The sequence below is a fragment of the Sphaerodactylus townsendi genome, linkage group LG17 (assembly GCF_021028975.2).
Source record: "Sphaerodactylus townsendi isolate TG3544 linkage group LG17, MPM_Stown_v2.3, whole genome shotgun sequence".
Classification (NCBI taxonomy): Eukaryota; Metazoa; Chordata; class Lepidosauria; order Squamata; family Sphaerodactylidae; genus Sphaerodactylus; species Sphaerodactylus townsendi.
The window spans coordinates 10707284-10769730 of record NC_059441.1 but is presented as its reverse complement, the minus strand read 5'-3'; the positions used below and the strand labels follow the sequence as shown (position 1 = coordinate 10769730).

At 49.0% G+C, this 62447-nt stretch overlaps 4 protein-coding genes and 1 long non-coding RNA gene across 8 annotated transcripts in view; 2 read left to right on the top strand and 3 right to left on the bottom strand.

Moving 5' to 3' along the window:
- Positions 1-6185: 6185 nt before the first annotated feature.
- Positions 6186-15254, bottom strand: CRABP1 (cellular retinoic acid binding protein 1). 2 transcript variants are annotated; one of them, XM_048519696.1, is made up of 4 exons: positions 15140-15254; positions 13029-13207; positions 10144-10257; positions 6186-6542 (listed from the first exon to the last, which is right to left on the bottom strand). In XM_048519696.1, exons 1-4 carry the CDS (start codon positions 15237-15239, stop codon positions 6492-6494), a joined length of 444 nt encoding a protein of 147 aa, XP_048375653.1. In that variant the 5' UTR covers positions 15240-15254; the 3' UTR covers positions 6186-6491. The 2 variants fall into 2 exon arrangements, with proteins under 2 accessions (XP_048375653.1, XP_048375652.1); XM_048519695.1 differs by lacking the exon at positions 15140-15254 and adding an exon at positions 14846-15107.
- A 12134-nt stretch (positions 15255-27388) lies between these two features.
- Positions 27389-37954, top strand: WDR61 (WD repeat domain 61). The gene is made up of 11 exons (XM_048481667.1): positions 27389-27469; positions 28243-28288; positions 28886-28913; positions 30283-30388; positions 31219-31391; positions 31556-31704; positions 33016-33109; positions 33601-33694; positions 34637-34729; positions 35624-35702; positions 37616-37954. Exons 2-11 carry the CDS (start codon positions 28277-28279, stop codon positions 37703-37705), a joined length of 918 nt encoding a protein of 305 aa, XP_048337624.1. The 5' UTR covers positions 27389-27469; positions 28243-28276; the 3' UTR covers positions 37706-37954.
- LOC125424439 lies at positions 37921-39313 on the bottom strand. The gene is made up of 2 exons (XR_007243235.1): positions 38948-39313; positions 37921-38041 (listed from the first exon to the last, which is right to left on the bottom strand). It is a non-coding gene; the product is annotated as an uncharacterized LOC125424439 (long non-coding RNA).
- Positions 39314-39785: 472 nt separating this feature from the next.
- DNAJA4 (DnaJ heat shock protein family (Hsp40) member A4) lies at positions 39786-56740 on the bottom strand. Its single transcript, XM_048481666.1, has 8 exons — positions 56587-56740; positions 52462-52599; positions 49638-49818; positions 45162-45266; positions 43237-43464; positions 42312-42542; positions 41768-41868; positions 39786-40291 (listed from the first exon to the last, which is right to left on the bottom strand). The coding sequence occupies exons 2-8, from the start codon at positions 52591-52593 to the stop codon at positions 40076-40078; spliced, it is 1194 nt and encodes a 397-aa protein (XP_048337623.1). The 5' UTR covers positions 52594-52599; positions 56587-56740; the 3' UTR covers positions 39786-40075.
- Positions 56741-62313: 5573 nt separating this feature from the next.
- ACSBG1 (acyl-CoA synthetase bubblegum family member 1) overlaps positions 62314-62447 on the top strand; it is a 29635-nt gene continuing 29501 nt past the window's right edge. For 2 of the 3 annotated variants that reach the window (XM_048482122.1, XM_048482120.1), the window contains exon 1: positions 62315-62447. This exon is cut by the window's right edge and continues 207 nt beyond it. The gene's annotated coding sequence lies outside the window, so the exon portion shown is untranslated. The other variant, XM_048482123.1, reaches the window with a different exon arrangement.

The window sequence follows — 62447 nt, the reverse complement described above, 5'->3', positions numbered from 1 at the left end:
CAATGCTCCAACCCGAGCTAGCTCTCCTTTGCAGAAGTTGTACAATCACGGGCCCCTCAACATTTACACAGGTTCCTCCCTTACTATATATCCATATCCACCTATGATGGTTAGAGAATCACCTTTTGGCTATGCTTCTAAGAACCCGTGGGAAACGGCATTAATATTAAACACTGTCCTGTTTTGCCTTTTCCCCCATCCAAAAACGCAACTCCAGCTGTCACCGCCTTCGTGAAAATTGACCTGACTCGCAACCAGCGCACGACGCAGGCTCTCGTACTTGCAAGGACTGCGAAGCGTGCTCTTCTGCCTGGGCTACGTGAACATACGCACGAGTTCCTTTCTGGGCTCTTAAAATTTTAATAGTCGCCTTCAACGGAGGTGATCTCTTGAGGAATTCCGATTTCCAGATGCCTGCTTTTTTGCGTCCTCAAAAGCAGGGGAAAGAGGGTTGCGACTCAACAGCAAAGCGCCCCCCCCCCCCCCCGCAGCATTTCCAGTTAAAGGGTCTGCCTTGGCACACCAGGTCTCAGCTGGAGACCCCAGCAAGCTGTCACCAATCACTACACAACGGAAGAATGACTTGACTCAATCTAAAACGGTTTCATACATTCCATCAATGGCTACGTGCCAGTGAGGTGTAGCGGTTAAGAGCAGGCGCACTCTAATCTGGAGGGCCGGGTTTGATTCCCCACTCTGCCACTTGAGCTGTGGAGGCTTATCTGGAGAACCAGACTAGCTCGTGCACTCCCAACACATGTGTGACCTTGGGCTAGTCACAGCTTTTCGGAGCTCTCTCAGCCCCACCCACCTCACAGGGTGTTTGTTGTGGGGGGGAAGGGGGAAGGGAAAGGAGATTGGAAGAAGAAGAAGAGGAGGAGGAGGAGGAGTTTGGATTTATATCCCCCCTTTCTCTCCTGCAGGAGACTCAAAGGGGCTTACAATCTCCTTGCCCTTCCCTCCTCACAACAAACACCCTGTGAGGTAGGTGGGGCTGAGAGAGCTCCGAAAAGCTGTGACTAGCCCAAGGTCACCCAGCTGGCGTGTGTGGGAGTGTACAGGCTAATCTGAATTCCCCAGGTAAGCCTCCACAGCTCAGGCGGCAGAGCAGGGAATCAAACCCAGTTCCTCCAGATTAGATACACGAGCTCTTAACCTCCTACGCCACTGCTGCTCCTTTGTAAGCCCCAGGGGCGTAACGAGGCTAACTGTAGCCCTGGGCAAAACCTGAGTTGGATGCCCCTCCCGTGGGCAGCCACTCCACCACAACCAAATTTTTTTTTTACACCAGGACATTGGTGCCTGCAGGGGGTGCATTTTTAGACATATCAGCACCACAATTTCAGTGTATCATCAGGAGACTGTCCTTATGCTACCCCACAGGTTTGGTGAGCTTTGGTTCAAGGAGTCCAAAGTTATGGACTCCCAAAAGGGGTGCCCTATCCCCCATTGTTTCCAATGGGAGCTAATAGGAGATGGGGGCTACAGTTTTGAGGGTCCATAACTTTGGGCCCCCTGAACCAAACCTCACCAAACTTGGGGGGTAGCATAAGAAGAGTCTCCTGATGATACGCTGAAATTTTGGCGCCGCTAGCCTAAAAAGTGCGCCCCCTGCAGGCCAAAAATGGAAAACCACTAAAAATACCCAAAAACGAACCCTGCATTTTGATGCCCCCCCCCCACAAGGTGGTGCCCTGGGCAGCTGCCCACCTTGCCCAATGGGCATTACGCCCCTGGTAAGCCCCTTTGTGTCTCCTTGCAGGAGAGAAAGGTGGGATATAAATCCAAATTCTTCTTCTTCTACACAATGGAAGAATGACCCGACTCCGTTTAAATGGCTTAATATGTTCCATAAATGTCTAAATATGGCAGCGCACCTGATCGATTTATGAATATGCCATTGTAGCTAAGCCAGTGAGATATTCATTTTCCCCTCCTCTCCCTCTTACATCCAGCGAGTGATATTGGTCCCCTCCTCATGCCAACAAAGTGTGCATAAAATATGCAAATTAGCTGTCGGTTTGTGGCTCGGACACATGTCCGAGCATCGCCCTTGGCCGAACAAGCATCTTGGCATCGTTTGGGTGCCATTCAGAGGAGGAGGGAACCCGTCAGATTCTGGCCCGGTGCTAGCCAGGGAATCTGCCGGCCAGCTGCCATTTCTCTGGGCACGAAGCTGAAATCTGTGGATGAATGGGGCCGTGACGTTGGCGCTTGTTCGTGGCGGGCACAGGGCCAGTGAAAATGGGATTTTAGGTTTCAACCTACGAGAAAGAAGACTGCTCCAATGTACGATAAGGAAGCCAAGACTCTGTTGCTGTTAGATCTTTGTATGCCCACTAATATCTTGCCTATCGGTGGCGTTTTCTCCTGCACATTTCCAGCCTCGCTCTTTTCTGCTTTTCCTCAGCGCGTGAGAGAATGAAAAACTGGCTAAGCGCCCCCTCTCCCAATTGGGCCACCCTCTGAATGGCAAGTTTCGGGCGAAAAGATCATAATTGCTCCGTCCAAAGTATTCACAAAATGAACACACCCGGGACAAACCCAGACTCAATTTAACAGGCCATTGAGTCCGTTATAAACATTTAGCACAGTGGTGGCGAACCTATGGCACGGGTGCCAGAGGTGGCACTCAGAGCCCTCTCTGTGGGCACACGCAAACAGAGTGCCCCCTCCCCCACACACATCTAGGCTGGCCTGGGCCGCTGGACTCAATTATTAGCATTAAACCTAAGACCTAGTTTTGGGGAAGTAGTGTAGGTAACCCTGTTAAGCGCTATTAAGCCCCACTGATTTTCATGTGAAGAATTAAACTGTGATCCTTTACCTGGGAGTAAGCTTGGTTGCTGGCAATGGGGCTTGCTTCTGCGTAAACCCTCCTAGAGTCGTGATTCACCCGTTGGAAGAGTTGCACGGTTGCTTCAAAGCAAAGCCACCGACTACCCCCAAGCTTACTCCCGAGTAACGCACGCCCCGGAGCCACCCGTTTTTTTCTAAACTAAAACCTCAGTATTCAGGTTAAATTGCCGTGTTGGCACTTTGCGATAAATAAGTGGGTTTTGGGTTGCAATTTGGGCACTCGGTCTTGAAAAGGTTTGCCATCGCTGATTTAGCGGGAGGTACTGTTTGTAATTAGCGGAGGAGAGCTTCTCTTTCATAAGGGATTGAGGTCAAAAGTGGGCACAGCGGCGTTTTGCCCTAAAAATAATAATATGTAAAACGGTTTAGGGGGCCGGGCGGCATCTTGTACACAAATATTTGGAATGTGGAAGCAATTAGATAAACTTTCGTTCCGTGGCACAGATTTCCAGCATCTGTTCTGCAGCTCTGGCCAATGTTCTCGTACAAGGGATCAACGTTTTTGGCGATTGAGAAGAAATCTGTTGTGGGTCCATGTGGTTTTAAAATTGTTCTTCCTGGCTGTCGGGGGTTTTCTGGGCTGCGTGGTCGTGGTCTGGTTGCTTGGCTCCTACAGCTGGCATCTATAACTGGAATTGAATCACACTCACCTGATGGGCCACTGCGAGTAGCAGAGAGCCGGACTAGATGGACTCTGGTCTGATCCAGCTGGCTTGTTCTTATGTTCTTATATGTACTGACTTGCTTAGACTAGAACTGGCCTGGGATCCTCGTGGGCCGGTCCAGTGTTTAGAGAGCCAGCGTGGTGTAGTGGTTAAGAGCAGGTGCACTCTAATCTGGAGAACCGGGTTTGATTCCCCGCTCTGCCACTCGAGCTGTGGAGGCTTATCTGGGGAACCAGATTAGCTGGTGCACCCCAACACACATGCCAGCTGGGTGACCTTCAGCTAGTCACAGTTCCTTGGAGCTCTCTCAACCCCACCCACCTCACAGGGTGTTTGTTGGGGGGTGGGAGAAGGGAGAGGAGATTGTAAGCCCCTTTGAGTCTCCTTACAGGAGCGAAAGGGGGGGATATAAATCCAAACTCTTCTTCTTCTACTGCTACGACTAAGACCAGGATTCTTCCTACGGTGCCCCTCCAAAGCCTTGAGCAAGAGACATCTGCCGGGCACCCACCATTTCAGTGGTCCAGCCGCTGAACTATGTTTGGCGCTAACTATCATCAGGGGATAACCACGCTGAGGATCCAACCTCCAGCGGTGTTTGTTGTGGACCTCTGCTCTCATCTTACCAGACTCCACCAGTGGTCATTTCAAGTGTAGTGAAGCAGAAAGACCTAGTCCAGGGGTCTGCAACCTAGGGCTCTCCAGATGTCCGTGGACTACAATTCCCATCAGCCCCTGCCAGCATGGCCAAGTGGCAGGGCTGATGGGAATTGTAGTCCATGAACATCTGGAGAGCCGTAGGTTGCAGACCCCTGACCTAGTCAGTACTGGGTGCCAAGACTGGTGCGGAACCAAGCAATGGAGCAGCGGGACGGGAGGGACGGTATTGGGTTTATTTTCTGGGAGGGCTCAATGGATAAGACCGCAAGTTCAATCCCCGGTATCTCCAGTTAAAAGGATCAGGTAGGAGGCACTGGCATTCCTGCCTAGGAACATGGGGCACCCCTTGTCCCCGGGCGCATCGATTGAGGTCACTTGTGGGGGGGCGCCAAAACATCCTCCTACACAGCGAGGGATTGAGCAAGCCTTAGCAAGCAGGCACTGAAACAGGCCGACGGTGGCCTGGAGTGTCCAGGGGGCGGGGGAGAAGTCCCACTGGGCTCCCAGGAGCAGGACTGGGGAGCTCCGCCTCCCCTCCCTCTGACCCAGCATGCCTTATTTGCCTTTAATTAGGGCGCTGGCAGGCACAGGAAAAGGCCAGCTGAGCAGGGAGCCCAGAAGCAGCAGCAGAACTGAAGATGATGCTGACGTTTGCTTAGTAAACCTTCAGATAGGGGGGTGACTTGTGAGAGATTTACATGCTTAAAAGTTAATTCCCCTTGCACTGGCTTGGAGCTGTTTCTCAGGCTAGCAGCCTACCTCACAGGGTTGGTGTGAGGACACAATTAGGAAAGTGGTGGGGAGAGAGCCATGCCTGTTTTGCTGGGGGTAGGAGGTGATTTGTGAGAGATGATGCTGACGTTTGCTTGGTAAACCTTGGGGGTGACTTGTGAGAGATTTACATGCTTAAAAGTTAATTCCCACTTGCACTGGCTTGGAGCTCTTTCTGAGGCTAACAACCTACCTCATAGGGTTGGTGTGAGGACACAATTAGGAAAGAGAGTTGGTGGGGAGAAAGCCATGTATGTTTTGCTGGTGGTGGGAGGTGTTTTGTGAGATGGTGCAAAAAATCATTGTTTGGTCGTTGTGGGGGAGGGTGGTCGTCCATACCTGGGGCGGGGGTGGGGGGGCACCAAACTCAGATTTTGTCCCCGGGCTCCAGTTTGCCTAGATTCGCCCCTGGTAGGAGCTAATGTTTAGGATACTGGAGAGAAGCTGCCAATCAGAGAAATCAAGACTGGTCATCATGGATCGCTGGTCTGATTTCAGAATAAACCAGCTACACAAGTTCAAGTGCATTCATGTGGTAGCAACGAGGGCCCTTTGGTCTTCCTTCAAGATTTGTGGAAGTCACTGCACTCTTCCAGGAGGAAAATCATAGAGGTGGAAGAGACCCCCAAGGGCCATCCAGTCCAACCCCCTGCCTTGCAGGAACACATAATCAAAGACTCCTGACAGATGGCCATCCAGACTCTCTTTAAAAACCTCCAAAGAAGGAGACTCCACCACCCTCCGAGGCAGTGAATCCCACTGTCGAACAGCCCTGACAGATAGGAAGTTCTTCCCAATGTTTAGGTGGAATCTCTTTTCCTGCACCTTGAACTCATGACTCTGTGTCCCGGTCTGAGGCAGCAGAAAACAAGCTTGCTCCCTCTTTGACATGACATCCCTTCAAATATTTAAACATGACTATCATGTCACCTCTTAACCTTCACTTCTACAGACTAAACATCCCCAGCTCCCTAAGTCTCTCCTCGTAGGGCACAGATTCCAGACCTTTGACCATTTTGGTCGCCCTCCTCTGGACCCGTTCCAGTTTGTCGATATTCTTCTTGAATTGCAGTGCCCAGAACTGAACACAATATTCCAGGTGAGGTCTAACCAATGCAGAATAGAGAGGTACAATTACATCCCTCGATCTAGACACTATACTCTTATTGACGCATCCCAGAATTGCATTGGCTTTCTTGGCCAAGAAAGTAATAAAAGAAAGAAGCCACCTTGAAGGATAAATAGTTGGGAATGATTATCCAGTCCATTTAATTACTGATCGAACCGTATAAATTTGTAACTACGAAGCAAACGTGGAAAGAGGGGAGATATTTCTAACAGGGTACGGGACCAAAGCAAGAAACACGAGATAAACGAACAAGGACTCGAGAGGAATTGAGTGGTCACGTCTGCGCTGATCTCGAGGGAGCCCCCACAGATATTTTTTTTACCATGCCGGATTCCCCACCACCACCACCACATCTGTCAGTTAATCTGTCTCTTTCTTTCCCGACAGCGAGATGGCGGAGGGGTCTTTCACTCTCGTACGTAGATTCTCGTGCATACGACATCATTGGCGCCAAAAGTCTAGGAAGGAAAAGAGAGAAACTCCTGATAGATCCCATATCAGAAGCAACGAAACACCTTCTTGTTCCAGCATGGCAGGCAACCCCAAACCTTTTGAGTTTGCATGCGTGGTATAGCGGTTAAGAGCAGGTGCACTCTAATCTGGGGGACCGGATTTGATTCCCTGCTCTGCCACTTGAGCTGTGGAGGCTTATCTGGGGAATTCAGATTAGCTGGTGCACTCCAACACATGCCAGCTGGGTGACCTTGGGCTAATCACAGTTCTTCGGAGATCTCTCAGCCCCAACCACCTCACAGGGCGTTTGTTGTGGGGGGAGGGAAAGGAGATTGTAAGCCCCTTTGAGTCTCCTTACAGGACAGAAAGGGGGGGATATAAATCCAAACTCTTCTTCTCTTCACATCTGGATTTCTGACCTACAGGGTTGTGGCCAGCAATAAAATGGCTGCCACGGGAGGCCACAAAACAATGCCCACAACTTAATTTCAGAAATACAGAGCAAATTCTTGTGTCTACCAGGGATCTTGCTGAGCAAAAGCCTACTTGGCCCCACCCACTTAAAAAACCACCCCACTTAGCAGGCACCAGAAAGCGTGGCAGCAGATATCGTAGCACTCATAGGCACCGTGTTGGGGGGGAAGGTGGCCTAACCGTGCAATTCCTGAACTCGTGGGCTATGAGAAATGAATTAAAGGAGGGTAAGCAGAGGAGGGTGGATACTGACCAGGTTGCCATCCTCCTGGGGGGGGGGGGGTCTGGAGGCTTCCTGGAATTACAACTGATCTCTAGACTAACTGGGATCTGTTCCCCTATGGGAAATTGCTGCTTTGAACGATGGATCCTCTCGTACTGTGCCTGCCCGATACCCCTTCCCTCTCAAATCCCACCTTCCCTCAGCTTCCTCTCCAAATTTCCAAGCCTAGATCTAGCAACCTTAGACTGCATTTATCTGCGCTCTGATCAGACAATGTTATGGGCTGGGATTGGAGACGATCGAGCGATTCTGTGGGTCTCGATGCAGCATTGCGGCAGAAACTCAGAGGTTGGGCGTCGACTCTCTGCGTGAGTCAGCGGTCTGGGCTTGCCTCCTTCCCCTCACCGAAAAAAAGAGGGCTACCCTGTGAATGAACAGCCACTGTTCGGATCCTCGCCTCATCTTTTGCATATATTTGCGGTTGGCTCTGTTTAAGAAGAAGAGGAGGAGGAGGAGGAGGAGGAGGAGGAGGAGTTTGGATTTATATCCCCCCTTTCTCTCCTGCAGGAGACTCAAAGGAGCTGACAATCTCCTTGCGCTTCCCCCCTTACAACAAACACCCTGTGAGGCGGGTGGGGCTGAGAGAGCTCCGAAAAACTGTGACTAGCCCAAGATCACCCAGCTGGCGTGTGTGGGAGTGTACAGGCTAATCTGAATTCCGCAGATAAGCCTCCACTACTCAAGCGGCAGAGCTGGGAATCAAACCCGGTTCCTCCAGATCAGAGTGCACCTGCTCTTAGCCACTGCTCTTAGCGACTATGCTACTGCTGCTCCTGCTAAGGTAATAAATTCAGTTTTACCTGCTAAGGTAATAAATTCAGCTGCTAAGGTAATAAGTTCAGTTTTTTAAGTGCTGTGGCGTAATTTCACGGCTCGACCCCATCACCATGTGTCTCGATGCTGGACAAAATGCACCACTTTAAGGAGGAGAAGGTGTCGACCGGGACTGGAGAGAGCCAATGCCTAGCCAGAGGAGGTAATCGACCTTGCATGCAAAAAGTACTGTCAGTAAATAATGAATGATTGTTTTAAAACCGGTGTTTTTAATAAATATATGTATGCCCCAAAAGGAGGTCAAGGGAAGCCACGCCCTTTTATGCCCCAGGAGATTGTGGGCCCTGCGATGTTAAGCCAAAATTATATGGCTGAGAAAATCCTGACGCACGACAGATTAAAGGTTCCCTTGAAAGCACGTCTTGAAAGGGGAAAGACGGGGTTTCTGGAGATCAAAGCTACGCCTGAGCTTGCAAAGGGGATGGTGAACTTTCTCACCTGCCGCGTCCAATTTTACAATTCTGCAGTGGCGCTTAAAAAAATGTTCACTCATTCATGTGCGCCCCCACAGCGGCGGGGTTTTAATCAGTTGTGGCGTGAACGGCGCGAGGAAAGAGCTTACGACTCGTTGCTTTTCAAAGCCGCTCCGAGTTCTGATCCTCGACTGTAGTGATAATTGGTTCGGAGGTCTCCCCCTCTCTTTCCCCCTGGTGTGATCCCTGAACTGTACAAAATTTGGTTTGAGGCTGTTCGCAAATTTAAAAAAAACCCTTTGCTTTCATGAGGAGAAGGAGGAGGAGGAGGAGGAGGAGGAGAAATCCCTTCCTCACTTTGAAGCAATTGTGGTATAAAATACGGTGTATTGTCGAAGGCTTTCACGGCCGGACTCAACTGGTTCGGGTGGGTTTCCCGGGCTGTGTGGCTGTGGTCTGGTGGGTCTTGTTCCTAGCGTTTCCCCTGCATCTGTGGCCGGCATCTTCAGAGGTGTATCACAGAGGTGTATCACAGACTTACACACAGTGTGTAGCAGACTTCCCTCTGTGATACACCTCTGAAGATGCCAGCCACAGATGCCGGCAAAACGTTAGGAACAAGATCCACCAGACCACGGCCACACAGCCCGGAAAACCCACCAGAACCAAAATACAGTATGTTTGTTGGGAGAGAACGAGATTTGACGTCGGATAAGCAGGATTGATTTTCAAATTTAAACACTGATAGGCCTCTTTTTTAAAAGTCGGTGAACTGAAATCGCGAACCTTATGCTTAAAGATGCAGGGTCATCGCTGAATTGGATGTGCTAAGACAGGGGTAGGGAACCTGCGGCTCTCCAGATGTTCAGGAACTACAATTCCCGTCAGCCCCTACCAGCATGGCCAATTGGCCATGCTGACAGAGGCTGATGGGAATTGTAGTTCCTGAACATCTGGAGAGCCGCAGGTTCCCTACCCCTGTGCTAAGAGCATCCGTCCTGTCTGGGTCCAATTTTTACAGCAGAAATTTTCAGGTCCAACTGCAGTTTGGCTTTGGAGGGTGGAGTCTGGGGTATTATACCCAGAGGTGGGATCCAACCAGTTCTCACTAATTTTTCTGAGTGCCGAGAAGGGGTTACTAAAGCAACCTCCCTGCCCAATAGCGACTGGAGGTGTGTGTGTGCGGTGCCGCCACTGTTTGAATCCCACCACCATCGGAACCTGTTATTAAAATTTTTGGATCTCACCACTGATTATACCCTCCTCGTCTCAACCCCACCCCCAGAGGCCCCACCTATCTCCAGGAATTTCCCGAACTGTAGTTGGCAACGCTGGCTGACGCGGGCACTCCAGTCAGCCACACGAATGGATAAACGAACACGTGGCAAGAAACGCCGAGCATATTCAGGACTCAGCCGCTGTAATGCAGCGTTTGTGACCTCCGGTGTCAACCTGGGCTGGCCTGTTTGGAAGCAGGCAGCGTTTTGTTTAAGAAGATTAACGCTTTTCTGCTCCCAGGAAAATAGAGAATTGTTTTGCTTTAATAATGTAAGCGGGGGGGGGGGGCAGTCTAGTGAGACCCCCCCAGCTCAAAGCTCTTACCAGAATCAGTTCTTCGCCAGCCAATTCCCGTGTCCAATACGTTTTTGGGCCTTCTCCCTCCAGAAGGGTTTGTTTGCAGTAGATCTTGTTTTCGTTCTCCCAAGTCGCTAAACTCTGCAGGCAGGAAAAGAAGCCCCCCCACCCACCCAAGAAAACACAGTTTAGCAGCACGGACTTAGCTTTCCAAAACAGATAGCAACAAACAGCAGAGAGGATACTTTATTCCTGCCCACGGTCTAGACGAGAAACTCTTGTTTCTGGTTCTAATAAGCGTAATTGCTGGAACGGAGGACCGAGAAGAGGCCTCTAATGAGGAGGGAAATAAACTTGGCATCCCACGCACGGACAATCCACATTACAAGTGTTTTCCTATTATTGGGGCAGCTGAACTCGGAAGGGGTTTAATTAAAAAGCGTTGCCAACGTCCAGGGGATAGCTCGAAATTTCCCCCTATTACAACTTATCTCTAGGCACAGAAATCAGTTCACCTGGAGAAAACAGATGCTTTGGAAGGTGAAACACTATGACATTAAACCCAATTGAAGTCTATCCTTTCCCGAAGCCCCGCCTCCCTCAGGCCCCACCCCCAAAACCTCCAGGTATTTTCCAACCTGGCAGCGTTATATACTGGCCTCGAACCCAGATCTCCTTCATTGTAGACCAGTGATGGCGAACCTTTTCGAGACCGAGTGCCCAAATTGCAACCCAAAACCCACTTATTTATCGCAAAGTGCCAACATGGCAATTTAACTTGAATACTGAGGTTTCAGTTTAGAAAAAAAACGGTTGGCTCCAAGGCGCACGTTACTCAGGAGTACGCTTAGTGAAGCAACTGTGCAACATTTCAAATGGGTGAATCACGATCCTAAGAGGGTTTACTCAGAAGCAAGCCCCATTGCCAGCAACCGAGCTTGCTCTCAGGTAAAGGATCATGCCCAGACCAGCCTAGATGTGTGTGTGTGTGTGGGGGGGTGATTTTCCACCCCCCCTCCCACATGATGAACTCTGTGCGCGAGTGCCCACAGAGAGGGCTCTGAGTGCCACCTCTGGCACCCGTGCCATGGGTTCGCCATCACTGCTGTAGACTGACACGGCTGCCCTTTGAAACTAGCTTTCCCCCTGCCCCCCAGAATGAGAGAGGATACAGATTAGAGCTGTCCAGATCAGCAAAGGGTTTTAGCTGATTCCCCCCCCCCCACCTCCGAATAAAAAAACTAAGAAGTTGTGATCTCTTTGCAATCATTCCCCAAGCCTGTAAGACCTTTAAACAGGACATTTAAAAAAATCTGACCCATATTTTGTTGCTGTTTCAAGAATGCCGGGTCTCTAATTTTTTTATCCAAAGGGATCTGTGTCATGTCATTTACCACTATGGCAACGTTAATCTGCTCCAGCTGTCCTCTGGGAACTGTGCAAAAAACACAGATGTGTTACCTGACTCTATTTTATTTTTCCACCAGAACCGATAGGAAAATGCCCTGCCCTTGTGCGCAAAATGGGAGCCTCGCAGAGGTGATTGGTAGGAGTCTCTACATACTTGGGGGCTGACTTGCAAGATGTTCAGGGGAAAAAAATAGGACTGTGTTAAGTTAAGGAAATGAAAAGGAGGATGGTTAAAAAATAAGTCCGATGAGGCCTCAATATGCCCCAGCGGGAGAAAATATTGAGAGCAACTGAACATCAGTCGGACAAAAGAGGATGAGGAGGGATTTTCCTTCTCTAGCCCTTGAGAGCTTGAAGAATTCTGCAAAAAGAGATTATGTAGAGGGGGAAATTTCCAGTTTGCCCCTCTCAATTCTTTGAAAGTCCCGACCTCGTTCGTTTCCTTTCTCTTCAGTTTTTGTAAGGCCTGAACAGTTCCACAACTTTAATATGGATATTAAATGCCTAAAGTTCTAACCACTGAACAGATGTAACAAAAAATACACTTGTCTTATTCGAAACCCTGAGGCCTTAACACTGCCGTTGAATCTCTCTGGCCCCTTCGCACCTGCAGAATAACGCACTTTCAATCCACTTTCACAATTGTTTGCAAGTGGATTTTGCTATTCCGCACATCTGCAAAGTGGACTGAAAGTGCGTTATTCTGCACGTGCGGAAGGGGCCTCCGTATTTCTCTTTAATACGTTTTTTTAAAAGGTCCCGAATTCTGCTCGTCTGTAGAACGCATCAACCAGGAATGTAATGAGACCTATGCAGATTAGCAGGCACTTACAGAAATCTGTAGCAATCGATATTCTTTGTAAACAGGGAAGTTCAGGCAAGTGTTTGCCAGTGGCATATGGACCAAACCCTATGGCGGCATGGAGGCTGGTGCTATACTTTAGGGGAGTATAGGACATGGTGAGCTATGGTTTTTAGGAACAAACTGGGCATATAAGTTCAACGAAGAAGAAGAAGAAGAAGAGGAGGAGGAGGAGGAGGAGGAGTTTGGATTTATATCCCCCCCTTTCTCTCCTGCAGGAGACTCAAAGGGGCTTACATCTCCTTGCCCTTCCCCCCTCACAACAAACACCCTGTGAGGTGGGTGGGGCAGAGAGAGCTCCGAGAAGCTGTGACTAGCCCAAGGTCACCCAGCTGGCGTGTGTGGGAGTGCCCAGGCTAATCTGAATTCCCCAGAGAAGCCTCCACAGCTCAGGCGGCAGAGCTGGGAATCAAACCCGGTTCCTCCAGATTAGATACACGAGCTCTTAACCTCCTACGCCACTGCTGCTCCTGGAGCTAGGTAACTCTGATGCACTTTTCCTCCCATGTACTGTACATAATAGAAACCTCTTTGGGGATCAGACTTGGCCCAGGCTATGTTAACCCTACTGGCATTGGAGTGGGACTTTTCCATGGAAGGATGCCACCCACTAGGACAGACGGACCCTTTCGGTTCCTACCCGGCACTTCCGGCCATCCACCGTCTCTTCCTCGAAGCTCTCCCCTACTTTGAAGTTGATCTCGGTGGTGCGGACGGTGGTGGAGGTTTTGATGTAGAACTGGTCCCCGTCTTGGCGGATTTCCACGTGGGGTTTGGAGGCGGCGGCCACGGCCACTTTCCGGAGCATGGCGTTGACACCTGGGCAAAGACAGGGAGGAGTTGTGGCCTCGCACGTCGTGGCTGTGCAGAAGAGCCTTTGCTTTGCATTCAACCCCAGCATCTCCAATAAAAAAAACCCAGCATGTAACAGGTGAAATGAAGAAGAAGGAGGAGGAGGAGGAGGAGGAGGAGGAGTAGTTTTGGATTTATATCCCCCCTTTCTCTCCTGCAGGAGACTCAAAGGGGCTGACAATCTCCTTGCCCTTCCCCCCTCACAACAAACACCCTGTGAGGTAGGTGGGGCTGAGAGAGCTCCGAGAAGCTGTGACTAGCCCAAGGTCACCCAGCTGGCGTGTGCTGGAGTGTAGAGGCTAATCTGAATTCCCCAGATCAGCCTCCACAGCTCAGGCGGCAGAGCTGGGAATCAAACCCGGTTCCTCCAGATTAGATACATGAGCTCTTAACCTCCTACGCCACTGCTGCTCCTGAGGCTGCCGGCCTGAGCAGACAATTCCTGAGTGGACCAAAGACCTGACTCCTAGAAGCCAACTTCAGGTGTAGCATTTGGCTGTCTGGTGCCTACGTTCTTTCGCCGGAGAGACAGCATTGATACAGGTTTGGGGGACTGCCAAAAACTTCACATCGCTTTGGCTTTTATAGCTGCTGTGGGGGCCGTGGATGCCTGGCAGCCTAGCCTACAACGCAGGGGCGGCGTGTGGATCCAATCCAATGTCTGCCACTCTGAGTTTTCAGCATGAAGCAGTAAATGGGAATCAAACTGTTATTTCACTAATATTTTCGCTGACAAAGCAGACTGAGCCAAGCACCACTGAGATAGTAAAGTTCTCTATCAGTTGTGGAGGGGGGGGGTGCTCAGCCGTCCCCTATATGTCTCCCAAAGCCATTTATTCCCCTCTCCCTGCCCCCCCCCCCCACCAAACACTTAGCTTTTCTTCCTTAAAAGTTTTGCCTTTCTACCTAGGTTCTGAGGCCATCTGGGTAGCATTTTTTCCAGGGAGGGGGCAAAGAAGGGAAGGGGGGGGGGCAGAAAATGTTGTGTGTGTGTGTGTGTGTGTGTACAGATTTGGAAGGTGAGCTAAAGGAGGGAGTAAAGCCCCCTTGGTCCAAGAAAGCAGGGAGGAAAGAGGGCAGAGCAGAGCGGTGGGGGGGGGGTTCAAATGTTGCCTTTCTCTTCCCCCTTTCGACCCCCCCCCACACACTTACTTTTAAACGGGGTCTCGTCTGCCCCTCTTTCATACCCCCACCCCCTTGATAAGATGAGGCTATTATTAAAAAAAAATAAGACCATCTCTCTCCCCCCCCCCCCCCCATATATCTCACTGCCTTCCCTCCAGGAATAATTTTGATATCATCACTATATATGCTATGAATATAGTGCTATGCTATGAATAAGAGGCACCCCCCGTTGCACTGGCTCACGAGCATAGGAAAGGCTCCGGCTCGCACGGCCCCGATCCCGCGCGCCTTTACTCGCGAGTAACCCCGCCGCTCAATTTCCCCTTTCCCCCCAATCGCTGCTGGCCTGGCAGGCACTCCCCTGGCTGGGAGCATCCTCAACCCCTTGCCTTGAGCCTCGGCGGCACTTACTCGCGAGTAGACCAACCTCCCGCCCACTCCCCCCCCCCAAAAGGTGATCCCCCCTCCCCGGTTTCTTACCCAGGACTTTCAAGAGCTCGTCGAAATTCTCGCTGCTCCTCATTTTCCAGGTGCCGGCGAAGTTGGGCATGGCTGGGCAGGGTGGGGTGGGGTGGGGTGGGCACGATCCGAGCGGAGCAGGAGAGGAAGAGGCGGCCAGGCAGAGCGCTCTCCGCTTGCTTCTGAGCAGGCAGCAGGCACCTTGTCTGGGTCCAGCAACCTCTCTCCTCCTCCACGCCCCCCCACCCCAGCCACAGCCTCCCATCTATCCATCCATCTGCTCCCCCCACCCCACCCCACCCATCCATCACTCACCCCCAGCTCGCCTTCTTCCTGTCCCACCAGCGTCCACCCCATCTATCATCCCTTTCCCTGGCCATTCAGCTGGCCAGCCCCCGCCTGGGGGTTTCCCCATCAGGAGATCCCCCCCTTCATTCCCCCCCCCCACACCCCCTTTCACAATCCTGGCTCTCCCGGTAGCTGTCTGGGAAGAGACTTTTCATCTGGGGGGGAATCCTCCTTTGCCTAGCATTGCAGGACCAGAAATGAAGGGGGGGGGGCCCTCATTCACACCCCCTCCCCGCCCGCCGCCCGGGCAGATTCCCAGCCGTGCGTTCTGAAACGCTGGCCTTGCAAGAGGGGGGAGGAATGCCCAGCTCTGACTACGCTGGAATGGAGCTTCCACGTCCAAGAGCAGTGCGCTCAGATACTGGGGAGGGGATAGGATGACGGAAAGGGGGGGGTACATCAGCAACAGAAAACTCCACCCCACTCTGTCCTGTATGTGACCGCCTTTCCTCCGACCGTTTTAGCGTTACCGTATGTGAGTTTTATCGTTGGCGTTTTAGGATTTTATGTCAACCGTATTTTACCTGTGTTGCTGGCTGCTCTGAGCTCAGGAAGAATGGGATATAAAATCTAATGATAATATATATATTTTTAAAAATAGCACTCGAAGATGGCTCCCATACCACCTTTCGGTCATCTCCTCTCCAGGCCTAACATGCAGACCTCTTGAGCTGTCCGGTCCGTCTTCCGCTCGGTTCTGTGCCGCTTTCTGAGCTGTCCTGTTTGAAAACTGTCCTTGGAACCTGGAGGGGTTTTGACAGAACTCTCCATGATGCAGCTCCAGAGATTGGGCCCTGAGCAAACTTTCGGCGAGCAGAAAGTACTTCTTGTAAGCAGAGTGTTACTTTCGTCCATCCCTGTCTTGCAGCAGAGTCCCCTGATCTCCCCCAAACGCTGCTCGGGGGCACAGGGGCCCATTAAGAGGGGCAAATTCATGAGAGGTGCTGAGTCCGGAAAGGGAAATCACACCTCCCCTTCTGTTAGCAGGGAATTTGTTAGCATTCAGCCCAGAAGAAGAAGAAGAAGAAGAAGAAGAAGAAGAAGAAGAAGAAGAAGAAGAAGAAGAAGAAGAAGGAGGAGGAGGAGGAGGAGGAGGAGGAGGAGGAGGAGGAGGAGGAGGAGGAGGAGGGGGAGGGGGGGAGGAGGGAGGGGGAGGAGGGGGGGAGGAGGAGGAGTTTGGATTTATATCCCCCCATTCTATCCTGCAGGAGACCCAAAGGGGCTGTCAATCTCCTTGCCCTTCCCCCTCACAACAAACACCCTGCGAGGTAGGTGGGGCTGAGAGAGCTCCGAGAAGCTGTGACTAGCCCAAGGTCACCCAGCTGGTGTGTGTGGGAGTGCACAGGCTAATCTGAATTCCCCAGAGAAGCCTCCACAGCTCAGGCGGCAGAGCGGGGAATCAAACCCGGTTCTTCCAGATTAGATACACGAGCTCTTAACCTCCTACGCCACTGCTGCTCCTCTCCCTGGTGCTTTCTGCAGTAATGACACAGCTCTTCTTGACCAGAAGGGTATGTTTACCTCTCTGGAAGCCATGTATGCCATCCAGGGCACCTTGGCCAAAGGTCTTCACAGAGCCTGATGCCGGGGTCTCCATCTTTTGGGATTCTGACCTATGGTGGTGGACGCAATCCCACAACCATAGGCACGGAAGGCAGCTCCAACCACCAAATATCAGGGAGCAAGGTTATATATACGACCAGTGGTGGGATTCAGCCGATTCGCACCACTTCGGCAGAACCGGTTGTTAAAACGGTGCTTGTAAACAAACCAGTTTGTTAAATTCCTTTGAATCCCACCACTGTATATGACTCTCTAATTGTAACTCTTCACCATTTTCGGGCCCGTTTCCTGTTTAACAAGCTAAGCCAATCAGAAGCCCTGCTGGGCAAAAGCTGCATCTAGCCCCGCCCACTTCCTCAAAGGTGGGTACCGGGGAAAGGTGTCCGCAGGACTTTGGCCGGATGGATAACAAAACCATGGCCTGATCCGGCGTCTGCTGACTTTCTGGAGTGTTTTGCGTCCTGCGTGCGCAATTGTTCCGACAGACGCACATGATAGTGAAAGGGATCAACAGTCACAATGGGGCACAACCATCGACAGCGTAAAAAACTAGTTAATTTTTAGCTTTTTAGTTAAGTTTTAGCTTTTTAGCATTTTTAGAATGGTGAAAAAGCCCCCCAGGCCAGCGCCACTAACTTGACAAGAAACTGAGTGTCTGGAAGAGTAAAAGAGGGGCGGAAAACTCCCGACTCAGCAACGGCTACCACTGTGCCCCTTGTTTGTATGAATGAGTCTTGACTGATGGGGAGGGCACGCACGTTCCTATCACACTTGGAAATGCTGACACCCGGGATCCTTTGTCTTTGGGCTGGCGTTTCAACCCATCTTTTGGGACCATGGGAGCTATTGTTCCATTTTGTTGGGGGGGGGGGCTGTCTAAAGAATCACACCCCCTCCCCAAGAAGTCAACCTTTCTTTCTTCCAAAAGGATGTTTCTTTGGAGACGGCCGGCCACCGTTGGAGACAAGCCAGGTTTGACATTCGGGTTGCCAACTGTGAGCCAGGCCGCCTGCCCGCCCGGCGATCGCTCTCCGAAATGTCGTGCCAAGTGGTTCCGCTTTCCAGAATGCTCCAGCAATGTTTTTTCACCTGACCCCCCCCCCCCCTCCCGGCACCCATCCGCGAAGGCCGGCCTTTCCCCCCACAGATGGATCCAATCTATCTTCCCAAAAGTGTCCGGAAAGACAAAGGGAAGGGACCCCGGTGTACAGATGGTATAGCTACCGCCACTCCATCATCCGTCCGAATCGGTGGCCTGTAATGAGACCCAAACTATCCCCTTGTGTCTATTGACTGACCGCTGTGGACGACCGGGGTGTGGGGGGAGGAAGGAATACATCGTAGCCTGCCAAGGGCAGCGAAAGGGGGTGGGCTGCAAGATATCAAGACAAAGATGGGTCCGGAGGAGAATTTAATAAACGATCTGTGACACAAATAAATTATACATCTGGAAGGCAAAATGGCGGTCATAAATTTAGGTGCCAAATTACATTGACAGCGGGTCTCCCGGCCTGGACAATGGCCGAGCGGGCGTAGAAGACAGACCGCGTTTGCCGACTCGCCTCGAATGGTCTATTAGGGGCTCATTAAAATGGTACCGGGTCATTAGCTTCTGGATTTGGCAACAGCAGGATTGGCTCCTCGTGCCCAAAAGTGGAAAGAGGGCCCCCCCCCCAATATCTCAGAATATCCCTGCCTGTCATTTTTAAAAACGTGGCTTCGTAAAACCATATATTTTACACGGAATGGTGAAAAAGCTCTCCCATTTCAAATGGCACCATCCTCAAGGGCAAAGGTAGATCTTTATCCATTTCTTCGTTTGCTCTCGCAAGCCCAAATGTTGGCACCCCGTCGCCTCCACCGGTGGGAAAGCGCCTGGCCCAATATTTCCCTAACAAACCCTCTTTCTCCAAAGAGCCACCTGGTCTGAGCCGTCAGGGGAAATAGAAACAACACCGAAGATGGTTAAACACAATTTACGACCGTTAATGTTGCATCTTGAGATTTGCCACCATCGACCAGAAGATATTAGGGGGAGGGAGGGAGGGAGGGGGTATAAAAATTCCCCTCCCCATGTTCCTGTTTTCCAAGACTCAGCTCTGGTCTCGCCAATGATTTATACATCCCAAACCTTTTTTACAGCTAGTGGCGCGAAAGGAACGTGTTTTGCCATTGCAGGGTTTTTATGAAGAAGAAGAAGAGGAAGAAGAAGAAGAAGAAGGGGAAGAGGAAGAAGAAGAGGAGGAAGAAGAAGAGGAAGAAGAGGAAGAGGAAGAGGAAGAACAAGAATTTTGGATTTATATCCCCTCTTTCTCTCCTGCGGGAAACTCAAAGGGGCTGACAATCTCCTTGCCCTTCCCCCCTCACAACAAACACCCTGTGAGGTGGGTGGGGCTGAGAGAGCTCCGAGAAGCTGTGACTAGCCCAAGGTCACCCAGCTGGTGTGTGTGGGAGTGCACAGGCTAATCTGAATTCCCCAGATAAGCCTCCACAGCTCAGGCGGCAGAGCGGGGAATCAAACCCGGTTCCTCCAGATCAGAATGCACCTGCTCTTAAAATTAAAAAACTGTCTACCTTTTTCTGGCATGCATGTGAATTTTTAAAGAAATCAGATGCCCATGAATATGTGGTTGTCCCACACCGTCTCACATGGTGGCCAGCCAGACCCTCTGGAGGGCCGACAACAGGGCAGAGAGGCCCAGACCTTATTCTGACGAGAGCGTAAGAACAGACGAGCTGGATCAGACCAGTGGTCCATCTAGTCCAGCATCCTGTCTCACACAGAGGTCAGCCAGTTCCTCTGGAAGTCCAACAACAGGGCATAGAGGTTAAGGCCTTCATAAGGACATCAGAAGAGCCCTGTTGGATCAGACCAGTGGTCCATCTAGTCCAGCATCCTGTCTCACACAGAGGCCAACCAGTTCTTCTGGAGGTCCAACAACAGGGCAGAGTGGCCAAGGCCTTCCTCTGATGTTGCCTCCTGGCACTGCAACTCAGAGGTAGATTGCCTCTAAACATGGAGGGCCTCTTCAACCACCATGGTAGTTGCAACGGGTGGTTCTCTCCTCCAGGAACACATCTAACCCCCTTTACAAACCATCTACGTTTGCAACCAACGTTACCTCCACTAGTGGTGAAATCCACAGTGCAACTATTCACTGAGACAGAAGTTTTCCCTTTTGTCTGTCCTGAACCTCTTTCCCATCAACCCCATTGTATGGTCCTGTGTTCTAGAGCCATCGTGGCGTGGTGGTTAAGAGCAGGTGGATTCTAATCTGGAGAACCAGGTTCGATTCCCCACTCCTCCACCTGAGTGACAGAGAGGCTTATCTGGTGAACCAGATGTGTTCCCGCACTCCTACATTCCTGGTGGGTGATCTTGGGCTAGTCACAGTTCTCTCATAACTCTCTCAGCCCCACCTACCTCACAAGGTGTCTGTTGTGGGGAGAGGAAGGGAAAGGTGCTTGTAAGCCCCTTTGAGTCTCCTTGCAGGAGAAAAAGATGGATATAAATCCAAATTTCTTCTTCTGCTGTGTTCTTCTGTGCTTGTGCTCTTTTCCTTTCTTCTTTCTTCTTTCTTTGTGCTTTCTTTTGCTCATCTCTCTCTTCTCCTTCTTCTTCTCCTCCTCCTCCTCGTCCCCTAAATTGCATTGATAAGTCGTCGTCCCTCCTCTCCTCCTTCCTTCCTTTTCTCCTCCCTCCTCCTCCTCTCGCTCCCTCAAGTTGCCGGGCATGCTGCCCTCGTCTTAATTAAATTAAGTAGGTCCTCTTTCTTCTTCTTCTCCTCCTCCTCCTCGTCCCCCTCGTCATTAAGTAATTACATCATCCCTCTGTCTCGGCTGCCGTCGCCCCTCCCCTGCCTCTTCTTCTTTCTTTCTCCTCCCTCCTCCGGGTTCTCAAGCCGCTGTCCCTCCTCGCTGCCTCGTCAGTTCCTCCTCTCTTTCCTCTTCTCCTCTTCCTCCTCCTCGTGCCCCCCCTCGTCCTCCTGTCCCTCGTCTTCTTCCTTCGTCAGTTGCTCGTCCCCTGGTAAGATGCATTAAGTCCCTGGGTCTTCTGTCTCTCATCAGTCCTCCCTCTCCTTCCTCTTCCTCTTCCTCTTCTTCGTCCCCTTTCTCCTGGTTAAACCAGTTGGGGTTGGCATCCCCCAGGCGGAGTCCGGAGATCTCTGGGAATTACAACTGATCTCCAAGAGTACAGATATTTTAATTATTTCTTTACTTATGCCCCCAGCTTTCACTCCAATGGGGAGCCAAAATGACTTTACTTATACCCCCATCTTTCTCCTCTCCATTTTATCTGCACAACAACCCTGTCAGGTCGCTCAGGTTGAGGGCACATGACTGGCCCAGGGTGACCCAGCCAGGTAGGTTTGCAATCACTGCAAAAAAGGAACTTAAAACGTTTGCAACTCGGATTGTCGCCACCGTTCGAATCAAAATCAGAAAACTGTCCAGAGGTCACCAAGGAGGAACGAGCTGAAACTGAATTCGATTTTAAGCCCAGATTTTGACTTTAAATTTTTTTTTACACATGTTGAATTCCAATATGCTTTTTCGCCATTTAGCAAATCTTTAAGAGCTTTCTCTTCAAACGTCGGCCTTCCCCCCTCCCTCCGGGGGCGCTTCAGATCTTTCCTAATGTCCAATAATTGAGATAATTGGGCGATGCGGTTTCTAATTAGACAGGGGAGGTCAGCTAACCTTTCGTGACAAATCTCATTTCAGGTGCTTTGCCGAGAAGGGCTTTTGGCACGAGATCCGCTCTCTCGATGGAAGGTTCTTGATCGAGTGTCAACGCTCGGATTGCACACGAGATGGACTTTAAAACCTCACGATGGACAGCTAATAGGCTAAACTGCACTAAAAATTGCTATAATATCATGGTGAGCTTATGCACAGATCTAGGCATGGGTTTAGTCAAGGGTCCTTCAAGACAGCTCACAGGTAGAACAACCATTTCGTTATAAGATTATCACACAGTTTGCAGAAAAAGTCACGTAAAAGAAGTTCAGAAGAAGAAGAATCAAGGCCGTTTCTATTTTAATCCTGTTTAGCTTCCAAAAAGAAGTCTTTAGTTCAGTGCAAATGATTTGTAGGGGGTGGGAAAAGTGTATGGGGGAACTCTTTCTCACTCTTCAAGAAGAAGAAGAAGAAGAAGAAGAAGAAGAAGAAGAAGAAGAAGAAGAGGGGGAGGGGGGAGGGAGAGGGGGGGAGGGGGAGGAGTTTGGATTTATATCCCCACATTTCTCTCCTGTAAGGAGACTCAAGGTGGCTTACAAGCTCCTTTCCCTTCCCTCTCCCCACAACAGACACCTTGTGAGCTAGGTGGGGCTGAGAGAGTTCCCAAGAACAGTGACTAGCCCAAGGTCACCCAGCAGGAATGTAGGAGTGCGGAAACACATCTGGTTCACCAGAGAAGCCTCTGCCACTTAGGTGGAGGAGTCGGGAATCGAACCCAGTTCTCCAGATTAGAATCCACCTGCTCTTAGCCACTACACTACGCTGCCTTTATGAAATCCTCCCCCAGCTCTTCGACGACAGAAAAAGAGGCCAGGCCCTTCACCCCAAAACAAGACAGGGTCCTTCAGACTCAACCTTTTAAAGGACACAGTGGGGAATTTTGTCCCTTTCCTCCGTCGCATTCGCCTGCTTCACTTGGCCGGCCATGGCTGCTCGAAAGACTCTTTTGAAGGCACTTTGATGAAATCCTAGCAATGTTCCTTTCCGGAGACAGCCGGAGCCATTATGGCGAGCGATCCCAATTAATGACCAAGCAGCTGGTATGTGCGTGTGAATAAAAAGAGGTAACCCACGGAGAGAAGTCGGCTTAAGGGGCCACAAGGCCGTCCACGTTGGTCATCTCTGGCTGAGTCAGAGATCTGGAGGAGGGGGAAACGGGGGGGGGGGCTGTTTTGCTTGCTGAAGTCCTCCAAGGTTTTGGAATCTAGATGGGGAGACGTCAAATTGAGAAGCCCCCTCCTTGGGGTCCAGCAGACGGGCTGCGCTTTCCGATTTCAAGAGACCTCCTTTCCCCAAATCCAGAAAGCCCATTTTGACTGTGAGCAACTTGGAGGCTATCCCAAAAACATTAAAAACCGTCGGCGCCCCTTGGCCTGCCGTTCATTCAGAAAAGAAAGAAGGAAAAGAGTTGGATTTATATCCCCCCTTTCTCTCCTGTAAGGAGACTCAAAGGGGCTGACAATCTCCTTTCCCTCTCCCACCCCCCCACAACAAACACCCTGTGAGGTGGGAGAGCTCCGAAGAACTGTGACTAGCCAAGGTCACCCAGCTGGCATGTGTTGGAGTGCACAAGCTAATCTAGTTCACCAGATAGGCCTCCACAGCTCAAGTGGCAGAGCAGGGAATCAAACCTGATTTTCCAGATTGGAGTGCACCTGCTCTTAACCACTGCCACTGCTGCTCTCTAGCTGGTGGCTAGCTTGTCAGCATAGGGAGATGTGGGTTCAAATGGCCTGTGTTCCAGTGGATTCCTTGGACCAATTGGTCTCTCTCAGATGAACCAATCTCGCAGGGTTGTTGTAAGGAAGGAGAAGATGAGGGAGAGTCGGGTTGGTCTTGATGGCCCTTGGGGGTCTCTTCCAACTCTATGATTCTACATAAATTATGTTTCAAGTTCCTTGTGTATTAATATTGCTGTTTTTGTCGGTCTGCCACCTCGAGCAGAGCTCTGAAGAATGTAGGAATATCCCAAATTAATAAAATTGATTCATACCCCCTCCCCCTCCCCCCAAATAATTTCTTAGACTATTTGCTGCAAAGCTGGGCATCAAAAGCTTCTTGAAAGATGGGATTTTCCGTATGATTTCATTCTTTCAAGGGTGAGGAATTGTCACTTTGGGTAAAGAGGCGACGCTCTAATGTGTCGTGACTGTAGGAGTTAGCAGGGAAACGCGGCCGGCTGTTTCATGGAACGTGTTTTGTTCTGACATTTTTAACACGGTGTTGAAAGCATAGCCTTTTCATTCCAAGATGCCTGTTCTCATGGACATGGGGGAATGGGTGGGTGGGGGGAGGGGGTTGGTTGTGGGGCACTATTAGAATTTGCAATCTCCGGGCACTGACTAGAAGTCTCCTTGCATTACAAATAGTCTCCCAGTTGCAAAACCCGATGGAGAAAATGGTTGCTTTGGAAGATTGACTCAATGACAACAACAACACAAGCCTTTATTGGCATCTAAAACAGGACAAAATTTTAAAACAAGGTTAAGAAATGCAGTTAAAACTACTAATTTCCAGTATAAAATTTGCAACAGTTTCACAACAGAGCACATCAGAGCTGTTCAGGAGATTGGGTATCTTATAACACTCATGCCACTGAGAACATTGCAAGAACATGGAATTCATGTATTTCATCCGTATCTTATTGTATTTAGGGCATAGAAACAAAGAATGGTCAAGTGTTTCGACCGTAGTCATATCACACGGACAAACTCTTTTAGAACGTTCTATATTTTTGAATCTTCCCTCCAGCCGAGCTGATGGCAGCACATGACATCTTGCAGTAGCCAAGGCTCTCCTCTGGGTGGGATTAATCAGCAGACGAAGATATGCTGCCATAATTCCACGCTCGCGTGGGATTAATAATGTAGTCGGAGAACAGGTTGTCTTGGCAGCAAGAGAGATTGACTCAATGATGTCCCCACTGTCTGCAAATTCTTCCCACCCCCAAATCCCCAGCCATTTCCCAACCTTAGACAGCACGTACATTTAACATGGCGTGTGGTAAAGGGCAGGCGGACTCTAATCTGGAGAACCAGATTCGATTCCCCACTCCTCCACATGAGCGGCAGACTCTTATCGGATGAACTGGATTTGTTTCCCCGCTCCTACATTCCTGCTGGGTGACCTCGGGCTAGTCACAGTCCTCTCAGAACTCTCTCAGAGTCCCCACACTGTCAGGGGAAGAACAAGTCCGATATTTTGGGCGTAAATCCCGTCGACTCGTTCAAAGGCATCGCGTGTGGCTAGAGCTGCATTAGCCAGTAGACATCAAGAAGCCAAGGATAAAGACTTTTATTTGGACTAAGTGCAGAAAAGAGCCCCAGGGTTAAATCCAGATTAAGCAATAAGGCGCGCAGAACCGGAGCGCAAAGACTTTAGTTTGTATCACATGATCTGGCAGAATCAGCCAAAGGACATCTGGATTAAGTGGAGTAAAGGATGCAAAATTTTAATCCCGATGATCCTACATTCGGTCCCAGTTCTCTGGGGGAAAGATGAGTTTATGCTTTCAATAAGGAAATAAAAAATAAAGGACAGGGAGGTTTAAAATAACCCAGATGCGGATATTTCGCCTGAACCAAGCCGCCTGGGGGAAGGAATCGGAAACTGAAAAATATAATTTGCGTTAAATGATCTGGAGCGAAGAAGAGTCTTCGGCCAGAGGACTTAATGGAGGATAAAGGATCGATCCAGATTTAAGAAATATAGCAAAAGGGCATCAGCGTCTCATAACTGTGGACTATGAGAAGGCAAAAGAGCTGGTGAAACAGTGAATTTCAGTAATAGAAAGCATGATTTAAACAGAGTTAAAAGGGTTTTTTTTTCCTGATCCAAGAACCCTGACCAAGCTAGTCTTGATGCCTTATATTAAGTATCGAGGTAATCCTGATTACAAAATAATTTTTACTGCGTAAAGATACACTGTATCACCCTCTGCCGTCCTCTATGGTAAATGCAAAGGAATACCACTAGCAGAATGTAAATAGAAAGGAATGGTAAATACAAAGGAATACCACTAGCAGAATGTAAATACAAAGGAATACCACTAGCAAGATTTGCAGTCATATTAGGGAAGGTCTCATAATTACACCTATAATCTCCTATTCTCCTTTTGAACATGTTAACAGGCAGGAATCACAGTGTAGCCAAATTTGGTTGGATAGTGAGTAAAATTGGGAAAACCCGTGCTTTCAATTGTAGGATATTTATATGATTTAAAAAAACTGATAAATGCTGGTGCAATGTTTTGTATTATTCTTCGTACTGTTGTATTTAAAACTTGTTATACGCTGGTGCAAGGTTTTGCATTATTCTTAGTATTGTTGTATTTAAAATGTGTAAATGCTGGTGCATTGTTTTGTATTATTCTTAGCATTATGGTATTTAAAACTTGTTATATGCCGGCAGAGGCATAGCTAGGGAAAATGGAGCCCGGTGTAAAAGCTGAGTTTTGTGGGGGGCCCCACAACCCAAGGCCACCCTCCCCCCACTACGACCAAGGAACAAATGTTTGTACCATGTCATCTCAAAGTCACCATCACATTATAGAATAGGCACTCCAGATGTTAATGGACTTCAATTCCCATCGGCCCCTGCCAGCACGGGCAAAGGAACCAGGGACAAGACGCTGATCAGGATGATGGTTTCTCGCCGCGAACTCGATATGCTGAAAATTAAGAGCAAGTAATCCTCCTGTTTATTTTAAAGTGCTGGGCCCTCTCCTAAAAGAGCACCAAATGTACTTAAAGCTGAATTGGGGGTGGGGGTGGGGGGTGACCCCCAACCGGTGAAAACCTTCTTTATGGTGTGGTGTGGTCATCATTAGAATGATGAACAGTGCACCCGCAAGGCTGATTTTTAGGGTCAAGTGCAACATTTTGGCCCAGGTTAGCGTGATCTCATCCAAACTTAGAACCTAAGCAGAATTGGCCCTGGTTGGGGCTTGGATGGGAGATGGCCAAGGAAGTCCAGGGTTACTGCGCCACATCTCAAAATGGATATCGAAGAGATAGAAAAAGTGCAGAGAAGGGCAATGAGGATGATTGAGGGACTGGAGCACCTTCCCTATGAGGAGAGGCTGCAGCGTTTGGGACTCTTTAGTTTGGAGAGGAGGCGTCTGAGGGGGGATAGGATTGAAGTCTATAAAATTATGCATGGGGTAGAAAATGTTGACAGGGAGAAATTTTTCTCTCTTTCTCACAATACTAGAACCAGGGGGCATGCATTGAAAATGCTGGGGGGAAGAATTAGGACTAATCAAAGGAAACACTTCTTCACGCAACGTGTGATTGGTGTTTGGAATATGCTGCCACAGGAGGTGGTGATGGCCACTAACCTGGATAGCTTTAAAAGGGGGCTTCTTCTGGACAGATTGGATGGAGGAGAAGTTGATCTGTGGCTACCAATCTTGATCCTCCTTGATCTGAGATTGCAAATGCCTTAGCAGACCAGGTGCTCGGGAGCAGCAGCAGCAGCAGCAGGCCATTGCTTTCACCTCCTGCAGGTGAGCTCCCAAAGGCACCTGGTGGGCCACTGCGAGTAGCAGAGAGCTGGACTAGATGGACTCTGGTCTGATCCAGCTGGCTTGTTCTTATGTTCTTATGTTCTTGCTGTGCAGAGGCAAGCAGCGAGCCCCTTCCAACCCCTCACTCACCTGGATGAAGGTGAGTGACTTGCTCTTAAGACAAGGGGAAGGAGCCACCCAGGAGCCTACAAATGCATGTGATTAAAAAAACAGGGAGGCAAGAAAAGGCCCACAAACTCGCCTCCTTCCCCCCCCCTCCTTTTTTCCAAGCGGCGTCGGACGCGCCTGCGCAGTCGGCTAGCAGGGGGGTGCAACGCCTCTGTGGCCCACTAGGGGGCGCCAAAGAGCCTCCTTAGTCTAGTTTGGAGGGCGCTTTAGAACTGCGTCACGGCAGCCGGGCAGTTCGTCATCAACCTGCGGCGTCACTTTTGCGGGGCGGAAAGAAGACCGGTGGCGGCTGGGAGCAGGTAGGGAGTCGGTGGCGGGGCTGGGAGAAGGAAGCGGGGCTGGGGGGCGAAACGGCCGCCTGGGGAGGCGTCGGATTGGGCTAGGCCTGCTAGGCCTCGTGTCCATAGCGACGGCATGGGTTTGTTGTTTTAGATGCCCTGCTTGCCAACCTCCAGGTGGTGCCTGGAGATCTCCCGGAATTGTAAAGGAGCCCCCAAGCGACAAAGGTCATTTCCCCTGGAAAAAATGACTGCTCTGGAGGGTGGCCTCATTTGGCAGGGCGCTCCCTGCCCTCCTCTTTAGGTTCTAACCCCAAAGCCTCCAGGAATTTCCCATCCTGGAGTTGGCAACCCCTTCTTCTTCCTCCTGATCATGGGATGATGATACAAAACACAATAAAGCTTCTTAAATGAAGATTGCAGATAAGATGGGAGGCCATTCCCTCTCCTGTCCCTCTCCTGTCCCTCTAGCTCATGGTAAACAATCTAGGGTTCTTCCAGATGTTACAGGACTTGAATTCATCCCCTGCCAGCATGATGTTGGCAGGGGATGATGGGAACTGTAGTCCATAACATCTGGAGGGCCACAAGTTTGACACCTATGCCGGCTCATCGTCATGTTAATTTCACCGCTTTCAGCACAGGGTCACTTCTCTGCTTTAGGATCTAAAAATCTGCATTTCTTAAAAACATCTGTCTTTTTTGTATCTTAGTGGGGAACCGAAAAGATCTGGGAGCATTTCTAAATGATCTGGGAGTGTTTTAAAACCAAACCTCTCTTTATTTCTCCCTAGAGCTTTGCTGCACCTGTTCAGTCTCTATGAAGAAATGACAACGCAGGTAAGTTCTACTTTTTTCCCCAATTCACTTTTGGGACTTCCTGGTAGAGATTAGTGCACATTTTCTCTGCCCGCTTTGAACATTTTTGTTAAACTGTTCGCCCGTGGTTTTTTTCTTCGTTTGTTTCAATTGGAGTCACGTTTTTTTGGTCTTTATTGCCCTCCCCTTCCCTGTTCAATTGACATGAAATTCGTTGCACGCGTCACCCAAAGATCTTCCTTGCCAAATTTCAAGCAGGTCGAAGAAGACCATTAAAATTCTCATTTAGTGGGCAAAGGCGTTCATTTGAGACGAGGAAGCTTGATGCATGGGCACAGAACGTTCCCATGTGGAAAAATCTGTGTGTGACTTTTCTGATTGGTAAAGATCTCTGTTAGATTAATAACTTCTGAGAATCACCCCCCCCCTTCCTGATTTTTCTTGCACTGGAATAGCAACTAAGTTTTTTAAAAATCATACCAGCTGTCACTAACATTTAAATTTTGGCTTAATGGTTTAAGGACTGGAGCCACTGGGGATTCTTGTTTTGATCACTTAACACCTGAATACACGTCCCTTACTTTATAATGATTGATCCCTCTTTCTCCCCCTTTTCAGTACAGTATTCTCTTCAAGCAAGAACAAGGTGAGAAGATGTTTCTGTTCTTATGGCTGCAAATCTTGTTCGAAATCTCTCTTCCTCTGCATCGTAGATGTGAAGAGGTGCCTTTGTGAAGTAGGCCTGCCTTATGTTCCAGTGAAATCTAAATCAGGCCGCACAGGAATTAGCATTGTGTGGGCTGGGGTATAGGGAAACACGCCTCTTTTCGCAGGGGTGCCTCTGGGGGTGAACTCCACTGTAGCTCCAGAGACTTGGAACATTTCCCCTGGAGAGGAGGTCAGCAAAGATGGCACGCAGGCTAACAGGTGCACAGAGTTGTGTTCTTTTCCAAAAAGTATTTTCATCGGATAGCTCAACTGAATGTACAAGATCAGACAACTTAGTGCAGTTTTTTGTGAAGCAAGCCTTTATTGGCATAGACAGCAGTACAACAATAATAAAAACAGATTAAAAAGCATATACAATACAGGATATACATGTTAGGACGAAGGAAATCTACTGGCATTTAGTAATTTCCAGGAGAAAGTCTGCCACTATCATACAGAGAGAAGGATCAGGGTTGTCCAACAAGTAGTGTAATCTAATTAAATCGGGGAGATGGGGTAAATGTAAAGGAGTGAGATGCACATACTTGGATCTGATTTCCTTGAATCTGAGACAGTGAAGTCATTGGTGGGCCAGAGATTCAACTGAGCCATCGTTACATGGGCACAATCTTTTAGCCTTTTCTTGCTTATTAAATCTGCCATGTAACAAGGCAGAAGGCATAACATTAAACCTGGCGAGCATTATGGCTCTCCTTTGAACAGGGTTTACTAAGCAATACAGGTAGTGTGCCAAGTGGCCCCATTCAAATGGGAGAGAAAAATACACGGGGGGGGGGGGGCACGTTTTCTTGGCTGCGGTGATTAGGGCAGAGAACTCTCTATTCAGTAGTTGACCTTTTAATTTCCTATAACCTTCTGAGTAGGACAAAGGGCAAAGCGAATCCACTGACAGTCCAATAGAGGCCATTTTTTTCTTCAATTATGGAAAACCAGGGGTTGGAATGGGTGTCAGATAGCAGACGGTGGATGAGGGAATTACAGTCCGAGTCCTTATTTTCCAGTGAAACCTAAATCAGTCCACATAGGAATTAGCATTGTGTGGGCTGGGGTATAGGGAAACAAGCCTCTTTTTGCAGGGGTGCCTCTGGGGGTGAACTCCACTGTAGCTCCAGAGACTTGGAAAATTCCCCCTGGAGAGGAGGTCAGCAAAGATGGCACGCAGGCTAACAGATGCACAGAGTTGTGTTCTTTTCCAAAAAGTATTTTCATCGGATAGCTCAACTGAATGTACAAGATCAGACAACTCAGTGCAGTTAAATATGTTCCGTTTTGGAATCCCTTCCCAGCACACGATGACGCAATCTGGTCGGTGGCCTGGGGCAAAAACCGAAACGACACCACCGAGACAGTCATCTCTGGCTCCTTGGACGACTTGGTGAAAGTCTGGAAATGGTGAGTTCCACAAAAAGAAAGAGGTGGGAGAAAATCCTCGGAACGTGGGGATTGACCAGCTTGCGTGCACATGTGTGGAGCTCAGCTAGAATCAGTGGTGGGATCCAAAAATTTTAGTAACAGGTTCCCATGGTGGTGGGATTCAAACTGTGGCGTAGTGCCAATGGGGTTGGGCGGGGCACGACGGGGGCATGACTGGGCATTCCTGGGCGGGGCTGTGGCAAGGACGCAGCCGCTGCGCCGGTCCTTGGGCGGGAAACGAATGCACGCAGGCGCAGGCTGCCACGCACCCCGGTGCACCTCCTGCTAGACCAGGGGTAGGGAACCTGCGGCTCTCCAGCTGTTCAGGAACTACAATTCCCATCAGCCCCTACCACCATGGCCAATTGGCCATGCTGACAGAGGCTGATGGGAATTGTAGTTCCTGAACATCTGGAGAGCCGCAGGTTCCCTACCCCTGTGCTAGACTGCTTCAAGTTCTGCGCGCTACTGCTGAGAGGAGGGGCGTAACTAAGGCAGAAATCACGTGGCAAAATCACCAATTAGTATCCCCCTCTTGGCACACACAAATAATTAGTAACCCACTCTCGGGAACCTGTGAGAACCTGCTGGATCCCACCTCTGGCTAGAATGCATATACGACGACTCCGCCTTTTAAGAAATAAGCGTGCAGTTCAAGGGTTGAGGGGAGGTAGTTGGGAAACGAAAACCAAGATGGACTGAGCAGCGAGGAAGGTGAACTGAAGGCGGACGATTTTACAACTGTATTGAGTGGGAATAGGACTCCGCTTACTTATTTTAAAGTTCGGTTTGCTCTGATTCTCGCAAAGGAACGGCGAAAAGCTGGACCTCAAGTGGACTTTGGAGGGCCACCAGCTGGGGGTGGTCTCGGTCAATATTAGCCACACCGGAACTGTCGCGGCTTCCAGCTCCCTGGATGCCCACATTCGCCTTTGGGACTTGGAGACAGGCAAGCAGATCAGGTCGATAGACGCCGGACCCGGTAAGGGCTTCTGTTCACCTGTTTGAAATCTGGTTGTTTGGGGGCTGAGAGATTGAATCAACAAATTAACACATTAAAGGTGGGTTTTTTTTTTTTTTTTAAGTTTGAGCGTGATGGCAGAGCTGGAAAGATCTGGCCCATTTCTTGGTCTTCTTTCTCTGCAGTGGATGCCTGGTCGCTGGCCTTTTCTCCCGATTCCCAGTATGTGGCCACAGGAAGTCACATAGGGAAAGTGAACATTTTTGGCGTGGAGACTGGGAAAAAGGAATACTCCTTGGACACCAGAGGCAAATTCATCCTTAGCATTGCATACGTAAGAGTCCCGTTTGGGTGCTCCTTGTGTCACAAGTTGGGGGTTCCGTCTCTTCCTTCCATTCCTACTTTCTTTCATTGTTCTTCGTTCCAGCCTTTGTTTTTCCCGTATAGTTTATTTTTGTTTTATTGGGTGCACCAGCGTGGTGTCGTGGTTGAGAGCAGGTGGACTCTAATCCGGAGAACCCGGGTTTGATGCCCCACTCCTCCACCTGAGTGGCAGAACCTTAACTGGTGAGTCAGGTTTGTTTCCCCACTCCTACACTCCCGCTGGGTAACCTTGGGCTAGTCCCAGTTCTCCCAGAACGCTCTCAGCCCCACCTGCCTCACAAGGTGTCTGTTGTGGGGAGAGAAAGGGAAAAGGCTTTTTGTAAGATGTCTTGAGACGCTTTACAGGAGAGAAAGGCAGCAGCAGTGGCGAAGGAGGTTAAGAGCTCGTGTATCTGATCTGGAGGAACCGGGTTTGATTCCCCACTCTGCCGCCTGAGCTGTGGAGGCTTATCTGGGGAATTCAGATTAGCCTGTGCACTCCCACACACGCCAGCTGGGTGACCTTGGGCTAGTCACAGCTTCTCGGAGCTCTCTCTGCCCCACCTACCTCACAGGGTGTTTGTTGTGAGGGGGGAGGGAAAGGAGATTGTAAGCCCCTTTGAGTCTCCTGCAGGAGAGAAAGGGGGGATATAAATCCAAACTCTTCTTCTTCTTATAAATTCAAACTTTTCTTCTATTTATACCACCCCTCCCCCTTTGGGTTCAGGGCAGTTTACATTGTTCCAGTGCCCCCCATTAAATTGTTTTAGTTTTAATATTAGAGAGGTGATTGGACCCTAGGCCTCCATTCTGGAAGGAAAAAAATACGAGAGCCAGTGTGGTGTAATGGTTAGAGCACTGGTCTAGAATTTGGGAGACTCCAGGTTCCAATCTTTGTTCTGCTTGCTGGATCACTGTGGGCCAGTCTGACCCTCTCAGTCTAACCTACCTCATAGGGCTGTTGTAAGGATAACATGGAGGATAGAAGAATGATGTGTTTTTGGTCCCCATTGGGGAAGAGTATACATGAAGTAAACAAAAGCAGCCATGTATGCCCTTAAGAATGTAAAACTATCTTATACCGAAACCAGACTAGTATTGTCTACTTTGGTTGATAAGAGGCTTTATCCCTCTGTTTCCCAGAAAGAAATCCATTGGTCCAGGCAAAGCCCAGGGGAGGTTTATATTGTTGGGTTTCTCTGCATCTGTGTGGTATGTTGTTATACCAGTGGTTGGCAGAGAAAACCAGTTATTATAACTGAACTTCTTCTGTCGTTTGCAGAGCCCAGATGGAAAATATTTAGCCAGTGGAGCGATTGATGGTATTATCAATATTTTTGACATTGCAACGGGAAAACTTCTGCACACGTTGGAAGGTAAGGGCTAAATCCTGTCTTCTTTGGCTGTTCAGTCTCCTTTCTTTTTGACTAGAGTTGCTGCCTGTGTGGGGTGGGGGTACAAACCTAATAAAACCTAACACAATAAATAAAAGTTCTCTTTTTATCCATCAGCGATGTAACGGAGAATGAGGCAAAAGTTTTAAGCTGGGCCTTAAAATTACGCCACGAAAAGATTTAAATGCATTTAAATTTTTTTTATTATTTGTTGTATCTTATTTTATATCCTGTGATTCTCTAATGTGACGTATGTATTTCATGTACGTATTTTATGCCAATAAAAGAGTTGTGTGTATGCGTGAGAGAGAGACTCTCGATCTCTCTTTTTCCCTCTGCCGTTTCTGTTTGTGTTTTCCTTGCCTGTTCTGGTAGGAGAGAAGTTTGGGCAGCCAGATCTGCAGCGATGCAGCATCTGACTAGGTAAACGTGAACCGGATGAAGACAAAGACAGTTTTCCTCTTGTCTTTCAGGCCACGCTATGCCCATTCGTTCCCTCACGTTCTCTCCAGACTCCCAGCTGCTGGTAACCGCCTCGGATGACGGCTACATCAAAATTTATGACGTGTGAGTAACAATTCCCCTTCTCCCCTTTCCTCTCGATTAAAAAGAAATGCATGATTCATAAAATGAGTTCAGCAGAGGATCCCCAAAATTAGATCTAGCTATGGCAGGGGTGGGCAATTGTTTTTTCCATGGGGCCGCAAAAGAAACAGAAAATATTGCGGAGGGCCGGGCCAAAAGGCAGGGGGGCGAGGCGCTTTTGAAAGCCCCGCAGAAGCCGGCAGCCAAGGCAACCGGCTTCTGCGGGGCTTTCAAAGACGCCTCGCTCCCCAGCAAGGCAGGGGGGCGAGGCGCTTTTGAAAGCCTCGCAGAAGCCGGCAGCCAAGGCAACCGGCTTCTGCGGGGCTTTCAAAGGCACCTCACTCCCCAACAAGGCAGGGGGGCCAGTCAGGGTCATCCGGCAGGCCAGATGACCCCCGCGGGCCGTATAATGCCCAGGTCTGAGCTACGGGATCTTAGTTATCTCGAATATACATGGCACGCCATTGTGGGTGTGGTTCATGGAGACTTATTAACAATGGCTAAGCTGGTTCTGGTGGGTTTTATGGGCCATGTGGCCGTGGTCTGGTGGATTTTGTTCCTATCTTTTCGTAGTGTTGCCCATGAGAAGCTTCTAGTGTTTTCTGGGCAACTACCACACAAGAGCCAGCGTGGTGTAGTGGTTAAGAGCAGGTGCACTCTAATACGGAGAACTGGGTTCGATTCCCTGCTCTGCTACTGGAGGCTTATCTGGTGAACCAGGTTAGCTTGTGCACTCCAGCACAGGCCAGCTGGGTGACCTTGGGCTAGTTACGGTTCTTCGGAGCTCTCTCACAGGGTGTCTGTCATGAGGAGAGGGAGGGAAAGGAGATAGTAAGCCCCTTTGAGACTCCTTACAGGAGGAGAAAGGGGGGATATAAATCCAGACTCTTCTACTAAATTGGATCCTGTTTCTGAATTCCACAGGCAGCACGCCAACCTGGCAGCCACGCTGAGTGGTCACGGATCCTGGGTGTTAAACGTTGCGTTTTGTCCCGACGACACCCATTTTGTTTCCAGGTATGTAGCTTGTTGACCTTCGTTGGTTTCCTCTGGGTCTGGGATTTTGGGCAGTGTCTTACATTCTCACTTGTACTTCTTGAACAACCTCTGGATAGTACACAGTAGGACAGTGATGGCAAACCTTTTTGAGACGGAGTGCCCAAATGGCAACCCAAACCCCACTTATTTATTGCAAAGTGCCAACACGGCAATTCAATCTGAATGCTAAGGTTTTAGTTTAGAAAAAACCGGTTGGCTCCGTCTTCCTCTGCCCCACCCGCTTGAGCAGGGGCCAGCCTGCTCTAGCCTCCAGCAAGTCCCGCGCGCACCGCTCTGTGCCTCTCTAGCATCTCTGCCTCCTCTGCGCCCACCCCCCTTGAGTAGCAGACACCTGGAGCACAGGCACCAGGCCCACCAGCCAAGTCCTCCCTGCTCACCACGGTGCGCTCACGTCGTTCTCAGTGGCCCAGGCCAGCCTAGATGTGTGTGTGGGGGGGTGATTTTCCGCCCCCCACATGATGAACTCTATGTGCGTGTGCCCACAGAGAGGGCTCCGAGTGCCACCTCTGGCACCCGTGCCATAGGTTCGCCATCACTGCAGTAGGATATATGAGTTGGTTCCATGCAAAAAAACCCAAACCCTAGATGGTGGTATGCCACGAGGTTTGAAACTTCTTTTGTTTGGCCATCAAATCACAGCAGGTGGTTTGCTATTGGCTACTTCTGTGTAGCGATCTGGTATTTCTTGGTGGTCTCCCTTCCAAATACTAACTCTGCTCTAAGCTCTTAAGAACGTGTAAGATCTGTTAAATATTAGGGGAGGTAAATATTGACATTTATAAAGGATAAACTTGCGTTGCAAGACGTGTCACCTGTAGAGATTCTGAGACAGCCTGGCCCGTCTTTTTCCAGCTCGTCTGATAAAAGCGTGAAGGTTTGGGACGTGCCCTCGAGGACTTGCGTTCACACCTTCTACGATCACCAGGACCAGGTAGGTGAAGAACTTTGCAATGAGCGTGGGTAGCTTTGGTTCCCATGGGAACGCAACAGGCTTGAAACTCACAGTAAATTTCTGTGGCTGTGTGTGCGCGCGTGGGGGATTCCCCCCCCCCCCCCAGCTCTTCCTTCTTGTTAAAACTCCCTCCTCATTCTGTTCCCTGAACGGGTGGGAGTCCCATTTCCCCCAGGAGTGGCATTTCTGGACCACAGTGGGAAGAGGGCGCCGTAAAAGATGCTCTCCTCAAACAGAAATATCTAGTGGTTCCTCATAATAAATTTTGCATTATCTTCCTTTTGGGATCCTAGCGTTTTCTTCCACTTGTCTTGTGTTTTCAGTTGAAATTTGCTTGGCAAATTATATGCTTGCGATTGGGTAGAACTACAAGCCTTGATCATATATGAAGGAGTTAGTGATTGGAAACTACTGGCTTGCATGTCGTGTGGTATCAGAGGGCACATTTAGCTGGGTCAGTGTGGCTTTCCTGCAGCAAGGAAAGGTGCCCGAAACCTCCCTTTTCTGGAATGGCTCTGAGTCCTGGAACCATTCTTTCTCATGAATTCCTGGACCCTCTCAGCTACCCTTGGGGCTTAAAAATGTGCTCACGAATCCTGGAAATTTGGGTGGGGGGGATTTCCAGCCTTCGGTCCTCTTAATATTTCTGATCCAAATATTTTAACTTGACTCACTTCATGCTTTTGTGTGCAAGTCTGGCAGTGGGATTAATATCTTCCAAGTGCCTTATTCTGGAAGCATGCCATAAGAACATAAGAACAAGCCAGCTGGATCAGACCAGAGTCCATCTAGCCCAGCTCTCTGCTACTTGCAGTGGCCCACCAGGTGCCTTTGGGAGCTCCCATGCAGGAGGTGAAAGCAATGGCCTGCTGCTGCTGCTGCTCCCGAGCACCTGGTCTGCTAAGGCATTTGCAATCTCAGATCAAGGAGGATCAAGATTGGTAGCCATAGATCAACTTCTCCTCCATCAATCTGTCCAAGCCCCTTTTAAAGCTATCCAAGTTAGTGGCCATCACCACCTCCTGTGGCAGCATATTCCAAACACCAATCACACGTTGCGTGAAGAAGTGTTTCCTTTTATTAGTCCTAATTCTTCCCCCCAGCATTTTCAATGGATGCCCCCGGTTCTAGTATTGTGAGAAAGAGAGAAACATTTCTCTCTGTCAACATTTTCTACCCCATGCATAATTTTATAGACTTCAATCATATCCCCCCTCAGCCGTCTCCTCTCCAAACTAGAGTCCCAAACGCTGCAGCCTCTCCTCATAAGGAAGGTGCTCCAGTCCCTCAATCATCCTCATTGCCCTTCTCTGCACTTTTTCTATCTCCTCAATATCCTTTTTGAGATGCGGCGACCAGAACTGAACACAGTACTCCAAGTGCGGTCGCGCCACTGCTTTATATAAGGGCATGACAATCTTTGCAGTTTTATTCTCAATTCCTTTCCTAATGATGCCCAGCATAGAGTTTGCCTTTTTCACAGCTGCCATGCATTGAGTTGACATTCCCATGGAACTATCAACTAAGACGCCCAAATATGGGCTTGGGCACAGGGCAGGCTGTATTGTGCATACAGAGATGAACTTATAGATATTTAGCTGAAAGGTTTCTTGGAAAGAATCTGAGTCCTCCGGTCGTGCTCTGCCAGCACCTTTATCTATCCTGCTCAGAGGGACACAGGACAGCAGCAAAGGTTTCTAATTTTGTAACGGTAAAAGGAGAAAGTGTAAATCCGGCTGGCTTTCTCCCTCTGCCGACAGGGCGTCAAGAACAAAACGCAGCCGTATGAAGCTGCTTTTTATAATGTGCGTTTTAAGGAGCAGAATGGGCAGCCAGTGACGTTTACCAAAGGGGGCACGTCGTGCACCAGTAGACCCTTGTGTGTTTTGCAGGTTTGGGGCGTGCAGTATAGTGAAGATGGCTCCAAAATCGTGTCAGTGGGCGACGACCAGGAAATCCACATTTACGACTGTCCAATTTGAGCTCTCCCCCTCCTCCCAGCCTGGTTGGACTTGGAAGGCGGCACACGGAATTGAGCAAGGATCGTTGCTAGACCGCCGCTGTGTCTGTTTTGGGAATCCTTTTTTCCAACGTCAAGTGAAGCCTTCCTGTCTCGAAACGACGACAGAAAAAGAGCGTGGTCGGCTTTGACCTAAATTTGTATGACTTTTGCTGTTTTGTCGTCTTCTTTTTTTTAAAGTACAAAAGTAAATAAAACTTCCGGTAGGGTATTTTGATCAGCTCTTGAAGGGAAACTCGGAAGTCCAAATTAGTTGTAAACTATGATTCATAAATTCTTTCTGTATATACCGTATATACTCATGTATAAGTCGAATTTTTCAGCACATTTTTAATGCTGAAAAAGCTCCCCTCGACTTATATGCGGGTTATTAAATTTTTTGTGTGTTTTTACTTTGCCGGCCAGCAGGGGACGCAGTTTTTATGCTAGTGGCACCAAAATTTCAGGGTACCCTCAGAAGCCTCTCCTGATGATACCAGCCAAGTTTGGTAAAGTTTGGTTCAGGGGGTCCAAAGTTATGGACCCCCAAATGAGGTGCCCCCATTCCCCATTGTTTTCAATGGGAGCTATTAGTAGATGGGGCTACCCTTTTGAGGGTCCATAACTTTGGACCCTCTGAACCAAACTTCACCAAACCTGGCTGGTCTCATCAGGAGAGTCTCTTTATGATACCAGCCAGGTTTGGTGAAGTTTGGGTCAGGGGATCCAAGGTTATTGACCCCCAAAGGGGATGCCCCATCCCCCATTGTTTACAATGGAAGCTAATAGTAGATTTTCCATTTCTGATAATATCCCTCTTAAAATCCAAGTTGGGTTACATTTGGGCATACTGATGATGATGAGGAATCCAGTTTTGGAGGATTTTAACTCTTGTGTTTTAGCTTGGTTGCTGGTTGAGCTAAGGTTTTTGTACTTTTAAAGTTATTGTTGATACCATATTGTTCTTGTTGACCCTCTTTTCCACTTACAGAGCCAGTTTACTGTTTTTCTTTGAAATAAATATTCAAAAACATTTAACCTACTGATGCCTCAATTGATGTAATTTTATTGGCATCTATTTTTATTTTTGAAATTTACCAGCAGCTGCTGCATTTCCCACCCTCGACTTATACGCGAGTCAATAAGTTTTCCCAGTTTTTTGTGGTAAAATGAGGTGCCTCGACTTATATGCGGGTCGACTTATACGCGAGTATATACGGTATACATTTTTGGCTGAAGGCTCTTGTGTTGATTGACCTCGTTTTCTGGGCATCGTTCCGAGCGCTGGGTCTTCTCTTTCGGGGCCCTAAAGGGCTTGGGGCTGGAGAAACTGAAGAACTAATTGCCTCTGGCACTGCCCATGACATGGAGACCCTCTTTCTCAAGACTAGCTCTTTGCCTCGCAGCCTGGGGAATGCAGACAGGGCATTTTTGGTGGTGGCCCCTCAGCACCTCTAATAATAATACCTGCTTTTAGGGGCGAGGCCAAGATTCTTTTTTTTTTGAGACTATTACATCTCTTCGTGTGCCTGTAAGATTTAAGCTGATTTTATGGTGAGCTTTTTCCACCAATGACCGTTGTATCCAATAAAGAAGAAGAAGAAGAAGAGTTTGGATTTATATCCCCCCTTTCTCTCCTGCAGGAGACTCAAAGGGGCTGACAATCTCCTTGCCCTTCCCCCCTCACAACAAACACCCTGTGAGGTAGGTGGGGCTGAGAGAGCTCAGAGAAGCTGTGACTAGCCCAAGGTCACCCAGCTGGCGTGTGTGGGAGTATACAGGCTAATCTGAATTCCCCAGATAAGCCTCCACAGCTCAGGCGGCGAAGCGGGGAGTCAAACCCGGTTCCTCCAGATTAGATACACGAGCTCTTAACCTCCTACGCCACTGCCGTATTTCTGAACAGATTCCACTAACTGTTTTCAGCGTTCCCCTGAAACCAGCCATCTCTTCCTCCGCCACACTGCCAGGGGGCACTAGATCACTATATCATTTTGCTCTGGGCGGACATCACAGGTGATCTCTGGTCCATCCCCCTCCCCTGAATGTTCACACCACACACGAATGGTCCTCAAGTTTTATTTCAAGGAATAACTTCCAGGAACAGTGACAGCTTCAAGTGAAATATTGTTATCGAAGCTGCCAGAGATACATAAATAGCGGGCTTGATGCCTCTTGGGGGTTTTCGGATGCGCCATGGCACCCTTCCTTAAATTAAACACACACACACACACCAGTCCTTCAACATGGAACAAGGCATCATGGAAGCGTTTCCTTTCAAAACAATGCACAGCAATTCATGATCGCCTCCAAAAGGCGGCCGAACTCACAAGTCCCTGAAATATCTCCGTGCTTAAGAGGTCTGGCATTGCACCCCGGTCCGAGGGCCCTCCTCGTCCTCTTCGTAAGCTTCCCGGTACTTGCGGTGAGACTGTTCCCTCGCATCAAATTCGACAAGGTCGACTTGATCCATGTCATCTGTGATCAGGACTTCTTCCCGGGGCGGCAGCAGGACTTCTAGCAGAGGTAGCCGCTCCTCTGGAAGCCAATTCTTCTCCGGGAATATCACCTGCAACGGAAGACGGGCGACTTGACAGAGAAGATCTACGCGAGTCTTATAAGAACATAAGAACTAGCCTGCTGGATCAGACCAGAGTCCATCTAGTCCAGCACTCTGCTACTCGCAGTGGCCCACCAGGTGCCCTTGGGAGCTCACCTGCAGGAGGTGAAAGCAAGGGGCTTCTGCTGCTGCTGCTGCTCCCGAGCACCTGATCTGCTAAGGCATTTGCAATCTGAGATCAAGGAGGATCAAGATTGGGAGCCAGAGATTGACTTCTCCTCCATCAATCTGTCCAAGCCCTTTTTAAAGCTATCCAGGTTAGTGGCCACCACCACCTCCTGTGGCAGCATATTCCAAACACCAATCACACGTTGCGTGAAGAAGTGATTCCTTTTATTAGTCCTAATTCTTCCCCCAGCATTTTCAATGAATGCCCCCCTGGTTCTTGTATGGTGAGAAAGAGAGAAAAATTTCTCTCTGTCGACATTTTCTACCCCATGCATAATTTTATGGACTTCAATCATATCCCCGCTCAGACGTCTCCTCTCCAAACTAAAGAGTCCCAAATGCTGCAGCCTCTCCTCATAAGGAAGGTGCTCCAGTCCCTCAATCATCCTCGTTGCCCTTCTCTGCACTTTTTCTATCTCCTCAATATCCTTTTTGAGATGTGGCGACCAGAACTGGACACAGTACTCCAAGTGCGGTCGCACCACTGCTTTATATAAGGGCATGACAACGCTTTCAGTTTTATTATCAGCTCCTTTCCTAATTATCCCCTAATTATCATTATTTCCCGTAAAAGCTTTGTACACCCAGCATAAAGCATCAACGAACGCTTTGCGACCTCACTCCTCAGCCCAGATCACCACCACCAGGGAAAATTAGAATCATGGGAGTCGGAAGAGACCCCCCGAGGGCCATCAAGTCCAACCCCCTGCCATGCAGGAACACGCAGCTGCTGACATACTGTCTTCCAGCAAACCCCAAATGAAAGGCCAGCCAAACTGAGAACACTAAGAAAATGTGGCAATCCAGAGTCTGCCCTGAGGCTGGAAACAGCCATGTAGACAAGACCCCGGCTCAGTGCTGGAAATCCAAACTCCCAACATTCCTGAGGCAGCCCCACCGGCCTCACCAAGTGTCTGTTGCGGGGAGAGGAAGGGAAAGGAGCTTGCAAGCCACCTTGAGACTCTTTACAGGAGAGAAAGGCGGGGTATAAATGCAAACTCCATTCATGAGGCAGAAGAGTCAAATTTCTCATTCGTCTTGAGCAAAAACCCATCAGACGTTAAGCAATTTCTAGGAGCTAGCTGGTAATACCCAAAGCATCAACGTGGTGGCACCTCTTCCATATTTTTGCCCAGATATGATGCCGGCATGTAGCCAGATGTAATTTTCACCCCTTGCCCTAATCATAAAGCTCCCGGGTACGCCAGTTCGCTGCCTGGATCCTTTAAGACTAAGTCGCCTGACATTTTTACTTACCAAAAATTGTATGATCAGAGCGCCCTTTTCCAGCGGATTTTTGTAAACTGGCATTCCCTCGTTGCGGATGCATTTGAGGTCTCCGTGTTTTATTATCTCCCCTGTTTGAAAAAGAATTTCATACTTGAAGGACACATTTTAAATAAGATAGATAGATTGATAGACAGATAGGTAGACAGATAGATGATAGAGATAGATAGAGATGATTGATAGATAGGTAGATAGAGAGAGAGAGAGAGAGAGAGAGAGATGATAGAGAGATGAGAGATAGAGAGATGCTAGATGGATAGATGGATGGATGGATGGATGGATGGATGGATGGATGGATGGATGGATGGATGGATGGATGGATGGATGGATGGATGGATGGATGGATGGATGGATGGATAGATAGATAGATAGATAGATAGATAGATAGATAGATAGATAGCCCTATTGGGAAGCGCAGGTTATAAATCTATAAATAAATAAAATGACAGACAGACAGACAGACACGACCTTTCTAAAACCCCAAGGTACTTTTCAAACTAGCCACCAACCTTACCTGGTTTGGAGGTTATGACCAGGACCCTCTCATCCAACGTCTCGATGGTCTTTTTGAAACCGCACAAGGCCTCGGTGAGCTGGATGTTCATTTTCATAATCAGGTCTTGGCCTCTCCTCTGGAACACGGGGTGATCTTTCTGATCTAGAACAATGATGACGTCTCCGGACTCCAGGTCGGGTTCTTGATCGCCTTCTCCGTGAATCACTATTTTCTGGCCGTCTTTCATGCCTAGGGGGGGACACAGAACAAAGTCCAGTACGCGTCGTAAGCCTTCTCAACTAAGCTGGCGTTCTTGAGAAACCAAAGCCCCCCCCAAGAAAAACCACCAGAAAAAGGTGGCTCGCCAAAAATCTGGACTCCACTCCTGGAAAATTAATTTGGCTCCCTCTACTGGTGACTTTTGACAGGAGGTGAAGACTTTTTGTATTGTCTGAGAACCTCCAGTAATGGTTACTGGGAGCCAGCGTGGTGTAGTGGTTAAGAGCAGGTGCGCTCTAATCTGGAGAACCGGGTTTGATTCCCCACTCTGCCACTTGAGCTGTGGAGGCTTCTCTGGAGAACCAGATTAGCTTGTGCACTCCAGCACACGCCAGCTGAATGACCTTGGGCTAGTCACAGTTCTTCGGAGCTCTCTCAGCCCCACCCACCTCACAGGGTGCTTGTTGTGGAGGGGGAGGGGAGGGAAAGGAGATTGTAAGCCCTTTTGAGTCTCCTTACAGGAGGGAAAGGGGGGATGTAAATCCAAACACTTTTTCTTACTGGCCCTCCTGGCATTACTTATATGTTCATAATGTTACAATTTTAACTGTTTCAACATTCCATTCTTTAATTATCTGAGTGTCATTTACGATCACGGCCAGGCGAGAAGGGCGGCATGAAAGACGTTTCAAAGCAGTCAAATGAATGAAGGCTCTTTACTCACCTTTGTCGATGTGAATTTCTAAGATCTTTTTCTCTCGCACCACCTTGTTGCCGCTGCAGGTGACACACCTGTCCTTGGGGTTGATGTGCTCGCCTTGGCCTTTGCATTCGGGGCAGACCGTCTGGATTTGCTGCACCATGCCCGGCCCGATCTGCTGGACGATCACTTGCACCCCACGCCCTTTGCAGATGGGGCACTTCTCCACGGCCCCTTTCTTTCCGCCATAGCCTGGGGGGAGGAGAAATAGTCATTCATCACGTGCGCCAAACCGGACGACTGAATCTCAACTTCAGTGGTGAAGCGAGGCAGTCTTGTCAAAATGTTATTTTTATTGATTTTTATTTTATTCTTCGATTTATACCCCGGCCATCCCGGAAGGGCTCCAAAATATGCATTAACTGAGCAGGCAGCAGGCAGCATCTGCTGACAACTGTTAACTGTGTCAGCCTGAAAAGTTACACAGGTCCAACTCATTTGCAAACAGGCAGAAGGCGATTGAAACAAGTCGAGGCGTGTTTGTACACAGTTCGGGAAACGGCAAACGAAACTGACCAAGTCTTCGGTTAACAGGATCCCGGCTGCTCATATGCTCTTATTTATTTATTTATTTATTTATTTATTTATTTATTTATTTATTTAATCAATCAATCAATCAATCATTCATTCATTCATTTATGCATTCGTTTGTTCGTTCGTTCGTTCATTCATTGTTTAGATTTCTTAGACCACCTAATCCCAGGAAGGCTCTAGGCGGTTTACAACAATTATAGACCTCTTCTGCACACACAGAATAATGTGTTTTCAATCCAGTTTCACAACGGTTTGCAAGCGGATTTTGCTATTTTGCGCAGCTACAAAGAGCACTGAAAGCGGATTGAAAGCGCATTATTCTGCATGTGCGGAAGGGGCCATAAATTACAACAGTTAAAATACAGTTAAAACCCCCATTAAAAACGTAAGCAGCACATCAAATCCTAAAACAACCTGTTAAGACCCATAATACTCATAATACTGGCGCCTGGACCTAAGGCTGGGAGGGGAACGACGTCCAAGATGGCAAGCATACACCATATCAGGGTGGTAACAGACGGAGGGGGCTCATAACGGGGCAGCCAATCCGCGGCCGGCCTCACCGAAGGCAGGCCTCTTGAACTGAGCCTGTAGTGTAGACAGTAAGATACGTATCTCTCCATGGCAGCGTCACACCTGACCGTGACGTGCCTCTGAAGAAACCAGCCACAGATGCGGGCAAAACGTTAGCACCGAAAACTACCAGACCGTGGCCACACAGCCCAGAAAACCCACAACAGTGAGTTGATTCTGGTGGTAAGAACTTTTGACTATAAGCTGAATTACGGTTTGTTTGACAGTTCAGCCAACTAGAACAAGATTTTTTTAAGTGAGAAAACCACCCCAAAAGAAACGACACCCAAGTGAGAGGAAGAGGGGTTCACATTCTTTCAAATGTTATTTGTTTACGAAGACTGAAGAAGAAGACTTTATTTACAGTCAATGACCAGATAAAATGCAAATCTCCAAAATACCTACAACAAAACAAGAATGCAGATCTCTCTCCCGTATTCCAGCACTATCCATCTATATATCATTCTACTTTGTAAACTCACCAAACAGCATAAAAATACTAAACAAAACAAAAATATCTAAGGGGGACGCCATATTCAGATCATTTTTTTCTTTTTCATAATGAACAGACAGAATTTTGCTACCCATTTAGTAATATGCTCCTTCTTATCTTGTAATAGTTTTTCACAACAAACTTTATCAGAACAATATGTCATTTTGTGTAGTGGATGTGACAGGCATTTTTTCCTTTGCCTCCTCATAAAGGAGACACTTTAATAACATATGCTCTGTAGTTTCTACAGAATTCAGAGAGCAAGGTTTACGAAGACTGGGCTGTTTACCTTTGCACTTGTCGCAGATCACGTTCTTCTGGAGCGCCAGCTTCCGTGTGGTTCCGTTGTACAAGTCTTCGAGGCTCACGCTCATCTGGTGCACAACGTTTTTGCCTTAATAAAGGAAAGAGTTTAGCTGCTGAATAGAAGAACCAAAGACAGCCAGTTTCAAGGCTCCTTCTCTAAGCTGTTTCCGCTTGCAGGCCCAACAGGCCTCCTTGACCTTGAGAAAGGACACACCACGTGCCCAGTCAGCAAGGACGCCTTCCTTTCGGAACAAGGATATTTTGTTCCAGTGGGTACGACTGACCTCCTCCCGGACTCGGCTGCCGATCCAATGTTCACAGTTTAGTTTTTTTTAAAAAATGATTCAAACCTCATCCAAACAAAACCATGCAAACTGGAAACAGGTGATTTTGCTTGCCTGCCTCCTTTCTTCTTAACTGAGCCTTTCCTTCGTGGCCAGACGTCTCTAAACAGACGCTAATACGCTTTCCTTCCACTCTGCAGCTAGATTCGATTCTAGCTCAGGGGTCTGCAACCTGCGGCTCTCCAGATGTTCATGGACTACAATTTCCATCAGCCCCTGCCAGTATGGCCATGGTGGCAGGGGCTGATGGGAATTGTAGTCCACGAACATCTGGAGAGCCGCAGGTGGCAGACCCCGGTTCTAGCTCGTGAAATGGCAAAATCTGCTCGAAAATGTTCACTAAAGTGCGTTCGTGGGAAGGGGCCGTGGCTTAGTGGAAGAAGAAGAAGAGTTTGGATTTATATCCCCCCTTTCTCTCCTGTAGGAGACTCAAAGGGGCTGACAATCTCCTTGCCCTTCCCCCCTCACAACAAACACCCTGTGAGGTGGGTGGGGCTGAGAGAGCTCCGAGAAGCTGTGACTAGCCCAAGGTCACCCAGCTGGCGTGTGTGGGAGTGTACAGGCTGATCTGAATTCCCCAGATAAGCCTCCACAACTCAAGTGGCAGAGCTGGGAATCAAACCCGGTTCCTCCAGATCAGAGTGCACCTGCTCCTAGCCACTGCTCTTAGCCACTACGCCACTGCTTGGCACGTAAACAGGTCCCGGGTTCAATTCCTGCCCTCTCCAGTTAAAAGGATCTAATAGGAGGTGAGGCAAATGACCTCCACCTGAGCCCGTGGAGAACGGCTGGCAGTCTGAGCAGGTGACACGGAACCAGGTGGAGACCAAGGCTCTGATTCAGTATAACGGAACTTAATGCGTTCATGTGACTGAAAGTCCATTATTCAGCACGGGTGCAAATCCTGGCAGACCCAACGTCTAGGCTTCTCAAGAGCCAATTTCTTTAAAGTCAGCCAGCCCTGCACTGAGGCAAGGAATGAGTCAATCCTTAGTCCCACCCCACCCCCACCCCAACTGCATATCAAACACCGACTACAGGTGAAAAATCAAACACCTTGAAGGAAAAAATCTTTCACATTCTGCTTCTGTATCAGCTTCTACACTTGGTATAGCGCTGATTTGTTTTTAAAATCCCAGAAACCCAACCTTCCAGTATTAAAAAAAAACATGGTGTTTCATGTATTGTTGAAGGCTTTCACGGCTGGAATCACTTGGGTGCTGTGTGGTTTCCGGGCTGTATGGCCGTGTTCTAGCAGCATTCTCTCCTGACGTTTCGCCTGCATCTGTGGCTGGCATCTTCGGAGGATCTGATGTTGGGAAAGCATATATACTCCACTTGCTTTCCCAACATCAGATCCTCTGAAGATGCCATAAGAACAAGCCAGCTGGATCAGACCAGAGTCCATCTAGTCCAGCTCTCTGCTACTCGCAGTGGCCCACCAGGTGCCTTTGGGAGCTCACATGCAGGATGTGAAAGCAATGGCCATCTGCGGCTGTTGCTCCCGAGCACCTGGTCTGTTAAGGCATTTGCAATCTCAGATCAAAGAGGATCAAGATTGGTAGCCAGAGATCGACTTCTCCTCCATAAATCTGTCCAAGCCCCCTTTAAAGCTATCCAGCTATCTTTTAAAGCTATGCCAGCCACAGATGCAGGCGAAATGTCAGGAGAGAATGCTGTTAGAACACGGCCGTGCAGCCCGGAAACCACACAGCACCCCAATGGTGTTTCATGTTTATAGCCCTTACACAGAGATGCCCCCCCCCTTCAAAAAAAAAATCTGGCAGCCTGAATATGAAGGCATTTCATGAGCACGAAACAGACAAAAAACTGTCGAAGGCTTTCACGGCCGGAATCACTGGGGTGCTGGGTGGTTTCCGGGCTGTACGGCCGTGTTCTAGCAGCATTCTCTCCTGACGTTTCGCCTGCATCTGTGGCTGGCATCTTCGGAGGATCTGATGTTGGGAAAGCATATATACTCCACTTGCTTTCCCAACATCAGATCCTCTGAAGATGCCATAAGAACATAAGAACAAGCCAGCTGGATCAGACCAGAGTCCATCTAGTCCAGCTCTCTGCTACTCGCAGTGGCCCACCAGGTGCCTTTGGGAGCTCACATGCAGGATGTGAAAGCAATGGCCATTCATGCCAAGGTTCCCGAGCACCTGGTCTGTTAAGGCATTTGCAATCTCAGATCAAAGAGGATCAAGATTGGTAGCCAGAGATCGACTTCTCCTCCATAAATCTGTCCAAGCCCCCTTTAAAGCTATCCAGCTATCTTTTAAAGCTATGCCAGCCACAGATGCAGGCGAAATGTCAGGAGAGAATGCTGTTAGAACATGGCCGTGCAGCCCGGAAACCACACAGCACCCCAATGGTGTTTCATGTTTATAGCCCTTACACAGAGATGCCCCCCCCCCTTCAAAAAAAAAATCTGGCAGCCTGAATATGAAGGCATTTCATGAGCACGAAACAGACAAAAAACTGTCGAAGGCTTTCACGGCCGGAATCACTGGGGTGCTGGGTGGTTTCCGGGCTGTACGGCCGTGTTCTAGCAGCATTCTCTCCTAAATGTCAGGAGAGAATGCTGCTAGAACACGGCCATACAGCCCGGAAACCACACAGCGCCCAAGACAAAAAAACTATTTATTTTCAGCCAGTAGCACCTGAGAGACCCAAGATCTGACCCTTGAAAGCTTAAACCTGAAACTCCAAGGCGTTACTGGACCCAAATCTCACTGCTCTGCCACAAACCCGACACAGCTACCCTGTGAAAATTATCTTTAGGTTTTGTTTTGCAAGGTAACCCAGGAAACAGCGCAGCCCCCCGGCTGGCTGGTAGTGAATTAAATAATCTACTACAGTCTCAAAACTCAAATGTATCTTATTGACATAAGTTCACGCCTCAATACTTTCCCATCAGCGGAAACCTCAGGGAGATACCTCCAGATCCCTAAACATCAGAGACTATGCCGTTGCGGATGTGGATCTATAGAAACCATAACCCATATTCTTCTGGAATGCTGTCTTCACAGTAACCTGCGCATGATTTTAATTCACCCTCTGCTGCTTCCAAGACTTGAGCACTCCAAGTTCCAGGCCACTCGCTTTCTGCTAAGTGACTGTAATCCATCAATCACCTTGGCAGTGGCCAAATTCTTGGGAAGCATTTTAAACACCCATATTTAAATGTTTTAAAAGTTTTCTCTTTTAAATGGAAATAATTTATATGCCATTAAAGGTTAAAAATGAAAAAAATGAAATGACATAAGTTCTTAAACTGTAATACAATTTTACATAACAATTTACATACCTTGGGTGCTGTGTGGTTTCCGGGCTGTATGGCCGTGTTCTAGCAGCATTCTCTCCTGACGTTTCGCCTGCATCTGTGGCTGGCATCTTCAGAGGAAGAGAATGGAGAGAATGCTGCTAGAACACGGCCATACAGCCCGGAAACCACACAGCACCCAAGTGATTCTGGCCGTGAAAGCCTTCGACAATACATTGAACATCTCTACGGGGAGAAATTGTTCCAAGACACACAGAAATTGGAAAAACTACGGCTCAGGAAAGCACACTTACTGTGTTCTCTAACCTTTCTTCTACGCTGCAGAGACACAGGTACTATCCCATCATTTCTTGCAGCCAAAAGGACTTTCACATCAGGAGAGAATGTTGCTAGAACACGGCCATACAGCCCGGAAACCACACAGCACCCAAGTGATTCCGGCCGTGAAAGCCTTCGACAATTTACATACCTCTTTATGTTTATGATTCGTGACGCATTTCAGCACGACTATGGTAGATTATTTAATTCACTACCAGCCAGCCGGTGTGCCGCACGATTTCCTGGGTTATCAGTTTCACGCCGCACACCTGTTTGTGTTTCTTTTTTGTTTTGCAAGGGGAAAAAAACCGAGGGGATCTCCCCCCCCCCCACCGCCCGGTGTTTGCTAGCCCTCGCATCTGGTCGGCGTCAAACCCCTCCACGCTCAGCCGAAACCTTCGGTTAGTTGAAAAATACACTCTGCACACGTGTTAGGGTTTTAGAAGAGACTAAACTTTAAAAAGAAAAAAGAAGAAGTTCCGTAACCTTGTGAAGAAAAACTTCGTACCTCTTCTCTCTCTATTCATTCGGCCTCCACCACCAAAGAACATGTCAAAGATGTCCATGGGTGAAGAGAAACTGCCGTCGCTTAAACCTCCTTCTTTAATTGCTTGCTCCCCACCCTGGTCATACAGGTCCCTTTTCTTGGAGTCTGACAGAACTTCATAAGCCTGGGAAATGAGCTTAAACTACGAAAAGAAAGAGACCTCTCTGAATATCACCGGCCGATGAACGACGACAGCAACGTTTCATTCAAACAACTGAGCACGGTTTGTACAAGTCACTTAAGAGCAGGGGTCTTCAAACTATGGCCCTCCAGATGTTCAGGAACTACAATTCCCATCAGCCCTGCTACTTGGCCATGATGGCAGAGGCTGATGGGAATTGTAGTTCCTGAACATCTGGAGGGCCATAGTTTGAAGACCCCTGCTTAAGAGGCTCGCTCGCAAGGGACTCGGACGGGTTACGGGGGCAAAGTTCCCACTATACGCACAAAAAACTGAATGCAGCTGACGAAATGTAATCTTTCTCCCTTTCAAATTTCCACCCTGTTTATAGCAAAGCTGTAGCCCTTGGTGTCCAAGGACAGAAAAGCCCTGTATTCCTGACCCACTGGTTTTTATTTATTACATTTATAGCCCCGCCATTGTAAGGCTTACAATAAAAAGTAAAGGGTTGGATCCAGAGGTGGGATCCAGCAGGTTCTCGCAGGTTCCCGAGAGTAGGTGACTAATTATTTGTGTGTGCTGAGAGGGGGTTACTAATTGGTGATTTTGCCACGTGATTTTTGCCTTAGTTACGCCCCTCCTCTCAGCAGTAGCGCGCAGAACTTGAAGGAGTCTAGCAGGAGGTGCACCGGCGTGTGTGGCAGCCTGCGCCTGCGTGCATTCGTTTCCCGCCCAAGGACCGGCGCAGCGGCAGCGTCCTTGCCACAGCCCCGCCCCCGGAATGCCCAGCCCCGCCCCGTCATGCCCCGCCCAGCCCCATTGGCGCTATGCCACAGTTTGAATCCCACCACCATGGGAACCTGTTACTAAAATTTTTGGATCCCACCACTGGTTGGATCCAGTTTCCAGTGGCCCACCATGGCTCCTTGGAGTAGAGGCCAGGGGTCTGCAACCTGCGGCTCTCCAGATGTTCATGGACTACAATTCCCATCAGCCCCTGCCACCATGGAATTGTAGTCCATGAACATCTGGAGAGCCGCAGGTTGCAGACCCCTGACTTGGGTATATTCCCACTTTTCTCTCCATGGGAGACACGGAGCAGCTTATGACAATTGTTTACACTGCACTCCATTGTAAACCACCTTAATATAAAGCACCCCGATTCTTTTAAAAGTACACTGGCTACACATATCTGGCATCTATGCCACTATCTCTCGGGACACTGTGTGCCAATCTGCAGCGGCCCAAAGTGACTGAACGCACAGCCAGCTGGGTCTTCTAACATCACACTTTCTAGCAATCTAAGGTCTCCACCTTCGTTAGGCAAAATCTCTTGACCGTGAATAGTCCCACTCTGTGGAAGAAGAAGAGTTTGGATTTATATGCCCCCTTTCTCTCCTGTAAGGAGACTCAAAGGGGCTTACAATCTCCTTGCCCTTCCCCCCTCCCAAAATCAAACACCCTGTGAGGTGGGTGGGGCTGAGAGAGCTCCAAAGAACAGTGACTAGCCCAAGGTCACCCAGCTGGCATGTGTTGGGGCTGCACAAGCTAACCTGGTTCACCAGAGAAGCCTCCACAGCTCAAGTGGCAAAGCGGGGATTCAAACCCGGTTCTCCAGATTAGAGTGCACCTGCCTCTGAACAACTACACCACGCTGCCTCTCTCCAGTATGGAGAGGCAACAGATTCTGCAGACTGCCACAGCCAACAGAACGAGACAGAGAAGCTGGGCCAAGACACAGCAGGAGGAGGACTCTTAGAACGGTCGGTGGATTTTCTTCTTCGCCCACCGCTGTGCTGTGAGCTGCCCTTGAGCATACAATCAGTCACCCCAACAAGAGAAACTGGGTTAGCCCATCGGGAGGCCAGTCTTTTGTTGTGTGGCTGGCCTGTCTGTGCTAGGGCTACTGGTCTCCAGGAAAACTGGCGGAATCACAACTAGTTTCCAGGCAACTGAGGTCTGTTCCGCTTGAGAAAACGGCCCACTCAGATCCCTCCCCTCCCCAAACTCCCCTCTCCCCGGGTTGCAACCCCAAACCCCCCAGAATTATCCCAATCCAGAGCAGGCAAACCCTAAGCCAGTGATGGCGAACCTTTTTGAGACCGAGTGCCCAAATTGCAACCCAACACCCACTTATTTATCGCAAAGTGCCGACACAGCAATTTAACCTGAATACTGAGGTTTTCGTTTAGTTGGCTTTGAGGCACATGTTACTCGGGAGTAAGCTTGGTGAAGCAACCGTGCAATGCTTTGCATGGGTGAATCACGACCCTAGGAGGGTTTACTCAGAAGCAAGCCCCATTGCAAGCGACTGAGCTTACTCCCAGGTAAAGGATCGTGCCCAGACCAGCCTAGGGGTGTGTGTGTGTGGGGGGGGTAATTTTCCACACACACACCCATGATGAATTTTGTGCACACGTGCCCATAGAAAGGGCTCTGAGTGCCACCTCTGGCACCCGTGCCATAGGTTCGCCACCACTGCCCTAAGCCGTGCAGGCGTTCTTTCACGCCCATTTCCAAAATCAGCGCAACAGGGCGACTTCTGACCCTTGCTGGGGAACCTGGGTTTTTTACAGCGTGCCTTCACCGCACACGGGCGGCAACTGAACCCCACCCAGTAGCCCACCACACCCTCCAAACCGCAGCCCGCGCACGGCTCGTTACCTTTTCACCCTCGCTCGGGTTCTTGTCCGGATGGTACTTCAGCGCCAGCTTGCGATAGGCGCGTTTAATCTCCTCCGAGCTGGCGCTGGGCTTCACCCCCAGGATGTCGTAGTAGCCGGTTTCTTTCACCATGGTGCTCTGAGAAGGGCCAAAGAGGAAGGAAGCATAAGTATTTGGGGGATTTTTCATCGTCGTCCCTTCCCCACCCTTGAGATTTTCTCCTTTCGGGACGACGTTTGCCAGATGGGAGTTAGCTTACACCAGTGATGCCGAACCTTTTTGAGACCGAGTGCCCAAATTGCAACCCAAACCCCACTTATTTATCGCAAAGTGCCCACACGGCAATTTAACCTGAACGCTGAGGTTTTCGTTTAGAAAAAAATGGTTGGCTCCCTCTTCCTCCGCCCCACCTGCTCGAGCAGGAGCCAGCCTGCTCTAGCCTCCAGCAAACTCTCCATGACCTTCTGTGCCTCTCTAGCATCTATGCCTCCTCTGTGCCCCCCCCCGGGCAGCAGCCACCCAGAGCACAGGCACCAGGCCCGCCAGCCGAGTCCTCCCTGCTCACCTCGGTGTGTGTACAGAGACCCAGGCCAGCCTAGATGTCTGTGTGTGTGTGTGTGATTTTCCGCCCCCCACATGATGAACTCTGTGTGTGCGTGCCCACAGAGAGGGCTCCGAGTGCCACCTCTGGCACCCGTGCCATAGGTTCGCCATCACCGGCTTACACACTTTAAAAAAATGTAGCTGCAAAGTTTAGCTGATTAGAAGAAGAGTTTGGATTTATACCCCACCTTCCCCTCCTGTAAGGAGACTCAAGGGGGCTTATTTTATTTTATTTATTTATTTCTAAGTTTTATATACCGCCCTACCCCCGAAAGGCTCTGGGCGGTGAACGACATAAAGTTAAAACGTATACAATTAAGACCATTACAATAAACACAGCGATGAATATAATAAAACAGCGTCAGCAATAAAATCCTTATTGAAAACCCTCCCAAAGAGGGAGGAAGGAAAGATGGGTCCCATGGATAGTAAAGGGACCCAAACACAGGAGAATAAAGGGGCACTTTATCAGCGGCTGGGCACTCCAAAAACCTGGTGGAACAACTCCGTCTTGCAGGCCCTGCGGAACTCACCAAGATCCCGCAGGGCCCGGACAGCTGGAGGAAGAGTGTTCCACCAGGCAGGGGCCAGGGCCGAAAAGGTCCTGGCCCGAGTGGAGGCCAGCCGCAGCATCTAAGGGACCGTCTCTCCCTATATCGCCCTTCTAGGCCCCTCCGTTCATCGGAGGCGGACCTACTGGTGATCCCTGGCTCCAAGGCGATCCGGCTGGCCTCTACAAGGGCCAGGGCTTTTACGGCTCTGGCCCCTACCTGGTGGAACAGGCTTCCAGGTGAGATCAGGGCCCTGCGAGACTTACAAAGTTTCCGCAGGGCCTGTAAAACGGACCTGTTCCGCCAGGCGTTTGGCCAGCCGGGATGATATCAACTGCAATAAAAAGCGAACATCTGGCCTCCAGTGGGTTCATAAAAGGGGGAATAGAATAGCTGAAGCCATCTCTAGCCTAATATTTTATGTATTTTAATTAACTTATATATATGATGTTTTAAATTTTTATTTTGTGGGAAACCGCCCTGAGCCTTCGGGGGAGGCCGGTATACAAATGCAATAAATTAATATAAATAGATAAATTGAGGGGCCAGGAACCACCAGCCGATTGGCCTCTGCTGAACGCAGAGGCCTAGTAGGGACATATGGGGTAATGCGGTCCATTACAAACTCCTTTCCCCTTCCTCTCTCCACAACAGACACCTTGTGAGGTGGGTGGGGCTGAGAGAGCTCCAAAGAACTGCGACTAGCCCAAACTGAAACCCGACTGCCTAAAAAGTAGCCCGATTATTTTTAACGTACATTTTAAAAATAAATGCTTATTAAAAAAAAACTGTGGTCCCATTCCTTCTGACCCTGCCACATAAAAGGGAGCTGCTCTACGTTCAATTCCAGAAGGGCAGCAGTGTAATAAAAGACTTCTGTGGCACCTTGAAGTCTAACAAATGTGTAGCGGCATAACTTGGTGTGATTATTTTTAGTCGCGTGCTCTGTCTCCTAAAAGCTGATGCTGAAGGAAATTCATTGGTCTCCATGATGCGACAAGTCTTTCTTTTCGTAACGCCGTTTCCATTCATAAGATTCCATTCATAGAAACCAAAGCTTGCTGGTTTTATTTGTCTATAACAAAACGTTTTGTTAATGTTTCTACAGTTTCATCTCTCAGCAGCGGGCGGAGCCGCAGCTCAGGGGTAGAGCGTCCGCTTCGTGCAAAGGTTCAATTTCCCTGGCATCTCCGACAATGGGTTTAGGATGGGATAACTGCCCAGGACTACATGAGTCAGTATCAGTGGTAACCCCTTCCCCAACTTGTCAATTAGCCTCAACAGTAATGAATACCAATAAATAACCCCCTGACCCTGATCTTGTCAGATCCCAGAAGCTAATAGGTTGGCCCCGATGAGTGTTTGGATGGGAGGCCCCCAAGAAAGTCTAGGATTGCAATGCAGAGGCCGGCGATGGCAAACTACCTCTGAACACCTCTTGCCCTGCAAATTTTACGGGGTCCCCTGTTAAGTCCTCTCTGACTCAATAGCAACAAAGTAAATAAAGAAATACACAGGTAGATAGACAGACAGACAGGCAGGCACACACAAAGAGAGATAGCAACTAATACACACAAAGGGATAGATAGACAGACAGGCAGGCAGGCAGGCAGATAGATGATAGATAGGCAGACAGACAGATGGATACATAGACAGTTAGGCAGATAGACGGACAGAGATAGACAAGATAGATCGAATCCTCCCATCACCCAGGGAAGTCTTTTCAGTCACCTCCAGGTTAGACTACTGTAACTCACTCTACGCGGGCTTGCCTTTAGCCATGATCCGTAAATTAAAACTCATTCAGAATGCAGCAGCCAGGCTGCTTACTGGCAGTTCGAGCAGGGATCGAATCACACTGATCCTATACCATCTGCACTGGCTGCCGGTTGAGTTCCGGATTATGTTTAAAGTGTTGGTTTTGACCTTCAAAGCCGTTCGCGGTCTCAGACGTGCATACCTGAGGGACCACCTGTCCCCATATTGCCCCGGTAGGCCCCTCTGCTCCTCGGAGGAGGACCTACTCGTGATCCCTGGCCCAAAAATGATCAGGCTGGCCTCGACGAGGGGCAGGGCCTTTTCAGCCCTGGCCCCTACCTGGTGTAACAGGCTCCCTTGGGAGATCAGGGCCCTGCGGGACTTGCAGAGTTTCCGCAGGGCCTGCAAGACGGACTTGTTCCGCCAGGCGTTTGGCCAGCCTGGTTAAAAATATAACTACCATGTCATCTGGCCTCCTGTGGGCACAAAAAGGGGGGGAGGGGGGCAGCCGGACGCCATCCACATTTTTAAACGGGTTCTGTTTCTATATAACTGATATTTAAATTATGTTTTAAGGTATGTTTTTAACCTTGTTGTGAACCGCCCTGAGCCCTCAGGGGGAGGGCCGTATACAAGACAAATAAATAAATAAATAAATATACAAGACAAATAAATAATCAGCACCAATGGCCATTAATACTCATCAATACCCATTAATATCCATCAATACTCACTAATACTCATCAATACCCATTAACACCCACCAATATCCATTAATACCAACTAATACCCATCAATATTTATCAATACCCATTCATACCAACTAACACTCATCAATACCCATCAATACCAACTAATACCCACCAATACTCATCAATATCCATTAATGCCAACCAATACTCATCAATACCCACTAATACTCATCAATACCCATTAATACCAACTAATACTCATCACTCCCACCAATACCCATTAATACCAACTAATACCCACCAATACCCATTAATGCCAACTAATACTCATCACTCCCACCAATACTCATCAATACCCATTAATACCAACTAATACCCACCAATACTCATCAATATCTATTAATGCCAACTAATACCCACCAATACTCATCAATATCTATTAATGCCAACTAATACCCACCAATACCCATTAATGCCAACTAATACCCATTAATACGACCCTCCCTATCACGGGCACCCACCTGTTTGGTCCAATCCCCGCCCCCTCCACGCAAATGGAAAGGGAGAGTGTATTTAGGGTCGCTTCTCCGCCCAGGGTATCGATGCTCCCTCCTTCTCGCCTCCCAGCCGGCAGTTTCTAGCGCGCGGCCGGCGCCTGCGGGGCTTTTATATAGGCTGCCGGCGAACCTTCTGGAAAGCGGCCGCCGTGACGTCAGCGAAGGCTCTGGAATCCTCTGGCAGGGCCCCGGGCCCACGCTGCCGCGTGATACGCCAACTCGCTCAGCCAATCAGCTGTGCCAGCCACAAACTTGGCCAATCAGCGCCTCGCCTCGCCGCCCCTTCTGGAGGGTCGGATGAAACCCGCCCTTTTCTCTGAGGGGAGGGGGGAGACTCCGCGCGTCTCCGTTGCTGGGCAACGGCTACCTCCAATCGGCCGCGTGCGGCTTCGAGTCCCCGCCCCTTTGCCCAGACCGCGCCCACCTGCCGTCCCGACTCTAAACATGACAGCTCGTAAATGCGCATGCGTGGAACCTTTATTTTGCAAAACTTCAATAATCATTTAGGGAAAACTTGCTCGTTTTTACCAAACAAGGGAAAAAATGTATCGAACAGAAAAAAAAATGTCTTTTTTTACCAAACAAATTTTTTATTTTACCAAACAGAAAAAAAGTTCATAATATTTATTTTACAGGAAGCAAGCATCCTGTGTATTCGCTCCCAATTGGTCAAAAGTTTCTAAAGGAACTATTTCTGAAGTATTTATTCTGCCTGAGTTATATCACAGAGTCTGAGATCCAAGACAGAAAGATCACAGATCATTGGCTAACTCCATCCCGGAGCAGGGGAACTCTTGTTTGGGGAATTCCTGGAGATCTGGAGAAGTGGAGCGATGGGGTTTGAGAAGGAGCCGCCCTCCCAAGCAGCTATTTTCTCCAGGCCGCAGGGGTCTGCAACCTGCGGCTCTCCAGATGTTCATGGACTACAAATCCCATCAGCCCCTGATGGGAATTGTAGTCCATGAACATCTGGAGAGCTGCAGATTGATGGGAATTGTAGTCCATGAACATCTGGAGAGCCGCAGATTGATGGGAATTGTAGTCCATGAACATCTGGAGAGCCGCAGGTTGCAGACCTCTGATCTCTGTAGTCTGAACTGTGGATTTCTGGGAGATCTCCAGGCGCCACCTGGGGACTGGCAGCCCACGCTCAGCCAACATGTTCTTCTTTATGTTTGCCAACCCAATTAATTAGAAATGGGTTGTTTTGAATCAGAATGCTCTGGGAGCTTAGTACACATGTGACAAAACGGTATTTGGCCAGATTCTTAGTAAGGGGAGAAATATGAGCCGAATAAAAGAAGTTTGCCTCACTGTGTTGCCTTCAGCTTGTTTATCGGCCGTGGACTCCCCATCAGTCGGCGTGTCTTCCGTGGAGAGCCCACTAGATGGCTGGTCCTCTGAAGATGGTTTGTCACTCTTCTGTTCCTCCGGGGAGGACTCCATTTCTGGTCGCTTTGTTTGGATTTACTGAGAAAAAGAGGGGAGAAAGAAAGGAGATTAAATGCACAACCATTAAAGGTCTTCTGTCTCTCGGGCCCCTTCTGCACATGTAGAATAATGCACTTTCAATCTGCTTTCTCAGTTATGTGCAAGTGGATTTTGCTATTCCACACAGCTGCAAAGTGCATTGAAAGTGCGTTATTCTGCACGTGCAGAATAGTCACACCAGTTTTCCGATGCAGCGCAGACTGGTCCCCTTTGGATGTCGTGCAGGTACGGAAGCCCCAGGTGAAGAAGAGGCAGAGGAGTACAAACAGCCAGAGAGAAACCATTATTGGCAGAGTATACAATGAACCAAGATCAGACATCTCATGCCAAGTGCAAGGGCATGTAGCCTCATTTTGGCCTGGGATTGTGCACTAGCCAAAACTTGCACATTTCATACACATGCTGCAAGATAGAAACATGACTAGTGGAAGCCAGTGTCGCAGTGGTGGTGAACCTTTGGCACTCCAAATGTTATGGACTACAATTCCCATCAGCCCCTACAATTGGCCATGTTGGCAGGGGCTGATGGGAATTGTAGTCCATAACATCTGGAGTGCCAAAGGTTCGCCACCATGGGGCTAGAGTGTCAAACTAAGATCTGGGAGACCCGGTTTCGAATCCCTGCTTGCCCTGAAAATCACTAAGTGACCTTGGTCCAGGCCTTCTTTCTCCCTCGCAGGGTTGTCGTGAGGATGAAGCAGAGGAGGGAAGAGCAGTGTGTGTCCCTCAGAGCTCTTTGCTGAAATGGCAGAGTAAAAATTTACCAAATGAATAAATAACAGTAGATCTTATTTCTTCACTCTCTGGATGACCATTCCACAAATCGTCATTCTTGTTAATCAAGATAAAATGAACCAGTTATTTAACTATTAGAGTGTTGTGGCCTTCCAGGGTTGTGGGGACAGAAGTAGATGCCTCGATGGCCAGCATCTGTGGTTGAGATGCCAGAGGATCTGATGGCAGTAAAGCAAGTGGAGTATATACTTCACTACCATCAGATCCTCTGAAGACGCCAGCCACAGATGCAGGCGAAACGTCGGGAGAAAATGCTACTGGAACATGGCCATACAACCCAGAAAACCCACAACACCCAGTGGCATTCCTGCCTAGGGACAGGGGGTACCCTATGTCCCCGGGCGCCCCTCATTTGGTCACGTGGGGGAGGGGCGCCAACATTTCAGGGACGTTTGTGGTTTTAAAAATTTTTAAAGTGTTTTTTCATGTTCCGGCCTGCAGGGGGCGCATCTTAAAGGCTAGCAACACCAAAATTCCAGGGTACCATCCAGTGACTGTCCTGATGATACCACCCAAATTTGGTGATGTTTGGTTTAGGGGCAGCAAAGCTATGGACCCCCAAGGGGGGTGCCCCCAACCCCATTGTTTTCAACGGGAGCTAACCTGAGATGGGGGCTACCCATTTGAGGGACCATAACTTTGGTCCCCCTGAACATAACTTCACCAAACTTGGGTGGCATCATAAGAATAGTTAACAGATGATACCCTGAAATTTTGGTGTCACTAGCTTTAAAAATACACCCCTTCCAGGCACCCCAAGAAATTTGCCCAAGATTCTTTGTTTTGCAGTGACTTTGCTCCATTGTAGCTAATGAGGAATTTCTGAGGCAGGCTGCACATTTTTGAAGATAGAGGGTCCAGACTTTCAAGGTGGCTCCAGGAATGCCCTCCTGGTAATAGCATCCAAGCTTCGTGAGCTTTGCTTCTGGAATGGGGGGGGGGGCGAGTTGAGAGAGTTCTGAGAGAACTCAGCCCACAGGCTTTCATGTGCAGGAGCGGGGAAACAAAATAAGCCTTTTGGGGTCCCATAAAATTGAACCCCCAGAAGCAAAGGCCTCCAAACCTGGATGCTATTACCAGGAGGCCCTCCTGGAGCCACCCTGAAAGTCTGGTGGATGTCTCTGGATGATGCCCTGAAATCATGGTGCTGCTAGCTTTAAAAATGCACTCCCTGCAGGCCGAAAAAACACCAAAAATACCCCCCCCACCCCAAATACCCCAGGGGATAGGGCGGTCTATAAATCGAAACAATAAACAAACAAACAAACAAACAAACAAACAAACAAACAAACAAATAAATAAATAATACCCACTTGCACTGGCTTGGAGTTGTTTCTCAGGCTAACAACCTACCTCATAGGGTTGTTGTGATTAGGAAATTAGGAAAAGAGTTGGTGGGGAGAGAGCCATGTATGTTTTGATGGGAGTGGGAGGTGTTTTTGTGAGCTGGTACAAAAAAATCATTGTTTGGTCATGGTGGGGGAGGGTGGCCGCCCATACGCCAGGCCGGGGCCAACCTCAGGTTTTGTCCCCGGGGGCCAGTTTGCCTAGGTACGCCCCTGACAACACCCTAGTGATTCCAGCTGTGAAAGCCTTCAACAATACAATTCTTGTATTGACAGTGGCCCCAAACCCCCCTATTTACCTGGAATTTTGGAATGGCGAGAACCATCCGTCACCTTGTAGTCCAGGAGAAATGTTAGGAGGTGCCTCTACCAAAAAGTTAACCCAGCAATCCAACAGTGGCTGGTGGACAACAGAGAAGTTACAGAGTAAAAACTGAGCGAAGGATGGCTGATCTTTGCAGCATTATCCAACTTTTCTATAGGCCAACTGCCAAAGGGATCTTTCGGAATGTTCCTCTGTTTCCCCTCCGCAGTTGCTTAGAGACAATAGCCTTCTATTTTCCTTATCCGCATACTTAGCGGTTTCTTTGATCAGACCACAGGGGTCAAACTCGCGGCCCTCCAGATGTTATGGACTACAGTTCCCATCATCCCCTGCCAGCATCATGCTGGCAGGGGATGGTGGGAACTGTAGTCCATAGCATCTGGAGGGCCGCGAGTTTGACACCTATGGATCAGACTATTCCGCCGTGGCTGAATGTGTGTACATGTGAATGAGTCCCTCACCTTCCCAACTTTTAACATCGTGGTACTGATTTTACACTACCCGGGGCCCAAATATCCATGAGCAAATTAGCGTGCATTGGCTGAATCTTATGTTCAATTGCCCACTTCTCCGCTATAAATATCCTGTAGCAGGTACTGCAAAAGACCTTCCTCCAGAATCTGGCTTTGTGGCAGAGTCTTGGCTTTAAAGCAGAAGTCCCCAAGTCCAAGTCACGGCATCGCCAGTTGAAAGGACTAGGTAACAGGAGAGCCGGCGTGGTGTACTAGTTAAGGGTGGCAGACTCTTATCTGGTGAACTGGATTTGTTTCCCCACTCCTCCACATGAAGTCAGCTGGGGGACCTCGGACCAGTCACAGTTCTCTCAGGACTCTCTCAGCCCCACCTACCTCACAAGGTGTCTGCTGTGGGGAGAGGAAGGGAAGGAGTTTATAAGTCGCTTTGAGGCACCTTATGGTTGAGAAAATCCATCCAAACGTCTCTTCTTTTAGATCTCTCTGAGCCCACACAAGAGGCAGTCAACGGCAAACCTGGATCTGATGGTAGTAAAGGAGCAGCAGTGGCGTAGGAGGTTAAGAGCTCGTGTATCTAATCTGGAGGAACCGGGTTTGATTCCCAGCTCTGCCGCCTGAGCTGTGGAGGCTTCTCTGGGGAATTCAGAATAGCCTGTGCACTCCCACACACGCCAGCTGGGTGACCTTGGGCTAGTCACAGTTCTTCGGAGCTCTCTCAGCTCCACCTACCTCACAGGGTGTTTGTTGTGGGGAGCGGGAAGGGAAAGGAAATTGTAAGCCCCTTTGAGTCTCCTGCAGGAGAGAAAGGGGGGATATAAATCCAAACTCCTCCTCCTCTTCCTCCTCCTCCTTCTCCTCCTCCTCCTCCTTCTTCTTCTTCTTCTTCTTCTGAATCTCTACTGACTTAAAAACCTCCCAGAGTTGTTATTTGTCAAACTGTGACTTGACTCACACAAACACAAATGAGGTCTAGAAAAGAAACATCACCCACATTTGTGGAAACCAGACCTTATAACATAGAAACCACAAATAATCTCTGAACACCACGCAAGTACGTCCGACAAACTGAAGCCACTGGTGGATTGCTCTGTCTGTTTCATGTGAAGCAAACTTTCCTCAAAAGAATTGGAATCAAGTGAACTGTGGCTTGTGGGGGTGGGGGAGAGATCCTCTAGCCAAAAAAAGAGAGAGGAGAATTTGCATCTTAAAGAATCCCTATCTGATTAATATTCTTGTCAGGGATAAATCAAGACCTCTGAATGAAAGCAAAGTCCCCTGGGCTGGGGTATATCTTCTTTTTTAAAAAAGTCAAGCCACAAACCGCAACCGGCCACTGAGCGAGGCAATAACTCCGAAAAGTGGCGTTTTGCAAAACTTTTTGAAACTCCTCCTCTT

Bases quoted from the DNA above. Each gene is read 5' to 3' on its own strand.
- CRABP1 (XM_048519695.1), bottom strand. From the start codon at position 15,089: ATGGGAGGCTGTGGCTGGGGTGGGGGGGCGTGGAGGAGGAGAGAGGTT. The intron at 10,258-13,028 runs GTAGGAACCGAA...TCCTGCCTGCAG, and splicing joins TGGATGGCCGGAAGTGCCGG to AGTTTAGCGACTTGGGAGAA. The intron at 6,543-10,143 runs GTAAGAGCTTTG...TTTCCTTCCTAG, and splicing joins CTGGCGAAGAACTGATTCTG to ACTTTTGGCGCCAATGATGT.
- WDR61 (XM_048481667.1), top strand. The intron at 31,392-31,555 runs GTAAGGGCTTCT...CTTTCTCTGCAG, and splicing joins GTCGATAGACGCCGGACCCG to TGGATGCCTGGTCGCTGGCC. The intron at 31,705-33,015 runs GTAAGAGTCCCG...TGTCGTTTGCAG, and splicing joins TCATCCTTAGCATTGCATAC to AGCCCAGATGGAAAATATTT.
- DNAJA4 (XM_048481666.1), bottom strand. From the start codon at position 52,593: ATGGTGAAAGAAACCGGCTACTACGACATCCTGGGGGTGAAGCCCAGC. The intron at 42,543-43,236 runs GTGAGTAAAGAG...GTCCCCCCCTAG, and splicing joins AGAAATTCACATCGACAAAG to GCATGAAAGACGGCCAGAAA. The intron at 40,292-41,767 runs GTAAGTAAAAAT...CTTCCGTTGCAG, and splicing joins CTCTGATCATACAATTTTTG to GTGATATTCCCGGAGAAGAA.